The 57,062-nt window shown below is 30.1% G+C and overlaps 1 protein-coding gene and 2 long non-coding RNA genes across 4 annotated transcripts; all 3 read right to left on the reverse strand.

Moving 5' to 3' along the window:
* Window positions 1-7,060: 7,060 nt before the first annotated feature.
* Window positions 7,061-13,832, reverse strand: LOC147802180 (uncharacterized). 2 transcript variants are annotated; one of them, XR_015429692.1, is made up of 4 exons: window positions 13,733-13,832; window positions 10,822-10,908; window positions 9,103-9,196; window positions 7,061-7,267 (listed from the first exon to the last, which is right to left on the reverse strand). It is a non-coding gene; the product is annotated as an uncharacterized LOC147802180 (long non-coding RNA). The 2 variants fall into 2 exon arrangements; XR_015429693.1 differs by having other exon boundaries at window positions 13,709-13,803.
* An 8,872-nt stretch (window positions 13,833-22,704) lies between these two features.
* On the reverse strand, window positions 22,705-32,954 carry LOC139426236 (uncharacterized). The gene is made up of 4 exons (XM_071184292.1): window positions 32,764-32,954; window positions 31,678-31,823; window positions 23,815-23,908; window positions 22,705-22,875 (listed from the first exon to the last, which is right to left on the reverse strand). Exons 2-4 carry the CDS (start codon window positions 31,775-31,777, stop codon window positions 22,764-22,766), a joined length of 306 nt encoding a protein of 101 aa, XP_071040393.1. The 5' UTR covers window positions 31,778-31,823; window positions 32,764-32,954; the 3' UTR covers window positions 22,705-22,763.
* Window positions 32,955-35,746: 2,792 nt separating this feature from the next.
* Window positions 35,747-47,726, reverse strand: LOC147802181 (uncharacterized). The gene is made up of 4 exons (XR_015429696.1): window positions 47,604-47,726; window positions 45,907-45,994; window positions 38,411-38,504; window positions 35,747-35,954 (listed from the first exon to the last, which is right to left on the reverse strand). It is a non-coding gene; the product is annotated as an uncharacterized LOC147802181 (long non-coding RNA).
* Window positions 47,727-57,062: the final 9,336 nt, after the last annotated feature.

Here is a 57,062-nt window from a genome sequence, read left to right on the forward strand (position 1 = left end):
GTGGGTCACACACTGAAGGAGCGAGTAAAAAGAGATATCGGCGTACAAGAGGCAAATTCTAATTATTTTTTTTCAGAATGCGCACATTTCTGCGCATCCTAAAGCAAATGGATTGAAATTGCTTTCCCACATGTTTCTTGCTTCCCGCTCGTTCACTCAGCGTGTGGTTCGCCTTATTCGTGAAGCAGAGACAACTACTTGCTTCCAGCTTCAACTGTCATCGTCAACTGATTACAGTTGGTCAATAAAGTCTGCGTACTGACTGATTATTAAATTAAAAAAGCACTTTAAACATCAAAGAAACATTTTAATCAGTATGATTTCTTTCCTGCAATAGCGCACAATTGTAAGCTACAATAAAGAGCGAAAATAAAAGTGCAATATTTTAAAAACTCTTTTAAAAATAAATTTTTACGATAAAAACACAGCAATACACTCCAATAAAGTCTGCGTACACTTAAGAAAAAAATGAAAAATAAAAGTTTTCAGCGTTATTTTAATATTTTGTTGCGTACCCTTTATTTTTTAAAACAGCTTGCAGAGGTCTAGTCATTGACTGGACTAGTTTCTGCGCATCATCTGACTTAAATTTCGCCCATTCTTCCTGCAATTTGCATATTACTCATTTCGGGAAGTAATATTGTGTTTTCAAATTCGTTTGTCCAATTTTGCCAACAAATGTTCAATCGGGTTAAGGTCTGGTGACTGTGGAGGAGTTGGTAATTGTCGCGGAGTGTGATAGAGAAGATATTCCTTCACAATTTTAGCAGTATGTTTAGGGTCGTTGTCTTGTTGGAAAATAAAGGTATTAGAAAGGTTTAAATTTCGAGCACTTGCTGCTAGATTTTTCTTCAAAATATCCAAATAAACAAACCTGTCCATGACTTTATCAATAATATGCAAATTTCCAACTCTATTCGAAGACATACACCCCCATACCATCACTCCACCAGCTCCATGTTTAACAGTTGGATTTAAATTTCTCAGATTCAGTTGTGTTCCCGGTTTTCTCGATACCATAGGGTGGCCATTGATTTTAAATATTGTAAATTTACTTTCATCTGACCAAATTACACTGTTCCAATAATCTGCTGAGGAGTTCAAATAAGTTTTTGCAGGAGCAATTCTTTTCATTCGATTCGTCTTAGAAATGTATGGCTTAAACCTAGATTTGCGTCCGTGATAATTTGCCTTTCGTACAGTTTCAGGGAAAATTTCCTTTTTGCTTGATAAAAAAATGTCTTTTGTTATACTTACAGCAGAAAGTTAAGGATTTTGTTTAAATCGTAAAAGAATTTTTCTTTCTTCTCTCTAAGTAAGCTTCGTAGGTCTTCCACATCTTGGTTTTACAGCAAGATTTCCAGTATCAAGGTAGTTCTGAATAACTCTTTGCACACTAGAATGCGGCCTCCCAACTATTTTACCAATATAGCGAAGATCTTTACCTTCATCTCTCAATTTTATAATTAACTGTCTTGTAGCTAAAGGAATTTCCTTATTAAGTGACATTTTCGTCAAAGAAAATAGCACTAGCAACTTCCCATTCACTCGAAAATAGATTTGAAGCTCAATGACCTTAAAAGTGTAATCCGATTTGCATTCTCAAGTTTGAAGTTTAAAATTAAGATAAGAAATTCCCCGCCCTTTCTGGCTTGTACGCAAACTTTATTGGCCTTGATTTTTGTCCAATTATCTTTTAAAAATTAGTGTGCATAAATTATTGGGCATGAAAATATTTTTGTCAAATAATTTTAAAGTTACTAACTGACGTTAAAGATTTAAAATAATAAAATTTTAAAAAACCGTTTTTTTCGCACTTTGAATTCGAGTTTGATATTACTTTTGTCAATGTACGCAGACTTTTTTGACTAACTGTATATACTACTATTTTTTAATACTCTTAATAGAAGCCGAAAAAATTTTTTAGTTGTAAGACATGCAAATTTTTGCATTATTTTTAAAGGGGGAAAAATATTTAATTTGAACGAGTAGTTCTTAGAAAGCAAATTTTCATATAATACTGAAACTAGTTTAAACACTTCATTTAAATTTCGTACAAATCAGCTACTTCAGCTTTAAGAAATTATTACACGGTATTTTTAAACAAAGACAGATCTTAACATTTTGAAGAATTTTGGGCCCTTGGAAGCCTTAAGGGAAACGCTGAACTCTGATGTCCTGAATTCAAACGGACAGCATTTAAAAGAATTTTATCTCTTAAATTACATTTAAAATAGTTATTGTTTTTTATTGTATGCTTTTACAAAGTGATTGCCTGTGTAAAAATATAATTGGATTTAACGTCGTAGTTTGGAGTTTCATATTACAAAGGAGAAAGGTAAGTAATTTAAATCAAATAACCTTTACGAGTATAGGGTATTTAACCAAAATTAAAGGAATACACTATAAAAATATCTTACACAATGCAAAAGATGCTAAAAATTAAGGTTTAATATTTTTTATGTAATAATAAAAAAAAACACAACAATTATTGAAGCTTAATTAATTGATTTTTTTAAAGGAGAGCTACATTATAACAAGAGAATATAGATGTTTGTTAAAAGTACGACTTTTTTCAAGATTATTCCTAATTTTCTTTCTTCTAAGTCAGAGGTCGCCAAAGTGGTCTATATAGACCCCCAGGGGTCTATTTAACAAAAGCGGGGGTCGATCTGAGCCAGGGGGTCGAATAGGAGTCGATCCGAATCGGAAAATCACACATACCTCATTGAGTATGTAAAATTTGTGAATTTTTTTATAATTGACTTAAAATCAGTTTCTTTATAAAACATAAATTAATAAACGTATCGGGTGAAACAAGTATTTACGTATTAGCGAGCAGTGGCACGAACTCAGCACAGTTTATAAGTCAGATGCATATGTGCGCTTGTCCAAATGTCACGTGTGACGAACATTGACGTTACAAACGCAAATGTCACGGGCAGTTTGCAAACTGTAAACAGTGCTGAATATTTGCAGTGTCATTCATAAAACTTTTATAGTTTTGGATAATTAGTTATTGTTTCGATAAAAACCATTCGCTTAGTTTAGATATCAACTTTAATTATCAATGCATGTAAAAAAAGAGGGTATGCATTTATAATATGGATTAGTACAACCAGCGACAAAAGTATAGCACACTTTGTATTTTTTTACGAAAATTAAAATTGACCAATTTTGAACCCAATATAGCGAACCTTGCAAGAAAACACCAGGCACACCCATCTAATTGATTAAGAAGCAATAAATCTGTAGTTACTTTACTTATTATTTCTACTTATTCATAATTACTTATTATTTAATAAATATTAAGGTATTTAAATTTCAACATTAATATATTTTTCATAAAACTATTGTTACACAATGTACTATTACTTCAAATGTTTAAAGTCATAAAAAACACCGTAGCTAATAAAGTTTTATTTTAATTAAAAGAAAATTATTTTTATGGGGGTCGATGGAGATTTCGAAAAATTATGTAGGGGTCGATGATCAAAAAAGTTTGGCGACCCCTGTTCTAAGTACTTCGATTTAAGTTACCTTTACTTTCATACTCTTTACAGCTAGGGTATAAAGATATATTTATTAGATATATATTAATGTTTAAAAGAGTAGTATTTTGAGTAATGGCCATGCGATAATTTTATCAAATATTGAAGCCAACTTAATATCTATTTATTTGGAGCAGCGGCAAAGAAATTCTTTATTTCTTTTTTGCTTTGGAAGCAAAGTACTGAAATATCAAGTTGGAATTTGCAAACACGTATGTTAAGCATGGATGCTTAAACATACGTGTTTACAGATTCCAGGATAAAATTTCTTAGTTCTATGGACAACGAACAAGACTCGGAAAGAAATTAAAATACATGTTATAAGAAAATAAAAGATTTACTACATTCCTGAAATTTGCAAGATTATCACTAAAAAGAGTTCTATATTTTTATAAAATCATATTTTGATTTGATATATTTTTTATTTATTTATGATTATATTTACTACACATTTTTTATTATTATTTATTATACTTAATTATTTTTATTAATTTTTTTATTAAGTTCAATTTTTTTATATAAATATTTTGAAAAGTTTTGTAAGTTATATTTTATTTTAGTTCTATATTGTTATAACTATGCTTTTCAATTTACGCTGGTTCAATAATAAATTATAGCAATACGTTTCTTTTTATGACGTCTTATTTGATGCTGAAGTGCCATTTGATGACTCTATATCTTTCATAAAAGATTGAAAACAAATGGGGTCGCTTAATTACATTAGGAGGAAAAGCACGGGATTATTTTTAGAAATTCTATAAATTTATTTTCAGAAACGTAAATCAATAATTAAAAATTCGTTTTGGTATTTTACCGCGAAAAATAAAGAAGAGCGTGTCTAAACTATTCGATTTCCAAAATATTTAGAGAATTAGGATTTTTTAAGTCGACAGTGCCTAGAGCAGGGATGGCGAACCAATGGCACGCGTGCCATTTATGGCACGTGACACAATATTTTGGGCACGCTACCGATCACAAAGTTCACTATGAAGCATATTAGCAATTTAATTAAAATTCACAAAAAATCAACAAGCTAACAATAAATAACTGGCAAAAAAAATTAACAGTTCTGCTTAAACTAACATCTTATAACCCTAATATAAGTTACTTGCCATCTAATCCGCAACAACAGAAATCACACTAATGTTACTTTAACACGTTCACGCCGGGGTGACCAACCGGTGGGTCGCAAGCTTGTCTCATCTTAGCAGCGTACTGGAGTAAAAACTGGTAACAAATAAATTTCATTTTTTAGTTTTTTTCCGGGAATAATAAAAATCCTTAACTACCAATTGTTTTCAATGGATACAATTTTTATATTGAATTGCTTCTTCGCCGTGATAAATTTCCTTACAGTGAATTGTTATTGTTGAGAATAGATTAACTCCTCCCGAATATTATCTAATATTGAAATAGTTCTTCTACCACTATTTTCTCTTTTCCCGTACCAGTATTTTCACTTTTTCCGGCTTGAACGTGTTAAGTTGAATTACGCTGGTAACTGAGACATTGCAAAATGTATTTTTTTTTCGTAGTAAATAAAGAGTTTTTGGTGGATAGTATTATTATTTACCCAATAATCACGAAGTCAAAACTATTTGTCGGCACGTCTGTGACTTCATTAAACAATTTTTTAGAAAAAATGGCACGTTGGTGCATAAAGGTTCGCCACCCCTGGCCTAGAGTCTATGGAAAATTCACGAAAAGGAGGAGGGATTAGCGATGGGGCAAACTGAAAAGGATAAATAATCTTTAATGAGCGTGCTATATGTAGGATTGCTTGCATACATCACGCCTTGTAGTACGTAGCCTCTAAAGGCAAGTGCTAGTTCATATAGGCAAAATTAGAGTGCCATTCGCAGAATCAGTAAACGGATTTTACGTGAATTTTACTGCAAGAACTTTGGTGGCCATAGAGCAATCTTGTTATTAACTTGCTAAAATATTTCAATATTAATTTTATTCGTTTTTGCTTAAAAAATGAGGAGAAAAAACAGTTTTGATTATCTAAAAACAGGAAATGAAAGAAAAAGTATGACTTACTCTCCGATTTTCAATGATTCAAGTGTTTTTCTAGAATCGATGTGTTTTTCGAATCTTTTTTATACTTTTAGAAAAGATAATATGAAATCTGTTTTATGATATATGTAATAATGTATTATGAAACATTATTTTGGGGCAAAGATCAAGCGAAAGTTTTTATTAAATATTGACATTACTTTAATATACATTTTTGGCGTGACAATTCACTTAGTTCAGTTCCGTTAGATCTAATTCATATTACATAATTAAAGATTCTTTTTTATACGAACAACAAAAGTAAATAAAACTTCGAATTATTGGCCAATAAATTGAGGTAAAATGATTCAAACAGTTTTAAACAATTATTTGCGTACAAAGTATATTGGATGTATATTAAATTTAGAACTCAAGACTGATTATTTTTTTGAAAGAAATCTTATTATGATAAGTATATTTTCTTATTAAATACATTAAAGAATAAATATATAATTTTGAGTATCCTGCAACAAGAAAAGATTTTTTGAGTGTGCTCCTTACAATATTATAACCATTTGTTTCAGTATAGGTCTATATTTGCCCGTGAGTGTTTGAAACAATTTAAGTCACCAATCCTATAGTAATTCGAAAAATATAGTTCGTGTGAGAGAGACTCGTGGTAAATGACTTTTTATCAAAGGATTATCTTTGTGCATTATTGCTATTTATATTGAAGATTACTTTTCCTTCATTCATTTAAAAGGAAACCTAAGTAATTTTTAAAATTTGCAGCTCAGTTTCTATATATATATATATATATATATATATATATATATATATATATATATATATATATATATATATATATATATATATATATATATATATATATATATATATATATATATATATATATATATATATATATATATATATATATATATATATATATATATATATATATATATATATATATATATATATATATATATACACCGAAGAGCCATTACATTTGGACCCAAAATCCTCATAGAACAATCCCTGACGTCTGTAAGCTACTTGAACATAGTTGCTTTCGGGGAATGGTGTTTACCAACAGGATAATGCACCATCTCATAGGGATCGAGTCGTCATGGAATGGTTCGAGGAACATTCCAGTGACTTTCAAGTCATTTTTTGGCTCCCAAATTCACCTGACCTTAATTCAATAGAGCATTTTTGGTCCTGCTTGGAAAACGAAACTCGTGCTGACACGCTACACCCTCGAATTTCAGGAACAGTTGGTGAGCGCTAAGTACCAGATACCTCAGACTACTTATCAGCACCTTGTGGAATCAATGCCTCGGCGGGTGCAGCAGTTTTGAGGACTAAATGTAATAGCTCTTCGGTATATATATATATATATATATATATATATATATATATATATATATATATATATATATATATATATATAAATATAAATAAGTTTCAAGTTGTTCAGTAATTATTTAGATTTCTCATGCAATTCGTTGGTTATCAAGAGGTTTTATTACCATTTAAGCAAATGTTATACAACTAATAATTCTTTTGATTTCTGGTTATACAGCCACACTTAACAATTTTAATATGTTGGGTCGCCGGGGCAAACAGTATGTTCGCAACATTTAGGAAAAGGTCCTTTTCCTTTTTCTCGCCTGCATTTAGGATCAGGGTAGCGTTGAATGGCTAATGCACACCTGAAATGATAAGAAAAATAATACAAATATGAATCGCAAAATATTTCGTACAAAATTAAATCTATAAAAAGGATATCAAATCTAAAAAAAATATATTTTAATAATCATTAGTAAAACAATTGTTTTTTATACGTAAAAGTCGATATAATTTTATGAAAAATATGTAATTATTACAATTTTATAAAAACGCATTTTGGTAATATGTCAATCTTAAAGAAAGGAACGGTTACCTGAAATCACTCATCATATTATTAGACGCACTATAAGATTCTCTGGAAAATCTTAATTATCCAGACATTTAATAGTACAGGTTTGAAAATTCCAAAGTTCTCTTTTTGCAGAGATGACAGCATGCACACGCCTGAAAAACCTGTTTTTGATTAGTAGTAGGCCTGTTTTTGTTTGGACCATCAATCAAAACAAGTTTTTGATGGTGGTCACATTCATTTAATTCCAGTCATCCTCAGAGAGGCCTGGCAGTGATGATGCTTGATTTGGTTGGTAATATGCTTTCTAACACAATTGAAAGATTAAGAAAAAATTATTGGTCTGGGCTTTGATAAGGTCAGTCAATTTTTTGAACATCCATGTCCACTCAAGTCTCCGTGTGTAAATGCAGTAGATTTCACGGTAAAAGCAGTGGGTGTTACCCAAAATATTTCAGATAGTTGGAAGAGGATCATTGTCCAAGAGGTCCACAAGCATATCACATCTAACAGATGTTTCCAAACACGAGAACTAAGGAAGCCGGGGCAAACTTAAAGAAAACGGCCCCACACTATGGTTTTTTTTAATGCAGGAGTCCGGATAGCTTTGGCAAAATGATGCATTTACTTTAAAAAAATATAGAGGCAACTAGTAAAACTATTTAGTAACAAGAGTGTACTTCATAACTTAGGTAAGCCTCAACATCAATAGCATAAACAAGAGTTCATAGATCCTTTAGAGAAGAACCAACGGCAGCAAAATTAAAAACTTCATACTCTTTTTTCGAAAGGCCTCTCCAGTCATCCTCTTAAGTTTGAGGTTAGGTTTTAAATTAATTTTTTACTTTCGCTTTTCAATGCTTTATGTTTTTTAGAGTTTATTTTTTGTGATAGAATATCTTTTGATTAAATCATACCTTTAAAAATGAAAAATAAAGGTTTCTATAGGCCAAAAACTATTATAAATGCTCTGCTTTTTATTAAGGCAATTAAAATCATAATATAACTTTGGATAGTTAATTAAGTGCTGTGCATTTTTCTATTTTTATATTTTTTAAATTTTATTTTTTTTGTTTACACTAATAAAGGACGATTTGAAGGATGAGGAAATACTCTTTAATCGTAAAATCAATAATTATTAAAAGCGTTAGTCAATAGAAACGTTTTTTAATAAATATTAATTTGTTTATTAAAATATTTCCCAATCTTTTATTTAAATATTATCAAATCTTTTGTTAATCGAATTAGCAAATCTTTTAATATTCAAAAAGCTTCCAAACCGGAATTATCTTCACTTATAAAAATTTGCAAAAACTGATAATTACTCATTGAATTTAAGAATTTTCATCCAGGTGAAATTATTTTCGGGGTTTGATTATAACTCACCAAATCAGTGAATTTTAAGAAAGTTAAATAATTTTTAAATATTTAAGCCATTTCCACGCTCGGAAACCTAGATAATTTTTTATTTCAAGATAGTATATGCATTTTAATAATTGCTTTGCATCGAGTATAAGGTACTTACACTGCGGCATTTCTGTTATTTTATTTAGAAATTTATGAAAAAGCATTCTTTACAGGAACTGTTCTGAATTTCTTTATAGACAATATTTAAATGAATTTACTTACCCAACAGCAGAGAGGTTGCCATCGTTGCAAGTATTTCGAGCACAGGGATGTTCTGTACCAAAAGTTTCCCCATCCTTATGCTTACCACAATTTTCTGCAGTACAAAAGACAATATTGACATTAAGATAACAAAAGTATTATAAAGAAACATTCTCTAAACTTGTGTAATAAATAAATTCAGAAAATAAATAACCTGATGCTCAAAATAAACTATTCTGGACCCTTATGCCAAATTTTAAAATATATTGCGTATATTTAAGTTTAGGCCAGTGTTTTACTAAAATTGGAAATTAAAAATTGTTGGTATAGTTGCTAGTTTATAATTTTTTAATGCATTGATAGAAGTAAAGACAGTATGTAATTTCTTTTCGAAAAAACTAAATTTTGATCATTTGAGAAAAAATTCGAACTTAGTAACAAATTGTCTTGATTTTATTTTCACTAAACTGTGAAAACATATGCATAAAAGTATAATTACAAAATTCATAGATTCCATTAAACATTTACTATAAATAAGGCAGATTAAGTGATCACGTGTGAAACAAAATTTAAAACCTGATTAAAACTCTGATTAAAGAGCAAAAACATGACAGGATTTTTTTACTCATATCAAGATCTGGAGAAGATCACTTATTCGCTTCGTCACTCACACAGGGTCTTCGGTAAGCGTAGCTGTTATATTACTGCAAACATTTATAGATATTATTGCAAACATTTTGAATTTTGGTAAAATGCGACCATCAAACTCAGATCATCTTAATTATTTAAATATATATTTGATAATGATGTTTGATGTTGAAATATCAGCAGCCTACAACTCAACTAATAATTGAACAAAATTGAAATTGAGCAAATCTTGTTATATGTCAAATAAAATGCAGAAAATCGATGAGTTTGGTATGTTGAAGGCCTATGTTTAACCGTGGAGTATTAAATTCCGGGAGACGGTGTTCCACGAAGAGGTAAGTTCGTGTCCGCTGAACAGACGAACGCCGTTGGTGGCAAATGATAAAATTCTGCAATAAAATAGTGTCAGTTTAATAGAATTATAGAAAATAAATTTGAATAAAAATTTAATTCAGAAACATTTGGAAAAAAACTGTAAATTTTCTCATAAATAGATAAGACAAAATTCTATTGCACATACGTAGATTGTAGTTCAAGAGTCAGAAGTAACGAGATTGCGCTAAACTTTAACTGCATTATTTAATTTTTCTTAACAAGATTCAATTGTAAACTTTGATAAAAAAAAATAAACAAACGTGCAAATATGCAAAATTTTAAAAAAAATAGAGAAATGATATCATGAAGGTATCTTGGATTTCTCAGTGTTATGGTGACCTGTGTTTGAATATGGGAAAAAAGCCAGCTCCGCAAAATTCCATATTTTTCTTTTTCATACTGTCATCAGAAAAACGGTTCTATATAAAAGTGAATTTCTACTATAAACATAATAGCAACATAAACGCAACAATTTTAAAGTCAACTATAAGCATGCTACTTGATATGAATTTATGTTAGATATGTTAGGCGGGCCACACACTGAGGGAGCGAGCAGAAAGCTAGCGCCGTACAGGAGGCAAATTCTGAAAATTTTCTTTCAGAATGCGCACATTTCTGCGCATCCTGACGCAAACGTATTGGAATTGGTTTTTTGCTTCCCACTCGCTCCCTCAGCTTGTGGTTCACCTTATTCGTGAAGCAGAGACAGCTACTTGCTTCCAGCTTCAACGGTCATGACCATCACCAGCACCAATCCAATTAAAGTAAAGACAACTGTGTTCCGTATCATGGCTTTGACGGCTTCTGCAAAATGATAAATAATGAGTTTATTGAGTTTTTTTATGTTATTTAACGAAACTAAAGTTATGAAACTATAAAAAGAAATAGAATTTAAAAAAAAAATTACGTTTTGCCAGTTGAATAGAAATGTTTGTGTCAGACCAAAAACGAGAAACGTAAGGTGCGCCTTTCTTGAAAAACTGTGTAGGGGGTAATTTTTGTGGTCTTTATTACAAAGTTTACGGAAGCAATGAGTCTTATGGTTTTTGTTTTTATTACACCATAATTAGAATTTTATTCAATTTGAAAAGTTTTTTTTTTCAAAATTTAAACGTTACTTCTTTTTTGCTATCGGTTTGATAATTTATTTATGAAAACTTGTCGAAATTTCAATTGGCGTTAATTTGATGATTGATGATTTGACCTGTGATTCGGCCTGCACCTTTCAGAAAACAATTCGCCTCTGAGAATTTTATTCTGGACCCAGCTAAAAATGCATGATAAGGAAATTGCACTACGATAAAAATGCCTGTTTAAGAAAATTGATACAGCTCAAAATATTCATTACTTATTATTTATTATTATTTTTAGTAGTTGTTGAAAAAATTTCCTTTGGAATATATAAAAATTTTTACATCATTTTTAAGCATGTAATTTTAAAGAAAAAATAAATACATAATGTGAACGAGTAGTTATCTTAGAAACAAATTTTAATTGTGTGATATAGTAACTAGTTTGCACATTTCGTTTAAACTTCGTAGAAATCAACTGCTTCCCCCTTAAAAAATTATAATGGAGTATTTTTAAAGAAAAATAAATCTCAAACTTTTTAAGAATTATGTGCCCTGGGCTGCTTTAAAGGTGACGCTGAACTCTAATGTCCTGAATTTCAACGGACAGTATTTAATTGAATTTTATCACCTAAATAACATTTCAAATTGTTTGTTTTTTTTCGATTTGTATGCTTTTACAAGGTGATTGCCTGTGTAAAAATATAAATGGATTTAACATCGTTGCTTGGGATTTTTTATTACAATGAAAATTACAAGAATGGTAAAAAATTTGAATGAAATAACCCTTACGGATATTTTTATAGTATTTAAACAGATTTTTGTTTGAATATAATGGATTTGACCAAAACTAAAGGGACACACTTTAAAACTATCCTAAACAATGCAAAAAATGCAAAAATTTAAAGTGTATTATTTTTGATATAAAAAATAAAAAAACATAAAAATTATTAAAGTTTGATTAATTGATTTTTTTTTAAAGAATGAGAGCTACATTGTAGCAGGAGAATATAGATGTTTGCAAAAAGTGTGACTTAAAGACGATGTTTAATTTTCTCTTCTCGAAGTACTTTGATATAAGTTACTAGATAAGTCTTATACTCTTTACAGCAGAGGTATAAATTCCATTTTATTAGATATAGATTGCTGTTTTATGGAGCAATATTTTAAGTAATGGAAAAGCGATAATTTAATCAAATATTTATACGAATTTTATATCTATTTTTATCTTTATTTCTTTTTCGCTTTGGAATCAAAGCTCTGAAATACCAAACAAGTGAGTATGCATGGATGCTTAAACATACGTGTTTACAGATTTCTGAATAAAATTTCTTAGTTAATCAGTTAAAATTATTAAAATCGTTAATTATTTAAAATTACGCATGAACAGCGAACAAAAGTCGGAAAGAAACTAAAATACATGTTAGAACAAAAAATAAAAGAATTACAGCACTGGTAAAATTAACAAGATTAGCACTAAAACAAGTTCTATATTTTTATAATTTAATATTTATTTTTCATACATTTTTTATTAATTATGATTATATTTATTACATATTTTTCCTTATTATTTATTATTTTCAATCATTTTTATTAATTTCTCTATATAGTTCATATTTTTTTTACATAAATATTTTAAAATGTTTTATAAGTTACATTTTATTTCAGCTTTATATTGTTATAATTATGCTTACCAATTTACGCTGAATCAATAATAACTTATAGAAATAATTTTCTTTTTATAATGTCTCATGGGCAGATGTGCTTAATCAATGAAGATCAACCAGATGTGTTTTCTTTTTCATTTTCTAACCTTTTTCTAATCTATGTAGGAATTAAAAATTTGCCGAGCTTCCAAGTGTTTGAAAATTAGGATTCCAAACACTTGCACATGAACTTACAAAGACGTTGGATTGCTTACATCCAAATACTTACATATAAGCAAATCACAACACACTGTATACATACAAATCAAGACTAATATACAAAAGTATTCAACTGTGTAGCAAAACAATGTGAAGTAAACTGACAAAGAAGTTCCGGGAGTGACGCGTACAGCGAGCAGGGGTGATCCCCTAATATATTATTTATTTTTACTTAATAACTGCGATATAATTTTCAGTTAAAATTCGATATCAGGTAATAATTGTTATTGTAACAACGCAAAGTCTGTTTTCCTTAGAATTAGATACCTATTTTATTCGAACAAATATTAAACTTAGTTATTTTTCTCTTAGTTATTTCAAATATTTAGTAATAGTGCTCAAATAAAAGTCTTAATGCGTCGTTCGAACTTTAAATAGTTATTTTTTAATTCATTATTGAATAGCAATATTGAGTGAACATGGCTTTACATGAAGTTTATTGTAAAAATTAAACAATTACTAAACATTCTTGCCATAATATGTTGGACATCAAGACAATATTATGCTATCATTTGATGATATAATAATGGATAACAAATATGGCTATAAGTATGTAATTTTGAATAATAGTAAAAAATAAAGTGAGGAGAAATAAATGCTGGTACATACATGAGTTCAAAATTTGAAATTTACCTGTTAGAACTTATATAAATTTTCTAGCTCAGCGCAGCTAAAGATACCTTTATTTCTCAAATGGTTTTTCTGCTCAATGACAATGCACAAAAAAAGACAGTTACATTTTTATGATATAAAAAGATAATAAAACGACACTTTAATTTAATGACAAATAACTCAAATAAAACATTTAATTGTGTATAAATGATGTTGTTCACTGATTGAAATTTGATTTATTTTGAATCCGGGGATAATTAGACAGTTTTTCAAAATGCAGTTAAATCAATAAAATAATATTGATATTTTTATTTGCAAAGAATGTTTAGATTACTGTATTGATTAATTACATATAAACGCTAGGGTGTTTCATAATTTTTGTTATTTTTGACCTTTATATGCGTATGGGCCAAATATTAGGACATATATATTTTTGATTCATAATGTTATTCCTATTCGCAATTAGGCTGTAATTTGCTCGTAGTCCTCGTAGGGCGACTCCATACAGTTCTTCAGTTTAGAAAACTACACCAGGGGGTGGGTCATACGAGATAGTTAATATAATATGGCTTCTTTAAAAGTCAATTTAGGATTCTAGAAAGAAGTGAAAATCTAATATTTCGTTTTTTTAATTCGGAGCATAAATTACAGTTTGTTAGGTTAAATTACAGTTTGTTAATTACAGTTGAAAGGTTGATATTATTTTATATCTGCTAATACACTATAAAACGAAGTCTGAATATTCAGTTTTCCATTATTAAAATTATATCGATAGAGCATACCACAGAAGCATATATCCTCACTAGCACAAGAGGACACCAATTTTTGATAATACAGGACGATAAAAATTTGGAAAATAAATAGTTACACTACCAAACCTGAGATACTAAATAGGTTTATAGCAATATTTTTTATAACTTAAATGAAAGATTAATGTATGAGAGAGGAAATTTTTTGAGAAATTGTTCTTGCCCTCTGGCAACGATATACTAGCTGAATACCGGTACCGGGTGAATCGATTAATCTGCACTTAACGATAGTAAGAAGTCATGCACAAATCTGAAAGGCATTGACGCAACTAAAGAGTTTAGCAAACGAGCCAGGTAAATCACATTTTTAGAGGTATCTATGGATCAGTGAAAATGGCAATATGATTATTATTTTCAAAATGGTCAGAGATAATTAAAAAAAAAAAAAACAATTATTAGTCCCTTCTCCTAACAAATTGGTTGAGGAAACAATTTTTTCTTTTTACCCCGATTTTAGCTTCTCGGAAAATATCTCTTACTTGTTTCGGTCTTTTTTTTCTTATTTTTATTATTTATTGTTCTTCCCGGTGGCTTTGCGTTATTATAGAAACCAAAACGCGTTTTTTTCGTAGTCCATCAAATCAGAATAGAGATTAACTGTATTTAATCTCACTTGACGTAATGATATTTCTCGCGAGTAACTGATGAAAGTCAAAATTTACCGTTATCAAGTAATTTTCTTCTGAACGTGAGTCTGTAAGACACTTATATCCACAATATCGGTATTAAAGTGCCAGTACTTTTTGCCACAAAATCCATTTTTTTTTTTTGGTAAAATAAAACGGCGCAAAAAAATTAATCTGACAAAACTTAATTTTTACAGAAATAATTATTGTGTCTTCGTAATTAGATTAATAATACAGTGAAAAATTAGGATATTCAATTTTGTGGTAAAAGTAGATTTCACTATAAATGGATTTTACTGATGCTGCATGCAGGGTGCCAGCACTTTTTACTGTAATATCATCCGGAATTTTTTCATAGTGTAGTGTTTTATTTATATTCATTGTAAGTCTTGTGAACAAAATTTGTATATAGCATAATTAATGAATTTTATTCTGTGAAACTACTTTAAAGGGTAAAAATGGGTTTACGAGCATGAAGTAAATAGAGAAGTAAAAGTAGCTGTTTGTCAAGAGATGAAATCACCGTTTTCTTAGAAAACGAAAACAAATTGGAAGTCAGGAAATTTTGAGTTTAATGATTTATTTGAGATGAAACTGATATATTTGCTTACCATATTCAAGAAATTAAATATCTTTAATCTTTAAGAAAACACGCAGGCGTTTGATATAAGTAATAAAGTTAATGCGTTTTGTAAAAAACTGAAATGTGGTATCAACCATGGAAATTAATGCGAATGTGGATGAAAGTTTTTGAACTTACAAGACTAAAGAACAAATTACAGAAGTTGTTTTTGTAACTACTGAAAATCATTTAACAATGCTGACAAGGAATTTTAACAAGTAATCTTTTGCTCAACGCCATCCTAATAGTAAACTAGACACTTTTCAAAACACTGCCGAAGAATTTTTTTAATATATAGATGACATAGCTTGTTCATAAAGTACTCAAAAATGATAAATATAATGTTAATAAAAATTATGTAGATAAGGGGTTTTGCATTCTAATAGGCTTCCCACAACCACGGAACTAGGAGCTTTTTTGTCCCTCAATGAAATAGATATCCCACAAAATCAAGAAATTGAAAGAAATGTTATATTCAACAAGAAAACATTGTGAAGATAAGATAAGGCATTCTGCATTCCAATTCCTCATAAATCTATCCCTCCTCATCCCCCTCTGCTGACCAGATTAGTGGGTTTCTCGTCGTTCAAGCTTCCGTCCTCTGGCGTCCACCATGTAAAAGGCCACAACCACAAACGATTTGTAGCTTACAAGTTTTATGGTGGGGTTAAATTTCATTGCTGAAATCAAAGATATTTGCAGCCTTGTGTTCAGCGGCAGAATGACCAAAAAATTTGGTCCTCCTGGTGAGCTCATTTAAAGTCCAAGGTTGTGATTCTCTGTTTTTTCTCATTAATAATTGTTAAGATATACAGTCCTCAGAAAGTTTCCTCCACAAAAAAAGAAATCTGTTTCTTAAATACAGACAAAGGACTCTGCAGACACCTACGAAATTGACCATGGGGGGAGAAAGAGGGGTCCGAGAACATTTTTTCTGAATCAATAAAAATAGGATCCAGTGACTTTTGAATTATAGAAGTATTTTCCCATCCTACAGCTGGATGAGCAGGGTCTGATTTAGTAGCAGATTCTGCTAAAGCTTTCTTAAAATAGTTACTTTTTTTAATTTATTTTTTTAAACCCAGAACGGAATGTTTTACTGTTCTATCAGAACGTTTTGTTTCTGATAGAAACAAAATTGATCAAGCAGGTGGGATAATGGTTATTAGTTTCTAGGAACTTGCGCCAGCGTCTATGCTGTGAACTTAGACCTCTTTGCACCTCCATTGTGGACGGGCGTAAGGGTATTTGAAAAAAAGAAATTAGCTGCTAAAGAATACATATTACCCTAAATTTATAAAAAATATATATATATATATAAAAAAACACCTAAAAATTTTCAGAAAACAAGAAAAAATTTTCGAGGAAAATTTTTTTTTAAAAATTTGAAGAAAACAAATTATGTTTATTTTTCTCGTCATTCTCGTAACAAATATCTGTACTTTTTTCTGAAAAAAGCAAAGAAAAAATAAGTAAAAGTACTAAATGATAAAAGTAATGAAGTACAAGTAAAAATACGTACTTTTTTCTTTATTTTCGTTACACGTAAAGAAAGTAAAAGTAATACCACGTATGCCTATGTCCAGTTACATGGCCAGTTAGTTCAGTTTTGTAATCATGATTTTATGACCATTGAAGTTGCAAACGGTTTTAAAACAGTAAAGGTAAAAAAAAGGTTCCTAACCGCAAACGTTATGGTTAGTTAGATGGACAGCCTGTCTGTTGTTTAACCATAATTTTACATTGAAAATTCATACAGTGTGCACAGATTAAAGTCATATGAGATCGGATTCGTGTTCAGGATCCCCAAAAAATACGTAAGCAATAAATAAGAACTCCTACTAATTTTTCCGATTAACGTCATTTATAGTGCTCTATTGGGGGGCTACATCACTATCCATCCTCGGAAGTTCCTCGGAAGCTTCTTCTAAAAATGTATTTTTCCAAGCCTAATAAATTTAAGTAGAGTCAAGAGTAAGTTATAAGTGTAACATATTTTATTTTTTTAATTGTGTCGTTCAATTTTGTGCAGGAATGCAGTGGTTATGATTGATACCCATTATTTGATTATTCCGTTTGTTTTCCTTTAGCTCGAAGTTGATGTATTCAGCTGCACTTATCATAGAAATTTGCCATAGAAACACCTATGGTAATGTATGGTAACCATAGAAATTTGCATGGCTTTTCTATGGCAAGAGCGGCAAACCTAACCTTTGAAGCATTGTATATAGTACGATAGATAGTAATCATCTTCCACGGAATAGGTAACAAACATTCTGATTCTATTGGTGTAAATGTTACACTTCGATGCTACTAGTGGCACAGAGGACTCTTAGTTCTCTAGGCCAGCTCACTGGGTTAACAGCACACGATCATACCACGCACTGACTCGTCAATAGCACTTGCTCTTGTTCTTTTTCCACTTGTCTCCTCCAAATTAGCTGCTTTTCTTGTTCTTATCACTCATCCGTTACTCACGTTAATCCGATTTGGACTAAATTATCATTTTATTTGTTTTTAATATAAAATAAAACTATGAACTTTCCTCTCACTAAAATTGTCTGATTCTTGTTTTGTACGGCAAATCGAACAAAAGATATAACGGTTTTTAAAAAAATGATAATAATTTATATTTATTATTGCATTGAAATTTGCATTTTTTTTTCTTAAATTTGAAGACATTTGCATTTCATTCTAAATTTGCAAATGTTTTTATTGCCTTGTCCTTTTTCACAAAACTAATTTTTCGGTCATTTTTCTTCACTTTGAATGCAATATCTCAAAACATTTTAATTTGAATTACTGGAAATTTTGCATGAATATTTTCTATGCATATGTCTTAAAAAATTACTACGGATTGGTTGATTAAACTATAATTTTATATTTTACAGCTAAAATAAAAATGTCTATGTGTACTTTTTGATCTTTTTTGTCAAAATAGTTTCGATATTCGCAGTAAAATATCTAAATATAAGCATAATGTCTAATGGATAGTCTATTCTCTGAGTTGAGTCTTTATAAGTACATAGAAAACAAAGATTTATAAAAAAATTATATTTAAAAATATTAATTGTAGTCTTTATAGTCTGTATTTGTTATTAATTGTAGCATTTATATAAAATGATAGCATTAAATAAAACAGTTTAAAAAATAATAAAATAATATAATAGTAATAATAATTTAATTCTAATGATGCGATTAGTAATATTATTAATATACAAAATATCTGGATAGTGCTTTTGGGGATTTATTAATTTTTACATATCATAGGTTTAAATATTCGGGAAATGAGTTACAAAACGGTTGCAATAGTGCTTAGTCTGATTATTTTGAGGTTTCAAAATGTAAATAAAAAATTTTTTTGAGGAATGATCAATCAGTTATAGTCTTGGAATAAATTAAAATTTTACTTTGCTAGTGATATTTAACATATTAGCTGTCAGACACACACATCATTTAATCAAAATTGTGCTCTTTCCCTTCGTCATGGAAATGTTTACTAGCAAATAACATTATATAAAAGCGCTGGCACAACGGGATAGTGAGGTGGAATGAAATTCAATGTTTTTTTGGTGCCAAAGAGGAGTCGCCATCGAGTGGCAATGAGCTTAACAAGACCAAAGTACAGTCAGACCTCGATATAAGGACACCCTAAGGGACATCGCAAAAGTGACCTTATAAGCGGGGTGACCTTTTAACCGATTCATTAGCAGTTCATAACTAAGCACGTAAATAGTGCACATTATGATTTTTTAAAAATGGTAATACAAACGAAAACGATCAGCCGTAAATTAAATATTTAAGTCAATAAATTTTAAAAAAATTAGTAAAGAATTAAAAAAAGTTTGATTTTAATTTTTTTTTATTTAAAATAAAGTCGTTTACAAATTCCCTCAAAGTGTATATACATACATTACATATTACCTTATTTAAAATAATCATTCATGCAGGTCTGTCTCGTTCTTGGTTTCAGTTTTCGAGCAATGCTTTCTAGATTTTGCAACTTATCAAAATGTTTCTCAGGTCACTCATGATTTGTAAAAAAAATTCGTATTACATTTATTGCATTGAACGCTTTCCTTTGGGTTACAGCTGCAGTGTTAGTATCACTGTCATTGTCCACAACTTGTGAAATAATTTCAGAAATTGTATCTTCAGAATTGGTGGCAATTTCCTCATCAATCAAACCATATTCAGCCTCCCCTTCAATGGCATGGCCACGATTTTTCAAATCTTCCATCAGAACAGATAGAGGAATATTGTCCTCTTCGGTTTCGTCATCCACGATATTCAGAGAAATCACAAAACCAGCAGGACGAAAACAATTTGCTATTCATAAAGTGGACACCATGTTACGTCTCAGTAAAAAATGACTTTATAAGCGATAACGATTTTTAAAGCTTGACCATATATCCGATAATCTGTAACAAAGAATTCCTATTCAGTGAGCCGGTACTTTGGAAAAGTGATCTTATATGCGGGGTGACCATATATACGGATGACCTTATATCGAGGTCTGACTCTATTAATGCATAACTACGGAATTTCTATTAGTTTAGATATCTTGAGCGCAGCTGTGGATACTGTGTGATTTATTGCTTTTATATTGTAACATCTGACAATTTTGTTATCGAAGTTAAGAATACAATTTTTTTCACAATGCAATTATAGTTAGTAAAGGCTTGTAGTTAGTAAAATTTCTAAAAATTAAAATTTAATTTTAGAAATCATTTTTTTTAAATTTAAAAAGAAAATAACGTTTTTTGTCCTCCCTATTCTCGCTACAAATACCTGACTTTTTCCCGAAAAAAGCAAAGAAAAAACAAGTAAAACTACTAAATTTAAAAAAGTAATGAGGTACAAGTAAAAATGCAAACTTTTTCCTTTATTTTCGTTACAAGTAAAGAAAGTAAAAGCAATGCCATGTATGCCTTTTGTTTTCATGGTTTTATAACCATTATAGTTGTAAACAGTTTAAAAACCGTAAAGGTAAAAAATGTTCCTAACCCTAAACTTTAGGGTTAGTTAGATGGACTCTTATTTAGAGGTCTGTTATTTTACAATAATTTTACGATGAAAATTCTTGCAGTGTGCACAGACTAAGATCATATAAGATCCGATTCGGGTTCAGGACCCCAAAAAATGTGTGAGCAAAAAATAAGAACTCCTACTAATTTTTCCGATTAACGTCATTTATTGTTCTCGATTGCTAGGACTATTATAGAACTAAATTAATGCAAGTAACAAATCGAATATAACAAACTTAATCAGAGACAGTGAAAGAGAACGATTTAATGCATAAATCTCGGTTAAGCTTTTCATTGTAGCATGACGCTAAAACTATTTGGGAGACAGTTTTGTTATTTCAGCGCCCTTTACAACTTTCTTATACGCAATAGCATTAAAATGGGAATGCTTCATATATTTCTCTGTGCTTTACACACAAATATCCTTATTCGATTTTTATCCATGTAATTCATTGAGTTTTAATATCATCCAATATAGATGAGTTTATACTGATAGTTTATTGTCTTGAGATAGTATTAATTTAAACCTCTGACGACTAGACAGTTGTAAGAGCTTGATTAATTTGATTTATTTTGGCTTATACAAGATGCTTGAAAACTACATTTTAATTGCTTGAATTTTTAAAATTTTACTGAAAAAAAACAACTAAATATAAGTTCTATCCAAAGAGCATTCAATGCTATTTAATCTAATTCTATTTAATCTCCCTCTTATTCAATGCTGTTTAACTTGATTGTCTAAGCTACAACGCTACATTGAACCCTGTAAAAATTCGTTTACTTAATTTTTTTTTCGGAAATCCGAGACATAATTTGTTCTCATAAAAATTATATTTGTTTGTATTGTGTTTTCTGCTTGGTCTTAATGCCTAAGTCGATATTCTTGAAATTTGCAGCTTTTGATGGAATGACAAGTTGTCTCAATTGAAATTACAGTGTTTTTGCCAGTTACACTTTTTGCACAACCAGTGACTTGATAATTCGTAATTGGAACTTTCTTTCCAACAGTTTTATCGTTTCAGGGATCAATTTGGTATTCAAATATACTCTATTTGTAAATCAAATGATAAGCCAATATTTTGAGGATTTTTGTCTCAAAAAAGCCTTTAGACTAGTATTGTTAAATTGCATAATTATTTAACACAAATTAATTAAATTCGACTAGATGCTCTAAAAATAAATTTTTCCAGTCAATCATTTTATTTATTTGAATGTCTACTTGAGTGTGAATACAGTTGTGAAAAATTGAAAACAGTTGTTTTTACAAGTTATGAGTTAAGGTTATGATTTTTTTCCTTTTGGAAGCAGATGTATTGTTTCAAATTTTAATGATTACAACTTCAATTCTTTTCCACGTCAATAATATTGTGCATCAAATTAAAAATGCTATTACGTAAGTAAAATTATTTTTTCGTTGAGTTTCTATAATTTGTTTTTATTTTTTAGTTATGCATCTTTTCACTTTAATCTCATTAGTTCCTCTCAAAGACGTATTTTACTAAGATGTTTTACTAAATGTTTTATTTATTATTCTATTTAGTATTAATTTCAGCATTCCTTTTCAATACAACATGTTCTTTTAATACAACAAATATTTTTTGTTGGAAGTCTAAAACGGACTCTTAAATTAATGTAGTCATTTTTACATTAGTTATTACGAAACAAAATATTATATTACAAAATTCATTAATTAAATAGTAAAAATTTCTTACACAAAGTCTGTCACTTAAATGGGCTTTGTATTTTTCAAAACAGTTTATAAATATTTTGTTACATATCACAGAATGTATAATTTTTGTTCAACGGTCTAATAAGAAATATTAAAATATTTTTTCAGCCCTTTTGAAGTAAAGTTCATTATGGATAAATATTTCTCTGTAATTCTGAAACTCAATGAGTACTAAGAAACTTTTTGCAGAAAATATTCATTTAATTTTAAGTTAAGCATTCCAAGACAATTCTTGATTCTTAAAATCCTGGATCACCGGGACAAACAGGATGGTGGCAGCAGATAGGGTATGGTCCTTTTCCGGTTCCTCTTCTGCATCCAGAACCTTCTAGAATCGGTACTCCAATGCATCTGAAATTATATTCAATAAAATAAAAAAGTAATTAATAAAAATGATACACTAAATGCTCTTTAATGAAAAGAAGCTGAATGGATGATTCCTATAAAGATTAAGACTAATCAACTGCTAAATTTAATTGCGTTATTAAAAAGACAGATATGAAATTCGAACTTTTTAATTTTTCAGAGGAAATTTTTTTCCATCAAAAAATTTATTTCTGATCGGTTACAGAAACAGGTTGCATGATAGATGTAGATAGATGTTGATTACATAGAAATATGCATCTCAGAACAAATTAAACTCATAGAATTTGGTATTAAATATTTTTCTAAAAAAAAATTAATAAATATAATTCAATAAACTTTCTTTTTATTTTTTATTAATTATTTCTCAAATTTTTAACTTTAGTCTTCTTTTGAAGATTAAAGGATATTTTTTCAAAAGGATATTTTTCTTCTAATTTTGGTCATAAAAAAATTCCCTTATCTCAGATAATAAGATAATTATATAACATAAGCTGTGTGGAAATTTATTTTTATCGAATTTCTTTCCTCTCTCATGATTTTTTTATTGCGAGTAAATTTAAAATCAGCGAAGTTAAATCGAATTGTATATTTACATTATCCCTTTGTTACGTCATACATGCAGAAAAAAAATCGCTATATTTTTAAACAGTGCTGTCCTATATATAGGACGTTGTATCTTACTGCATTATTGGTAAAAGTTTAATTATAAGAATTATTATATTCTACATAACAAAATAAAAAGTAAAAATTGGTTGAAGGTGTCTCCTGTATCCCCTGACACTGTCTCCTAGATCAATATTATGACTATGACGTATGCTTTATAAAATAGTAAAACGTTCCTTTTTTACGAGAGTAATCAATAACCTTAATATTAAGAAACATATTCAAAAATTTTAAAAACTATGATTTTTTTAACGCACTTACGGTTTAACACCCAAGAAGCCATTTGTACACGTATATTCTTGGCAGGGATGCTCTTTTTGAAATGTTTCTCCATTCTTATGTTCACCGCAGTCAACTGAAATGAAAAACAAAAATTAAAGAAAAAAAAGGAATTAAAAAGTTAAGAGAATCATTATTATGTATATTATATGGATGTTGCAATTTGAAGAAAGAAAAAAGAAGATAGTATTGAAGCAACTTATTTGTGCAGGATTAATTAAATATATCAGGAAAAGGAATGGATCTGTGTTTCATATTCCGACGGATCCCGGATTTAAGACAGATTTGTTTACTGGTTAGACAGATGAATTATTTGACGGGAGTTTATGGTACACTGTAAAAAATTTCGAGCTATGATTTTTTTTTTTTTTTTTTTTGTATTCTTCTCATGATTTCTGTGGTATGTACGTAAAAATATGTAAGAAGTATAATATATTTAAATTTTTAGATTATTATTTTGCATAAAAATTATTACTTTCTGTCTGTGGAAGCAAACATAAAGGTGATTGTAAATTAATAAATTATGTTTGAATATCGATCTGCATCTGTATATTTTTTGCTATTATTTTCAAGTTACGTTATTATTTTCGCATTTCTTAATTTACGTCAAATTTTTTGTTTTACTACGTTAATGTAATTAATATTGGAAGGGAATATTCCCTCAAATTGAGATTAGGGGGTTGACGAATCCAATATTTGGCCACTCTATATATATATATATATATATATATATATATATATATATATATATATATATATATATATATATATATATATATATATATATATATATATATATATATATATATATATATATATATATATATATATATATATATATACATATATATATATGTAATAACAGGGCTACATCCCTGTTATCAGTCTTGTATTTAGCTTGAAATAATGCAGTCGTAAGCCATCAGACGTTCTAAACAGGTTTATTTAAATGTAGGCTGGTATTGATAAAAGTTCACTTCCACACTCCCTACGGAAGGGTGATGGACAAGACTTCTGACAATTCCGGAACAACTTATCAGAATCACATCATGATGAAAAGGACACGCAAAACTAGTGTTCCTACGTTTTATACCAACACAGATTTAAGGTAAAAAGGCACACTTCGTACATTCCTTGTAACCTTAGGCATTAAGGAAAATCATTTACTGCTTCCTAATATGGAAGTGAAAGAGGGCAAGATTCTAAAAATAACTCTTCCTTTGAAATATAAATCTATTTATATTTCAATGGTATGTTTTCAGCCTTGAATTCCCAAAATAGAATCTCTTTACGCTTATTCTTTAACAAAGACATTTTATGAAAACGAAAGAGTTTTAATTCTTTTATTAATACAAAAGTATTTAATTTTTGTATGACATATATATATATATATATATATATATATATATATATATATATATATACCAGAGGGCTCCACCCCCTGATTGCTATCGCTCGCCAACCCCCGATAATTGCTACGCAATTAAAGTCATTTTCCTGGAGATTAGCTGGCTATTTTTCCACACCTACATCACATAGAGAGAATATGATAGGATTGTGAAATGTCAGAGGTCCTTTATTATCAGTATTATGAACTTATATAAAGCAATTTTAATACGAACAATATTATAAACTTACATAGAGCGAGGAAGCAATATTATTTAACACATTACTATAGGGCATTAGCTGGAAATTAATCTCCGTATCCGAATCACGCGTGGCAGCGGGTAGACTATATTTGAGTGTGCCCCTTGATTCTCGCCAAGATGTGATTGCGATTGATCACCAAGCTGGGCGATGTTGAAACCCAATCGTGATTCAGATTGGTTTAGATTTCAGCGTTATTTTTAAATTGCCAACGATATATGTAGTTTCAGAGGTTCGTTAGTTCTACGTTGGATACCGGCTGGTATGGTTATTTTTGCTTGTGATCAATAAGATTGAAGGTATGTGGGCAGTCATAAAAAGGTGCTTTCGAAAAAAATTTTGTCGCCAGCCCAGTACCACAGACGCCATTTTCGATTCGTATTTCGCCGAATTTATGTGACGATGGAGGAACACAGATTCTATTCATGATAAATTTAGACAGTATCTAACTGCTATTAGAGAATTCGGTGCACCTAAATCTGAGGATATTCAAGCTTAACGAAGAAGGGAGTTGTTTTTTTCTTCCTTTTCTTTACATTACTCATATCGGGTTCATTCCAATTTTATAAAGTTTTGGCCGATGTTTTCCAATATTTTATTGAAATATCATTATATTTTGGCAGTTATTCCTGTTACAACGGTGCTCCACTCTAACAGGAATGGCGCCAAACATAAGTAGCCAATTTCGCCAAGGTGCAACCTCAAGTATATTTTTATCCCTATCTCAAACCATTGTTGATCTTGTAGGATTCCGGACGCACCCTATATGGTGCGTCATCTCCCCCCCCCCCAGCAGATTAAATTTTAAACTGAAAACAATTAAAACCTGATGAAAAAAAACTTTAAAATATGGCAAACAAATTAAAACATGTAACATTAGAAAGTTGATGCTAAGTAATATTTCAAAAGCAAATACCAATGCAAGTAATTGCCCAATTAACTTCAATACTGTCAACTGACAAAATATTTTAGTTTCAATTAGACAAAAAGCAAATTATATAATAAAAACATACGTAACTGGAATTCGACAAATTAAATTAAGCAATTTAATTTTTTTGTCATACTGAATACCAATAAAAAAACAAATATAAAATGAAATAATTATGTTATCAATGATCAATAAACATTTTTGTCTGAATTGTTATAAAAAAATAATTCGAAAACAATAAAATTGAAAACTATTTACAATAGATCTCTGAAATTCACAAAACCTAGCTATGTACATTTTTCATTGATCTTTCTTTTCACATAATTTTTTGTACCAAAGATTTGCACTTTTATGCATTATTTAAGAAATATATGAAGCTAATAGGAACTGTTAATTAATATTTTTGGGCGAACGATGTTTTGATAGTAAGTAAAAACAAATGAGTACTCTAAAGTAAACTCTGATCAATATATTTAACACATTCAGCGCAAAATAAAAATCGCAACGATCTTTAGCTGCTAAGTTTAGTTGCAACACTTCTGCAGACAGCATTATTAAAAATTATTACCTTTTCACTCACATGCGGTCTCAATTTTGATTGGCTGTTTTGTGCGTTACTAACAAGAAGTCTTCTATGATTGGCTATGTGTTATCATTCCACTCTCTTCTTATAAATATATATATATATATATATATATATATATATATATATATATATATATATATATATATATATATATATATATATATATATATATATATATATATATATATATATATATATATATATATATATATATACAAATATATATATATATATATATATATATGTAAAAGTTCAAAATGAAGAATAAAACAAAGAAAAATTATAAGCATATGAAAGAAGAGAAAGGGGGGGGGGAAATAATAAGTAAAAAAATAACAAACAACAGTTTATATATATACTAGCCGCCTAAGGCGGCCAGCTGTCCGCCACTCTAAAGGTTTTCACAAATAAAGTTTTTTAAAACATAGCAGGAAATCTGAAGATTAGTAGACAATTAAAGTGGTCTTGTCCTGCAATTTTGTCTTCATATCCTTGGGCCCTAGCACTGCTAGTAGAGACACGATCCTCTTCCAATCTTCTTTGACGTTTCTCTGATGTTTCTCGGACCCTAGCATTGCTAATTGAGACACGATCCTCTTCCAATCTTCTTTGACGTTCCTCAGGTGTTTCTCGGGCCCTAGCCTTGCTAGTTGAGACACGATCCTCTTCCAATTTTCTTTGACGTTCCTCAGGTGTTTCTCGGGCCCTAGCACTGCTAGTTGAGACACGATTCTCTTCTAATCTTCTTTGACGTTTCTCTGATACTTCTTGGGCTCTAGAATTGCTTGTCAAAATTCGGTCATGTTCCATCCGTCTTTCACGTTCCACAGACGTTTCTTGGGCCCTTCTTCTTCTTTGAGAATCTCTTAATATCTTTTTCTTTGACAAAATACAAAGTTTTTTGGAAGGCGGTTCTGCCATGTCAGTAATCGGGTTTTTAAGAAGTCAACGAATACTTTAGAACAACAATTACTATGAAAGCAAATCATGAAACTTCAATATTAAAATCTAAGTGCTTACCTGCAAACTGAAACTTTTCTGAAAATAACTAATTACATTTAATAAAAACTGTTAAAATAAAGAATAGAAAAACCAAAGAGATCCAAGGTAAGTGTGATCGTTCCTTCAAAAATAATTAAATTCCTATTTTATATAGCTACAACGCTTAAGAAGAAAAAAACTAAAATGCTAAATACATGAAAAGAACACGAAAATGAATTAATTTTTTATGGTATCAATTTCTATATAATTTTTATGGTATCAATTTCTATTTCTATATCGCTACAAAAATTATCGTCTTCTCTTAAGAAAAAAAAATAGAGCGTGGAAAGAAGAAAAATAACTTATTATAACAATTATGCACAGCGACAAATAAATCAAAGCGAAGCGTTCTATTTACGTATCGAATATGTTGCCACATTTTTAATACAAAAGTTAAACTTTTATCCACTTAAACTAATGCGAACCTTACAATTAAATTATTAATTCCTTCGTATATTATTGGTTTAAGTTGTCGAAAATTAACATTACAATTGTAAGGTTCGCATTAGCATACGTTTATAAGAGTGGAGAAAAGTATATGCATTTTTTAATAGTTTTCTGAATATGGCTCTTTGAAGAAGAAAAAGCATAGATTTTCTTACAAAATGAGTGATAACTAAAAAACTAATCCAAATTTTTGAAAAAGAAAAAAAATACTTCTTCATTATGTCAAAACACAATTATGTGCCGAGTTTCGTGCCTGGGCGAGGCTTCTGGGGCGATATATTGTAATTACAGACACACACACACACAGCCGCGTTTATTATTATGTATAGATAAAAAAAAATAATAATAATAATAAAAAAAGAAATTTTATTTAAAAAACCGGGAAAAAAAGATATAATCTTTTCTTCAGCCCACACGATTAGTTTAAATAATTAAACTATAATTTAATTTATAAAAATTTGGTGCTCTACATGCATACTAAAAGATAAGAAAAGTTAACTGATCCATATTATTTAAATAACCCACTTATGATTACACTTTTTCTCTTAATTTAGGATTAATAAAATATCAATTTATGATATCATTTTCTCCTCCTTTTTTTATAGATACTTAAGAATGATTACTTTCAATGCTTAACTTTCTTTGCTTTTTGTCTCTTAAAAAATGCTTAATAATGGTGCAACCTTTCCCTGTTTCTTAGCACTTTAAAAATACCAAAACATGGCGCCACCTTCCTTCGCTTTTAGTTCTGTTCAAATCACTTATTTTTTGGTGCAACTTTTACCTGCTTTTAGGTATTTTCAAAATGCTCATTTTTGGTGCAACCTTCTTCCGTTAGCTAGAGCTTGTGAAAGCACCAATCTGTAGTAAAACTGAGCACCATTTATGTAGCCAGCAAATGAATACCAAAGTTTGGCGCAACATAGCTCGAAATTTTTTACAGAGTCGAAAACTTCAAAACTATAAAAAAACATGTTTACAAGAGTGGTTATCCTAGTTGATTAAATATCAGTCATATAATTAGTAAAACCGCTGTTTTGAAACTGAAATCATAATTTAACTTAAGCAAACTTGAAACTTTCTGAAATTATAGAAAATAAATAATTTTCAGTGGGTTTATTCACACTTTGGTATAGAAGGTGGTGAACAAGTAGACTTTTTAACGAAAACCGGAACAACATGAAAACGCATCTGTTACATCAGATACACTAAGAAGATACAGTTTTGGCAAATTTAATGAAATGAATAACAGCGCTAAAGGTTAAACCTTGGAGGGCGTACAAGATTATCGAAAATAACAAAACTATAATCCCAGAAAGGAGGTTGTAAAATTTTTAGACTACGAAGTGGCCTGAGGCAGCTTGGCGGAACATTTGTTCAAAATAAGAGTACTCTCTACTGATATATGCCAGCCGGCCAGTGGCCGAGAGTGGTTAGCGCACTTGACTGCGAAGCCAATGGTTGCAGGTTCGAATTCCGCTCAAGGCATGGATGTTTATCTCTGTGTTGTAGTGTGATGTGTGAATGTGACCCTATATATGAACTGGTATCTTTGGAGAGTATGGGCAATGTTGCTCGTCTCCGTGACTAAGGTTCACAGGTGCCCACCGGGTAACGTTAAAGAGCAATAGTTGCGGCATCTTCAAGAGCAAATGAACAAGAGTTCAATGCCTACAGTAGAAAAAAAAATAACATATATTTTCAGGTCACTTTTTTCAAACTAGAAAGATTTGCCTTTGCCCTCTTTTGACTATTGATTGTTCCTTTTTAGATTTTTAATTATTTATTGTTCATTTTTAATTGTTTGTAGTTCGTCCTGCTCTTTTTAGGCAGTGGACGGTTGTAATTATAAATTAATTTCTAAATAGAGCCATATGTAACTCACAGTTACATATATACAGGGTATCACAATTGAATGTTTATAGGCAAAATGCTGAGTTAAGGAAAATTGACTTCGAAACTTAGTTAATTTTCAGTCAATTAAAGCAAAAATGGGTCGTTTATTAGTAGTTACGTAACATTTTTCGTTTTCTTAATGAGTCTATTATTATAAAGGCAAAAATCAGTATGCGTGTTTCTGCTATAACTCCGGAAAAAATTGTTCAAACATCCCAAAACTTGAAAAACAGATACAAGGGAGGATTTTTGACTCCAATTCCGGACATTGTTCAAAAGTTAAAACTAGTGCAATCAAAAGAAATATATTTAAAAAATAATTTTCTTCATATTTTTAGCACTATGCTTTTTTTTAAAATTAAACCTCAGAAGCTTTATCGTTTTAATTGTTTAAAAGATTTTGCTTGTTTGCACTTATTTGATCGAAAACAGAGTTTATTGCAAGTTCTACTTTATGGCAGGTACGCTATATATGCTATCTACCCTTACATTTCCTACACTAGCTACGTTACAATTAGTATCGTTTGAATACTCATAAAGAGTGTCCAAAATGTATAGTATTGTTCAAGTACCTCGAGAATTACACATCGTATCTAAATTATAATAATGAAGGAGGAAAATATTTTCAAAAGATGAATTCAATGATTCCAAAATTGAATTTTTTCCTCTCCCCCTGTTGCTAAGATCTTTTGGGGGAAGGAGTTTTTATGGTGTTATTTCTTGTCATTTTTTCAAAATGTGTTTCAGACATGACAAGTCTGACATGTGTTACTCTTGTTTAAATAATTTTTACACTATATCCACTTTGCATTTACATCATTAGATGTAAATAAATATACAGTAAGAGTTCTAATTCTCACCAAAAGTGTTCTGCGGGACTATGATTGAAACTTTAAGAATGACAGGTCACTTTCTGAATAGTATTTTATTAAATCATATCTGTGTTCGATGCATGAAAGGGTCATTTAAGCTGCTCCGAAAGAAATGGATTTGCTCCGAAATCTGCCATAGAGTTAGGAAAACAACATTGTCCAGAATTGCTATATACATATCATTGTTCATATTTCCAACAGTATACGCGAATATAACATCAATTTCATCAGATTGAGGATCCAGATACTTTTGAATACTTTTTCTCAATAACGTAGATTTGCACTGCAATTTTGTTGTATAAATTGTAGTGCATAATAAAAATTCTAACCAAATCTGACTGAATACTTTTTATGCAATAGAAATAAAAGTTATTAGCAAAATATTTATGGCATAAAAGGGATTGTTTAAAATAAAAGCTGATACTTACAGTTTACTGCTACGGGCGAAAAGACTGGGAAATCTGAACTTGCAGCAACCATTACAAAAAAAGAAATGGTAAGTAACAAGCAAAATACGCTTCGTATCATAGTTATCCTTATTTGACGCTCCTTTTATTAATACCACAAAAGTTTTCTATGAAAATAAGGAAAAAATTGCCGTTAAAAATTTCTCAGAAAAATGGTTAAATAGCAAAATAATTAATTGCTATTTTCTATAATAATTATTGCGTTATTTAATTGTAATTTAATTGTATCACTAATTTGTGTCCTGAGCCGTTAGAATACGATACTCCCCATGCACGCGTAGATAACAGATACACAGCGCTACTAAACTATCTTCAATGTGCAGTGAAAATTCAATTTTACGATTCTGAAACCATTCAAGTCGTATATGATTAAAAGAGCGCATGGCTTTCCATACATTTTTTTTAACCATACTAGCGGTATACCGTTTCAAAACCGTAAAGTTAAAAAAAAAATGCTCCTTTACAGTAAACTTCATGAATCATTCAATAGACAGACTGCTGCCATAATTTCAGAATGAAAATTTTAACACTATAGTATCATTGAACAGTAAGCGGAAAAACGACTCAATAAATATAAAAATAGCTAAAGCAAAGATTGATACCAAAAATTTGTTTTGTTTGTGACATTTTTTGTTCTTAATCTTTCGATGCTTCGGAGTCATCTAATAACCTCTCAGAAAGGATATATATATATATATATATATATATATATATATATATATATATATATATATATATATATATATATATATATATATATATAAAGTCAATGGATAAATAATCTTTAATGAGCGTGCTGTACGTACGATTGCTTGCATGCATCACGCCTTGAAGTACTCAGAGTCTGAAGCCAAGCGCTTTGGCGAAAAGAGGGTGCCTAGCAACGCGCATTTTATTGCAAAATCTTCGGTAGCCGTAGAGCAATCTCGTTATTAACTTTCTAGAATATTTCAATATTAATTTTATTCGTTATTGCATACAAAATGTGGAGAAAAGACAGTTTTGATTATCTAAAACGAGGAAATGAAAGAGAAAAATATGTCTTACTCTCTGATTTTCCCTATTCCAAGTGTTGCTTTTTTTTTTCTAGAATCAACGTGTTTATCGAGTCTTTTTTATACAGAAGAAATGACAAAGACAATATAAAACATGTTTTATGATATATAGAATAATGTTTTATGGTACATTATTTTTTGCAATGAGCATGCGATAGTTTTATGAAATATTGACATTACTTTAATATACATCTTCAACGCGACAACTCTCATAGCTCAGTTTTTTTCATTTATATTTTTTATTTTATAGTTAAAGATTCTTCTTTTTTACAAACAACAAAGGTCAATAAAACTGCAAATTGTTATCCGTTTATTGTTGGGATAGAATGATTCAAGCAATTACAGTTTATAACAATTATTTGTGTAGAAAATATAACTGATGTTACTAATTTCAGGACGTATATTAAATTTAGAACTGAAGACTGATTATTTTCTCGAAATAAATTTTATTATGACAAATATATTTTCTTATTAAATACATTAAAGAAGAAATATAATTTTGAGAACTCTTATAGCAATAAAAAGATTTTGTGAGTCACAATTTTATAACCATTTATTTCAGTATAGGTCTACATTTGCCAGTGAGTGCATTAATCAATTTTAGTCACCAATCCTATACTAATTCGAGAAATCTAGTTCCTGTGAAAGAGACTCGTGGTAAATAATTTTTACCAAAGGATTATCTTTGCGCATTATTAAAATTTTTATTGTTAATTATTTTTTCTCTGTTTATTTAAAAGAAAACATTAATGATTCCTTTACCAATGATTAATGTTTCCTGACACCAGTTTTAGTCACCAATCCTATACTAATACAAAAAATCTAGTTCCTGTGAGAGAGAGTCGTGGTAAATGATTTTTATCAAAGGATTATCTTTGTGCATTATTAAAATTTTTATTGTAGATTATTTTTTCTTTACTTATTTAAAAGGAAACATCGATGATTTTTTGAAGTTTAGAACTCTGATGAATCCAAAATGAGTTTGAAATTGGTATTTTATTAACCATTCTTAAATAATTATTTATCTTTAACTCTTTATGTAATGTAAATTCATGATGTATTTTAAGCACTTTCAAAGCTATCTGAAACCACGTGTTTCCTTATTTATAGTAAATTTTTGTTAATCAGGTTTCTTTAAACCTAAGTTATATAAAATCTATATCTCATTGAAATAAAGTTAAAAAAATACATATTATCTTATATATTAAACAGCCTATGTAGCGAAATAAAATGCTTGATTGTGCTATTCTTATTTTTAGCGTAAAATGATACAAGGAGAAAGTACATTTGAACTTCATGATATATTTTAATATATATTTCGCATATAAATCCAAATAAAAATTTATAAATTAAAAGCTCTAAATTTTGTCCCTCCCTAAAGTATTTGGGTACCTAAAGAGTACTAATGTTTATTCTCGTTAAAAGCATTCTCTAAGTATAACCTATTCACTTCCATATTTTTATTTTTATTTTAAATTTGATTGGTTCTTGTTTGGTTTTACTGTAGATGGCTGAGTTATATATTATTTGAGGCCAGAATATTTTTTAAATGTGTAATTAGTTTTTACTCTGTACTTGTTGTTTTCCTTGTTTCTGACATATTTAATGGCACCCTCTTTACCATTGAATTAAAAATATTAATTGTAGTTTTGTAGTCTATATTTAATATTAATTGAAGTCTTTGTAGTTTTTAATTCATATTAAATGTAGTTTTTGTAGTCTGTAGTTAATATTAATTGCAGTATTAATCTTAAGTGATCGCATTAAATAATATCAGTTTAAAAAATAATATAATAATAATAAGTTAATTCTAATGATACGATTAGAATTTTTAATTATATACAAAATTTCTGGATCGTGCTTTTGGGGTTTTATAAATTTGAACATATTATAGTTTTAAATATTAGGAAAATGAGGGACAAAACGGTTGCAATGGTGCCTACTTTGATAATTCTGAGGTTTCAAAACGTAGAGGAAAAAAAAATATCTGCGCAGCGATTAATCAATTTTAGACTTGTAATAAATTAAAATTTTACTTTGCTCATAATATTTATTGTATATTAGCTGTCAGCAACACACACATCATGTAATCTAAATAGTACTTTAAACCCCTTCAAGGAAATGCTTACTAGTTAGAAACATTATACAAAAACGCTGGCACAACATGATAGTGTGATGGAATGAAATTCAATGTTTTTTTATTGGAAAAGAGGTGTCGCCATCTAGCGGCAAGGAGTAGAATTAGACCGAAGTATTAATGCTTAACTACGGAATTTCTTTTAGTTTGTATATCTTGAGAGCTGGTTTGCGGACTATTTGGTTTGTTGATTCTGTATTGCAACATCTGTTAATTTTGGTATCGAAGTAAAGTATACAAATTATTAACAATACAACTATAGTTAGTAAAGGCTTAATTATCTTTAGTTTAATGCAATTAACTCTTACCTTACGTATATTTCTCGAGTTTCCCTTTTTTTAACCTGAAGTATAAATAAAATAATAAACTCATCCGTGTAAGTGATAGTTTAGCTTATTGCTTCAGCGAGGCGCTAAGACCTTTCAGACTAATTTGAAGACAATTTGGGGCACAATGAATTTTAAAAAAAAGAAAGAAAATCGAAACAAACAACAGAAGAGGGTTTTTTTAATAATTTCTATCATTAGAGAGGAAATTGTATATTTTTCTGCAGATGAAACAGTTGTTCGAAGAAGGTTTTAGCATTGAACCGATGATTTTTTTGCCCTAGACGTATATGACGCTTATGTATCAAAATTACACACACATTTTGTTTTTATAAAGATAAAGTCGTGTTGCTTTCTACAGACAAGCTTAAAATTAACCATTGGCAAAACTAAGTTGACAATAGATAAAACGTTTTAATAATTCTATAAAATTCTTTCACGTTTGAACTATTTTGAGCTCGATATATACTGCTGGATAAATAATTTAGCAAATATTTTGATTTCTCATGCAGTTTGTTGGCTATAAAAAAGTTTTATTCCCATTTAGGCAAATGATATACAACTAATAATTCTTTTGACTTCTGGTCACACAGCCACACTTAAATATTTCAATAAGTTGGGTCACCGGGACAAACGGGATGTTCGCAGCATTTAGGATAAGGTCCTTTTCCTTTTTCTCGTCTGCATTTAGAACCCTTCAATAGCTGGAATTGTCCACACCTAAAACAATAAGAAAAATATGATTGTCAAAACATTTCGCACTAAATTAAAATCTAAAAAAAAATCTAATATATATATATATATATATATATATATATATATATATATATATATATATATATATATATATATATATATATATATATATATATATATATATATATATATATATATATATATATATATATATATATATATATATATATATATATATATATATATATATATATATATATATATATATATATATATATTAAAGATCGTTAGTAAAACAATTGTTTTTATACGCAAAAGTCGATGTAATTTTTTGAAAAATATGTAATTATTACAATTTTATAAAAGCACATTTTGGTAATATGTTAATCGTAAGGAAAGGAATGGTAACCTAGATTTGAAAAATATTCAGCTGTTCTTGGGGATAAAATTAACTTTTGAAAATGCCACACTCTAAAAGCATGTGTTAGAAATATACCGTATAACAGCTGAAATTGGAAACAGTGTTCCTCTCTCTTGAGCCATTTAAAAAATTCGATACAAATGTGAAAACTTAAGTTTATCTAATCTTTTACTCGCTCTTTTTTATTATATTGAATTTTTTTTTTTGCTACTTTTGACGTCAATTCAAGCAGGGACTTATAAATTGAAGATCTCAAGAAGGAAAATTTTTCTGAAAGAATGCATACATAATCATTATTTAAAGCAGGGTTTCTTAACCTGTAGTTCATGAACCCCTAAGGGGTTCATGAGTTATATTTTGGAGGTCCGCTGGCTACTTCTAATTTTTAAAACATTTGGAAGCCTACCCATTGCTTGTAAAGCGAGTTATGGCAGCTATAATTCCGTTTGCTACAGTGTATCTTTGCGAAGCGGGATTTTTCACAATTGTGACAATAAAAATTTAACATCGAGATCGATTGAATGTTGCCCGTTTGCTTTGTTGAAAACTATCCCCCAATTCAATTTGTTAAGTAAGGAAAAGCAGCAGCAACCTTCACATTAAAAATTTTGCATTCTATTAAAATAATAAAATCAAATGTTTTTTAATGATTGACGTTTTTTGCAATTGTTTTTTTCACAGGGGCGTGGTTCGTGACCTCTTAAAATTTTTTAAAAGGGGTCCATTATATCAAAAAGGTTAAGGAACACTGATTTAAAGCAAGAGATGTAACAAAAAATCACCATAAAAGAACTTAAAATAACTTTTAAATAAATTGAATTCCTAAAGGAAAACTCGCATTGAGATCATAACTTAAATGGGTCCTTTCGGCACATCCGATTTCAATTCTATTATTGGTTTTATGTGGACTGCAGAGTAGCCCACGTGGTATTTTTTACTATAAATCTTGCAGATTAATAATTTTCGAATTTACGTTAAATTGTTTTATTTTATCGTATTTCCTGTTTTATAGGTTTTGCTCTACTAAAACAGAATCTAATGTACAGTTTAATAACTCAAACAATGACGACGATGCGTACGACTTTTTAGTATTTAGGAATAATTTAAGACGCAAAAAATTATTTGCTCAAAATTTTAAAAATTTTATTTTAAGTAAAATTCCAGAAGAGAGAATCTTTGCCAACTTATCTCTATTAGACTTGACCAACCGGAAGCAAAAATAGAAAAATAAAACATTTTGTATCTGTCTCCACTAATAAATGATATATTCATGCATTTAATGTATACAACCATTTTTAAATAGATTTTGAGGTTAGAAATTCTTATCTATCGAATCGATTTTGGAAAAACTCTAACGTTTTCAAACGCTCTGAAAACAGAAAACTTCTTGGATAAACCATAAGAGGAAGTAAAAAAAAAAAAAAAAAAAAAAAAAAAAAACATTGCTCCGAAAAAAGTTTGTGGGTTGAAGATGTTGATGGTGCAGTTTCAAATTTTATACTATTCCGTTCCAGAGTGATATAGGAAAGCAATTATACATTAAATATCATAAACTACTTTAATAAAGAATCAAATATGATAAATAATAAAAATCTTTCATTTTCGCAAGTCTAGAGTTTTATCAAAATAAAAATTAATTATCATTTTAAATAAAAATGTGTATTACTAAATGATAAATTTTGAAAATATCCCTGAGAGTGTGACTGTAGGGCAAAGCAACACAGGAGTCCCATTTATCAAGAATTCAAAAATGCCAGTGATCATTAATTTCAAGGATTTTCATCTAAGTGAAATTGTTATAATGGTTTAATCATAACTCGCCAAATCAGTGATTTTCTAAAGAGTTAATTTTTTCTCAAATATTTAAGCTATTTCTACGTTCTGAAACCTAGATAAATCCTTGTGACAAGATAGTATATACAGTTTAATAATTGCTTTGAATCGAGTATAAGACACTGAAACTGCGGCATTTTTGTTACTTTTTTAGCCATTTATGAAAAACATTCTCTGTGTGAACTTTTGCTAAATTTGTACACAATATTTAAATGAATTTACTCACCCTACAGCAGAGAGGTTGCCATCATTGCAAGTATTTCGAGCACAGGGATGTTCCGTCCCGAAAGTTTCCCCATCCTTATGCTTACCACAATCTTCTGCAGAACAAAACACAATATTGACATGAAGATTACAAAATATTATAAAAAAGTATTCTCTAAATTTGTATCATAAATAAATTCAGAGAATAAATAACATGATTTTCAAAATAAGCTATTTAAGACCATAATGCCAAATTTTAAAATGATTTATTACATATATTTAAGAGTAAATCAGAGTTTTACTAAAATTGGATTTTAAAAGTTGTTGATAAAGTCATTAGTCCACAATTTTTTAAAATATTGATAGAAGTGAGGCCTGTATGCTATTTCATATCGAAAGACTAAAAAATTTCGATCATTTAAGTAAATTTTTAACTGAGTGACAATTTGTCATCAATGATTTTATTCTCACTGTTAATTCCCATTAAACATATAGATGGCGCTGTAAGCGTAAATTGAATTTAATTGTAGAACTGAGTGCTGGAAGCAGCAGTGTATGTGTATGTGTATTGTGTAACGGGCTCACGAGCGAGTCTGTAATGCTGGTACAAAATAAATGAGTAAAAAATTAATACAGTCCAAATTGTGTGTGAGCTATTGATCTGACCAAACTGGTCAAATGGTCCTCCGAGAACGGAGGTGAGTTAAAACCTATGGATTAAAATACGAATTTCATCACTTAAAAGGTATGTACCAGTTTTGAAATTTGATTGAGATAAATTGTGCATTGACTTTATATTGACTATATATAAATATAAACTATGTTTAAAGGAGCGAAAAAAGAGTATTTAAGGCAAATTGCCATTGAGTTAGGTGAAAATGTTACTGAGACTATGACTATTATTGAGCTAACGAACTTAATAAAAAACAACGAAACATTTGTTAAAGAGCCAGAACTTGCTACTGACATAGCAAATACTATAATTAATGATAGAAAAGCAGAAAAGGAATCGTTGTTACAGTTAGAAACATTTAAGTTTGAGAGAACAAAAGCAGAATTAGAACTAGCTAAACTGTGAAACGAAAACAAATTTGAGAACTCCGAAAGTACTGAATCGCTGGATTCACTCGTCAAAAGTGTCCGGACTCTAACAGCTAAAGTTCCTAGTAGACCTGAAGGTTGGAGTTATTTTTTCTCATCCTTAGAAAGAGCATTTAACTTTAAAAGTGTACCCGAGAAATACAAGGCGGAAATTCTGTTAAATTTATTAGGAGAAAAGGCCACAATCGTGATTACTTATATAAAAGATAACGAGGTAAATGATTATTCTAAAGTAAAATCAATCGTAATAAGAGAATTTGAGCCCACCCCTCAATCGTGTTTAGAACATTTCAAAAATACATTCCGACAACCAAACGAAACACACGTACAATACGCGTCTCGATTGATAACAAATTATGATTATTATTTGAAATTAAGGAAGGTGTCGGATTTCGAAACATTAAAAGAGTTAATCGTATCAGACAAAATCTATCAAACACTTGACAAAGATACCGCATACCATATAAGTATGAAACAGGGAGACGATTGGTTCAAACACTCTCAATTATCGAAAGAGATCGATCTATACTACACATCGCGTGGGGAAAAATTAGTCAATAGTTTAGAAAACGTAAAAAATCCCCACTCAAAAAATGCTTCGCGAGTATTCTTGTCAGATGCTAAAATTTCTAAATGTGTTTTATCGTGTAGTGAAAATCATCCATTATATAACTGCCCTGCTTATAAAAACTTATCCGTAAATGATCGAGTAGAAGTTGTTAAAACTAATAAATTATGCTTTAATTGCTTAGGAAATAACCACAGAGTATCAAATTGCAAATCTAAGTATTCTTGCCAGAATTGTAAAAGGCGTCATCACGTGACTTTGCATTTCTCTCCTGAGAAAAAACCGTATGAGGCATCGGCGACTGCTAGTCGAAGCGTGCTTTCCCCCACCGCAGCTGAATTTATTACCAATCCTTCTAGAAGTGCGGAAGTTAATCAAAACAAAAACGAAGAATATTTTGCGGCTGCGAGTTTCGATTCGAATTCAATACAATCAAAATGTGTTTTGCTTAGTACGATTATTTGTTACATAAAAGATAATGTAAACAATTTAATTCCTTGCCGGGGTTTGCTTGATGTGGGTGCGAATTCGAATTTTATCAGCAAAAGATTATCTGATAGACTTAATTTAAGGAAAGAAAAAATAAATGCCTCAGTGTCAGGATTAAATGAATTGTCATTAGAAATAAAATCACGAGTGAGTACTACCATTACAAATGAGGAGGGAAATTTTAATTTAGATTTAAACTTTTTAGTTGTTCCAAGAATAATGGATTTTACCCCATCTAAACCAATTCAATGCAGTTTCCCAGAATTGAGAGATGTGAAATTGGCGGATTTAAGTTTTAACATGCCAGATCCTATTGATATACTTATAGGCGCGGAACATTTTTATGAAATTATGAGGATAGGGCAAATACAACCCCCTAATACAAAGTTAATTTTACAAAATACGGTATTCGGTTACGTGGTAAGTGGGAGCATACCAACAAAAAATTATGATAGGGTTCACTGCGGATTAATAAAGGATAACATGGAATTAGAAAAGTCCATTAGTAGAGTTTGGGAGCTAGAGTCCATTGGCATTAATGACGAGAATGAAAACAGCGACGAAAACGAAGACCTAAAGAACTTTAATGACACGGTGAGCTTTAAAAACAGGCGGTACGAGGTAACCTTACCTTGGAAGAGGAACTGGCAGGAGTTAGATGATAATTTCAACATTGCAAAGAAGAGACTTGACTCCCTGATTAAAAGAATGAATCGTGATAATTCACTATACTTTGAATATTGCGAAACTTTAAAAATTTATTTGAGAGAAGGAATAATTGAGAGAGTATTGGATCATTCAAAACCAAATGATAAGCCTGTGTTTTACCTGCCCCATTTGATTGTCAATAAAAAGGAGAGATTAACCACCAAAATTAGAATAGTGTTCGATGCTAGTGCACAAGGAATCGGACAATTATCTCTGAATGATTGTTTGTTTCAAGGGGTTAAACTGAATCCAAATATCTTTTATCTTCTGATCCATTTTCGTTTAAATCGAATTGCATTTCTGGCTGATATCGAGAAAGCATTCCTCCAGATATCCTTGAATGATAGAGACAGAGACGCTGTGAGATTTCTTTTTGGAAAGGATCTAAAACATATAGAGATATACAGATTCAAGCGAGTAATATTTGGAGTGAATTCTAGCCCATTTTTGTTGGCAGCTACCATTAAAAAGCATATAGAAAAATACCGTAAAGAGTTTCCATCCACAGTACAAGTACTTGATGACTGTTTATACATTGACGATTTGATAGCTGGAGAGGACAGTGAAGAAGCAGCCTTTGAAATTTCTAAAAGAGCGAAACAAATCATGGGAGATGCTGGAATGAACCTAAGAAAGTGGATTTCGAATAATGAAAATCTTATGAAAAAATTGAATGAAGAAGGATTTGATCTACTACACCCAGAGGACGTCGAAGGAAATCTGCATCGAGTCCTAGGCCTTTCTTGGAATCCCCTTAGTGACTTTATCACCGTGGAGATAGATAGCTTGCTTGAATTTCTTCAACAGGATAAAAATACCAAACGATTTTTGCTAATGGCTGCAGGAAGAATATTTGACCCTTTAGGTCTTCTCACTCCCTTCACCATCAGATTTAAATGTTTATTTCAAGAGATCTGGCAGAGGAAAATCACCTGGGATGAAGAGTTGCCACCCGACATTGCAAAAACGTGGAAGAAGTGGTGTACAGAAGTTTCTCAACTAAAAGATCTTAAAATTCCTAGACATGTGATGAGTCCTACAGGTGATGAGAATTTATGTGTCGAAATCCACACATTTTCAGACGCTAGTATCAAGGCCTATGGAGCCGCCGTGTACATAAAAATACGAGTCAAAGATCAAATCATTACCAATCTTGTGTCTTCTAAAACCAGAGTTGCACCCTTGAAGAAGATTACACTACCGAGGATGGAACTCATGGGTGCTGTGCTAGCAGCAAGATTAGCTAAAGAGGTGAAGAAGGTCATCGACCAAAAACATCAATCAACAAGCTTTTTCTGGACTGATGCTAAAATCGTACTTTACTGGATTCAGAGTTCAACCAAACAATGGAAAACTTTTGCGGCGAACCGTGTAAAAGAGATTCAAGCCTTGACAGCCCAGACGTCATGGCACCACTGTCCTAGTAGAGACAATCCCGCTGACATGTTAAGCAGAGGTGTGACTGTTGACGTTCTTCTTGGCAGTGCAAAATGGTGGTCTGGTCCTGACTTCCTTAAAGAGAACATTCCTGACGCTTATGAGGAGCAAACTGTTCATGAAGAAGAGTACCAAGTTGAACTTAAAAAGAACTGTGATTCCCATTTAGTGACATTAATTTCTATAGATAATGCTTCCCTTTTTGAGAAAATTCTTACCTTATCTAACAATTATACTAAAATTATTCATGTATTGAGTTTTCTTTTCAGATTCATTTACAATTGTAAAAATCCAGATGCAAAAAAAATTGGTCCCTTGTTAGTAAGTGAATTAAATGCAGCTGAAATTTGGTTGTTAAAATGTTTACAACGAAGTGAGTTCCCAGAGGAAATCAAAAGCTTGGAAAAGGGTAAGCCTGTTCCGAGGAACAGTAAGTTGTCTTCATTGTGTGTTTTTCTAGATGAAAATAAGCTGATGAGAGTTGGTGGCAGATTATCTCTGTCTGACTTGCCTGTTAATTCTAAGTTCCCCATCATTTTACCGGGTAAGAATTCTTTAACCACCATAATTTTGAGATATTGTCATTTAAAATATTTGCACTTGGGACCACAAGCATTATTATATCAAGTTCGACAAAAGTTCTGGCCTCTTAACGGTAGAAATAATTGTAGGAAAATTGTACATAGTTGTATCACATGTTTTAAAAACAAACCGGTTATGAGTAAACAAATAATGGCTGATCTACCAAAGGAGCGTACAAGACCTAATTATCCATTTAACATCACGGGAATTGATTTTTGTGGCCCATTTTCTATTAAGTTCAAAAACCAGAGAAAAGGGGTCACAAATAAGGTTTATGTTGCTGTTTATATTTGCTTGTGTACCAAGGCAATACACTTAGATTTTGTAACTGATTTAACTTCTCAATCGTTCATTGCCAGTCTAAAACGTTTTTTTGGGAGACGGGGCAAGTGTTCAAAAATTATGACCGATAATGCAAAAACATTTATCGGTGCTAACATTGAGATTAAGAAGTTAAGGAAATTGATAAATTGCCCAGATGAGATGTTAGCCAGTTATTTTACTAATGAAGGGATTGATTGGAAATTCATCCCACCAAGGTCACCAAACTTCGGGGGAATTTGGGAGGCTGGTGTGAAGTCGTTTAAGTTCCACCTAAAAAGAGTAATTGGCAATCAAAATTTAACTTTAGAAGAATTCTTGACAATTTTGACTGAAATCGAAGGTGTTTTGAACTCCAGACCTCTCACTCCACTATCACCGGAGTTTGATGAATTTGAAACTCTATCACCTGGTCATTTCTTGATAGGTCATCACCTCACTCGCTGAACCCCAACTAATAGATATAACTGAGAATAGGCTTTCTAACTGGCAAAAGATTAATAAGTATAGTCAGAGAATATGGAAGTTGTGGAAAAGGGATTACCTTAATAATTTACAGGAACGTAATAAATGGAAATTTGAAAAGAATAATGTAGAAATAGGAACCCTGTGTTTGATAAAGGAAGAGAATTTACCATCTAAGCAATGGTTAGTAGGACGAATTGTTGAGGTGATGCCTGGCCGTCACACAAAAATAAGAGTAGTGAAGTTAAGTTTACCTAATGGCAAACAACTTCAAAGAAATATTCGTGACATTTGTATTCTTCCCATAGAGTAATTGTGCAAATAGAAAATTAGCTTTAGTCTAATATCTCAATGTCTGCTTTATGTCACAATGTTAATTGTATGATTCATATATATATTTTTTTTTCTTCTGTATAACATTATATTGTTAATTGTGTAAAATTTATTGAAATTTACAATTTCAATCGTGGGGAGTGTTAATTCCCATTAAACATATAGATGGCGCTGTAAGCGTAAATTGAATTTAATTTTAGAACTGAGTGCTGGAAGCAGCAGTGTATGTGTATGTGTAATGTGTAACGGGCTCACGAGCGAGTCTGTAATGCTGGTACAAAATAAATGAGTAAAACATTAATACAGTCCAAATTGTGTGTGAGCTATTGATCTGACCAAACTGGTCACTCACGAAAGTGTGAAAACATATATATAAAAGTATAATTACAAAATTCATACATTTTCTTAAATATTTGCTATAAGGAAAGCAAATTGAGTGTTCGCGGGTGACACAAAATTTAATATCTGATTAAAAATTCTGATTCTATATATATATATATATATATATATATATATATATATATATATATATATATATATATATATATATATATATATATATATATATATATATTCCAGCAGTATTCAATCTTTAAGCTCATTTACAATAATGTTTGAGTTAAAATTGAACAAATCTTCTTATATGTTGAATAAAATGGAAAAAAAATCAATGAGTTCGGTATGCTGAAGGTCAATGTTGATCCGTGCAGTAGTAAGTTCCAAGAGATGGTGTTCCAAAAAGAGGTAAGTTCGTGTACTCTGAACAGACGAACGCCGTTGGCGGCAAGTGATAAAATTATGCAATTAAATAAAGTCAGTTTAATAGAATTAAAGAATATAAATGGGAATAAAAATTCAGTTTATAAGCATTTGGAAAAAAAAATTGTAAATAGATTTTTAAAAAAAACACATACTTAAATTATAGTTCAAGAGTCGGAAGTAACAAGACTGCACTAAGCTTTAACTGAATTATTTAATTTCGCTTACCAAGATTGAACTGTGAACTTAGTTTCATGAAAAATAAACAAACGGGCAAATATGCAAAATAAATATAATAATAAATTGAAAAAAAATAGAGAAATTATATCTTAAAGGCATCTTGGATTCCTCGGTGTTATGGGAATCTGTGTTTAAATAAGGAAGAAACGCCACCTTCGCAAAATTCCTTATTTTTCCGTTTCATAGTATCATCTGAAAAACTGTTCTAGGTAAAAATGAATGTCTACTATAAATATAATAGCAACATAAAGATAACAATTTTAATGTAAATTATAAACATGCTACTTGATATGAATGTATGTTAGATAAATTAGGGGAGGCCACACACTGAGAGAATGAGCAGAAAGCTAGCGCCGTACATGAGGCAAATTCTGGAAATTTTCTTTCAGAATGCGTACATTTCTGCGCATCCTAACGCGATCGTATTGAAACTGGTTTCTCGTATATTTCTTGTTTCTCGCTCGTTCCTTCAGCGTGTGACCCGCATTAATCGTGTAACAGAGATAGCTACTTGCTTCCAGCTTCAACTGTCATTACCACCAGCACCAATCCAATCAAAGCAAATACAACTGTGTTCCGCAACATGACTTTGATGTCCTTTAACTGCAAAAAGATAAATAATGAGTTTACTGAGTTTTTATATGTTATTTAGCGAAACTAAAGTCATAAAAAATTTAAAATGAAATAGAAATTTAAGAAAATTTACGTTTTGCCAGTTAAATAGAAATGAGACAATAATTCTGTTTGTGTCAGACCAAAAATGAGAAATGTATAGTTTATCTAAAATAAGAACTCCCCCAGACATTCGTCTGAACCTGTGGCGGTGACTATGGTAACGAGGCGTGATTATTTCAATTAGGGATGCGGGGTCACTGTTTTGGACTAGTTTTGGGTCGGGTCTGCGAGAGAAAGAGAATTTCTTTCTTCGGTGTATTGTGTTAAATCCTAAAGTGAAGCTATCCTCCCTGAAATGCGCCATTCTTGTTTCCATAGCACCAGACGGCCTTAGACTTTGTGGCGGGAGGAGTGCTTAGCTTAGACAAACTATAAGGTTTCAGCCTACTTAAAAAACGAGAGGGGGGAATTTTTGGCGTCTTTATTATAAAGTTTACGGAAGCATTGAGCCTTATGGTTTTCGTTTTTATTCCACCATAATCAAAAGTTTAGTCAATTTAAAAAACAAAAATTTTTTCGAACTTTAAATTTTTATTTCTTTTTTATTATCTTCCTGTTAGTTTACTTATGAAAACTTGACGAATTTCAATTGGTGTTAATTTGATGATTGATGATATGGCCTGAGATTCAGAAAATAATTCGTCGTTGAAATTTTTATTCTGGACATAGCAGGCTAAGGAAATTGGACAAAGATAAAAATGCTTGTTTAAAAAAATGGACACAGTTCAAAATATTGATTATTTATTATTACTTTTAATAGTAGTCGAAAAAAATTTGATTTGAAAGATATAAAATTTTCACATCATTTTTAAGCATGTAATTTTAAATGCAAAAAAAAAATGAGCATAATTTGAACTAGTAGCTTAGATAGATAGTAGTAGTTTAGCTGTCGGAAAAACAAATTTTAATTAGGCGACACAGAAACTACACACATTTCATTTTCGCATTTCATTAGATTCAATACTTTACACATTTCATTAAAATTTTGTAGAAATCAGCTGCATCCCCTTTGAGATATTTTTATACAGTATTTTTAAAGAAAAATAAATCTTAAGCTTTTTAAGAATTCTTGGCTACTTTAAGGGTAACGCTGAACTTCAATGTCCTGAATTCCACTGGACAGCATTTAATAGAATTTTATCACTTAAATAACATTTCAAGTGAGGTTTTTTTCTGTTTGTATGCTTTTACAAAGTGCTTGCCTGTGTAAAAAATAAAAGGATTTAAACTTGTTGCTTGGGGTCTTATATTATAATGCAAATTATAAGAAATTTGAATTAAATAAACTTTAAGATATTTTTTTATCATTCACATATAAATATATATTTCTAGTATAGTGGATTTGACTAAAACTAAAGGAATACACTTTAAAAATATCCTATACTCAATGCAAAAATGCTAAAAATTAAAGATTATCATATTTTAGTAGTAATTAAAAAACATAAAAATTATTAAAGTTTTATTAATAGATTTTCTTAAAGAAGGGAAGCTACATTATAAAAGGAAAATATAGATGCTTGAAAAAAATACAACTTACTTAAAGACGATGTTTAATTTATCTTCCTTAAGTATTTCAATGTTTAGTATTTTAGTTACCTTTAGTTTTATACTCTTAGCAGCAAAGGTATAAAGTTTATTTTATTAGATATGGATTACGTTTTATTGAGTTACATTATAAGTAATGGCTAAGCGATAATTTCATCAAATATTTACACGAATTTAATATCTATTTATTTAAAGCAGGGACAAAAAATCTTCACTTGTTTTTAGCTAAGGAAACAAAGTGCTAAAATATCAGACAAGTGAGCTACTATAAGCATGGACACTCAAACATAGATGGTTACAAATTTCTGAACAAAATTTCTTAGTTACGTGGACAACGATCAAAAGTCTGAAACTAAAATACAAGTTGGGAAAAAAAACGAGATTCACAGCATTGCATAAATGGACAAGATTAGCACTAAAAAAGTTCTATAATTTTATAAGTTCATAGTTAATTTTCATGTATTTTTATTATTTATGATCATATTTTTTTACACATTTTGTATTATTATTTATTATTTTTAATCATTTTAATTAATTTCGTTATTAAGTTCATATTTTTTTATTTAAATATTTTAATGAGTTTTATAAGTTATATTTTATTTTAATACTATATTGTTACAATTATACTTACCAATTTACGCTGGTTCAATAATAATAGGAATAATTTTCTTTTTTATGATGTCTCATGGGCAGATGTGCTTAATCAATGAAGATCAGTCAGATGGGCTTTTCTTTTTCATTTTCTAATCTTTTTCTTTGGTTCTTTTCAGCTATTTATCTATGTAGAATATGTTGACCCTTCAAGTGTTTGAAAATTAGGATTCCAAAGACTTGTACACAAACGTACAAGGACGTTGGATTGCTTACACCCTAACACTGACATATAAACAAATCACAACACACAGTATACATACAAATTAGGGCTAATGTACAAAAGTATTCAAGCAAAGCAATGTGAAGTAAACTGAGAAAGAAGTTCCGGGAGTGACGTGTACAGCTAGCAGCGGTGATCCCCAAATATATTATTTATTTTGGCTTAATAATTGTTGTATAATTTTCAGTTAAAATCTGATATCAGGTAATAATAGCTATTGCAACAACATAAACTTTGTTTTCCACAAAATTAGATACCTATTCTATTTAATAAAGATTAATACCTTCAGCTTTTAAAAATTTCAGTTGAAAGTTTTTTCTTTCCTACTTATGCAACATTATTCTGAAACATATTTTTAAAAATCTTTCTTAAATTTTTGTTGCTTAAAAAACTCACTAAATATTTTTCGTCAAAGAGGTAATTTAGTTATAGTGCTCAAATAAAATTCTTAATATACGTCGTTAGAATTTTAAATAATTATTCATTACTGAATCGCATGCATTAAGTGAACATGGTTTTGCATAAAATTTATTGTAAAAATTAAACAGTTACTAAACATTCTTATCATAAGATGTTGGACATCAATACAATATTATACGATCATTTTATGATAATATAATGGAAAACAAATTTGGCTATAAGCGTTTAATTTTGAATAATAGTAAAAAATAACGCGAGGAGAAATAAATGCTGGTACATACATGAGTCAAAAAATTTGAAATTTACATGTTAGAACTTATATAAATTTTCCATCTAAGATACCTTTATTTCTCAAATGGTTTTTCTGCTCAATGACAATGCACAAAAAATAAAAGAAGACGATTATCTTTTTATGATGTAAAAAGATAATAAGACAACGCTTTAATTTAATGACAAACAATTCAAATAAAACATATAATTGTGTACAAATGATGTTATTTACTGATTAAGATTTGTTTTATTTTGAAACCGGGGATAATTAGACAGTTGTCTTTCAAAATGCAGTTAAATCAATAAAATAATATTGATATTTTCATTTGCAAAGTATGTTTAGATTACTGTATTGATTAGTTTCATATAAATAAACAGTAGATTTTTTCCATATTTTTGTTGTTTTTAATCTTTACATGCATATGGGCCACATATTAAGAGATATATATTTTGGCTTCATAATGTTATTCATATTTATATTTGTGCTGTAATTTGCATGTAGTCCTGGTGGTGAGACTTCACCAGGGGGGGGGGGGAGATTTCACCAGTTCTTCAATTCAGAAATCAACACCAGGTTGCAGGGCATACAAAACAGTTAAAATAATATGACTTCTTTGAAAGTCGATGGAGAAATCGAGAAAGAAGTGAAAATCGGATATTTTGTTTATTTAATTCAGAGGATAGATTACAGTACTGGAAAGGTTAGTATTGTTTTATATCTTCTCACACCTTATAAAAGAAAATCTCAATATTCAGTTTTAAATGATTAAAATTATACTGATTAAGCATACCACAAAAGCATATATCCTACACTTGGACAAGAGGACACCAATTTTTGACAATACAGGACGATAAAAGTTTAAAAAATAAATAGCTCTGCTACCAATCCTGTGATACTAAATAGGTTTACAGCAAGAGTTTTTATAACTTAAATGAAAGATTAATGCATGAGAGAAGAAATGCTTTGAGAAATTGTTCTTGCCCTCTAGCAACGATATACTAGCTGAATACCGGTACCGGGTGAGTCGATTAACCTCTACTTAACAACAGTAAGAAGTCATGCACAAATCTGAAAGGCATTTACCGACGCAATTAAAGAGTTTAGTAAAAGAACCAGGTAAATCACATTTTTACAGATATTTATGAATCGAGGAAAATAACAGTATGAATTTTATTTTCAAAATTAGTAGTATATAAAATAAGTAGTCTATACATAATAATAAAAGCGGCTGTGTGTGTGTGTGTGTCTGTAATCACAATATATCGCCCCAGAAGCCTCGCCCAGGCACGAAACTCGGCACATAATTGTGTTTTGACATAATGAAGAAGTATTTTTTTTCTTTTTCAAAAATTTGGATTAGTTTCTTAGTTATCAGTCATTTTGTAAGGAAATCTATGCTTTTTCGTCTTCAAAGAGCCATATTCAAGAAACTATTAAAAAATGCATATACTTTTCTCCACTCTTATAAATGTATGCTAATGCGAACCTTACAATTGAAATATTAATTTTCGACAACTTAAACCAATAATATACGAAGGAATTAATAATTTAATTGTAAGGTTCGCATTAGTTTACATTTATCAAAGTGGATAAAACTTTAACTTTTGTACTAAAAATGTGGCAACATATTAGATACGTAAATAGAACGCTACGCTTTGATATATTTATCGCTGTTCATAATTGTTTTAATAAGTTTTTCTTCTTCTTTCCACGCTCTTTTTTTTCTTTTTTTCTTTAGCGAAGACGATAAGGGAAAATTATACTTGAGGATGCCCCTTGGCGAAATTGGTGACTTATGTTTGGCGCTATTCCTGTTTGCGCGGAACACCGTGGTAACAGAAATAACGGCCAAAACATAATGATATTTCAAAAAACATTGGAAAATTTCAACAAAACATCGGATAAAGCTTGCAATGAACCCAATATAAGCAAAATTAATAAATCCAATAAAAAGGATTTTGAATCGAAGCAAAAATTAATGGAGTAGGTGCAGAAAGAAAAGGAAAAAAAAAACTCACTTCTTCATTAAGCTTGAATATACTCAGATTTAGGTGCACAGAATTATCTAATAACAGTTAGATACTGTCTAAATTTATCGTGAATAGAATCTGTGTACCTCCATCGTCACATAAAATCGGCGAAATATGAATCGAAAATGGCGTTTGTGGTACCGAACTGGTGATGACATTTTTTTATAAAGTCCCTTTTTATGACTGCCCACATACCTTCGATCTTATTGACCAGAAGTAAAAGTAACCTTACCAGCCGGTATCTAACGAAGAACTAATGGACCTCTGAAATTACTTATACCGTTGAACATTAATAACGCTAAAATCTGAACCGTTGAGAATCACGATTGGGTTTCAACATTGCCCAGCTTGGCGATCAACCGCGATCACAACTTGGCGAGAATCAAGGGGCACCCTCAAATATAGTCTACCCGACGTTAATTTTTGTAGCGATATAGAAATAGAAATTAAGAAGGTTACCATACCTTTTTTTAAGAAAAAAAAACAAGTCTCCACCTGATAGTTATATTATAGGTTAGGTTACCATAGCAAAGTTACATCTTCAAACATCCTCAAGAGCTATAACACATCTGCAGCAGAACTGGATATGAAGACAAAATTGCAGGACAGAAACACTTTAATTGTCTACTGATTTCCTGCTATGTTTTAAAAAACTTTATTTGTGGAAACCTTTAGCGTGGCGGACAGCTGGCCGCCTTAGGCGGCTAGTAGTAAATAAAATAAGACAAACAATTATTAGTCCCTTCTCGTAATAAATCGGTTGGGGGATCAATTTTTTCTTTTTACCCGATTTTAGCTTCTAAGAAGACGTCACTTACTTGTTTCGTTCTTTTTTTCTTCTTTTTAGTATTTATTGTTCTTCCCGGTGACTTTACGTTATTATAAAAAGTAAAACGCTTTTTTTTGTAGTCCACCAATTCGGAATAGAGATTAACTCTATTTAATCTCATTTGGCGTGATGGTATTTCTCGCGAGTAGCTCATGGTAGTCAAAATTTACCATTATCAAGTAATTTTCTTCTGAGCGTCACTTTTAAGAATCTGTAAGACACTTATTTCCACAGTATCGGTATTACAGTGCCAGTACCTTTGGCCGTAAAATCCATTTTTGGGTGAAATAAAACGGAGCTTTTTGCTCCGTTTTATTTCACCCAAACTTATCTGACAAAACTTAATTTTTACAGTAATAAGTATTAAATCTTCGTAATTAAACAAATAATTCAGAGAAAAATTACGATATTCAATTTTGTGGTAAAAGCAGATGTCACTATAAATGGATTTTACTGATGCTGCAGGCTGGGTGCCAGCACTTTTTACTGTAATATTATCCAGAATTTTTTCATAGTGTAGTGTTTTAATTATATTCATTGTAAACCTTATGAGAAAAATTTATAAATAGCATAATTATTGAATTTTATTCTGTGAAACTACTTTTAAGGGTAAAAACGGGCTTACGAGCATGAAGTAAATAGAGAAGCTGTGTCAAAAGATGAAATTGCCATTTTTTTTTTTTTTTTTTTTTTAAAAAGAAAGTCTGGAAATTTTGAGATTAATGATTTATTTGAAATGAATTTGATGCATTTGTTTACCGTATTCGAGAAATTAAATATCTCCATTCTTTATGAAAACACACAGGTGTTCGATACGAGTAATAAAGTTAATATATTTTGCAAAAAACTGAAATCATGGTGCAGAAATGTGGATATAAACCACAAAAATGTAGGTGAATGTTGATGAAAGTGTTTAAACTTATAAGACTAAAGAGCAAATTGTAGAAGTTGCTTTTGCAACTACCGAATATTATTTAACCATGCTGACAAGGAATTTCAGCAAGTAATTTTTAGCTCAACACCAACTTAATAGTAAGTTGGACCCTTTAAAAAAAATGTCAAAGAATTTTTTTTATCTATATAGATAGCATATTTTGTTAGAATAAAGTTCTCAAAAATGATAAAACGGCCATAGTTACTTCGAAATAAATGTATTTGTTTTAAAAAGAAAAACATGCCGATCTTATATTTAAAATATTGTATGTTTTCAAACTCATAGCTTTGCATTTCGTCATAATTTATTATAAATATTGCAAATCTTTTCAAATCCTCAGAACTAAAGTTTGTACCGTTATCAGCCATAAGAATCTTTCTTCATTTGTAAACATAATATATAGTGGAAGCGTAGATAATTATTCTAGTTGAATGCTGATCTGACTTTAATGTCGAGATGGAATTTAAAGTGTATGAAATAAAATGTTAAGTCTCAGTTTTGGAATGTTTAAAAATCCCTTTATTTACATGTCGAACATTGTGAAAAAGACTTCGTAATCTGATATACCAGTCAAAATACAGCTGATATACTCAAAACTTGAACAGTATTTTAATGGACAGTAAACTTGTGATCTAGTTAAAGTTTCTGAAAAGAATATTTGTTCCTTATAAAGTAATAAAGTCTTTTATAGCTTGACATAAAGGAAATTTTTATTTCTTTTGCTAAATACTATTTTTTAGTTTTATTCAGCTAACAATTTCTATTGACAAAAAACTTCTCATAAAAATATTCTCCTAATAAGTCACTAAACTTTTTAAATACAAGTGTTGGCAAGCTTGCAAGTGACGTTCCACGTGAGTCAGCAAATCTAGTGCGAGGCATACGCGCAACGTCATTTGCCGGTATCAAACTAAATCTGATTCGAAAATTTTTTCAGTGTGATAATAGACCCCAGCCTTAATGCTGTATGTTAACACACCATGCACACATACATGATTAAACACAACCATGCGATTAGTTTCTAGTTCCCAATTGAGATATCTCTGTTGCTGTCTTTGTTAATGGCGAGTCAGCTGAATAATTGAAGAAGAAAGAAAAGGCGTGTCGTATCTACTTCAGGAAACTATTTTGATCAAACTTAAGCATTTGGTTGCTGCGCACAGTTGCATGCATGAAAATAGAAGACAATTTTTCATCATAAAAAAGTTCCCCTTTTATTCAAAACAAGGCATCAATACCTGCATCATTATATTTCAGACAAGATCGAAGAAATACCATCAGGATTAGGGCAAGGGGTACGTGTCCAATCCTTCTCTACACGTTCCATAATAGACTACTTTCTACGTTTGTAAATAAATGGCTACTGCATTATATTTATTACTGCTGCATAAATGCAAATCAGGTATAGGATTCAGATTACAAAAACTACATATATATGTCACCGAGAATGACCGAAATCAAGAGAATGTTGACATTCACCGGTGAATGTCAGCAATGACGTTGCCGCTGTGGGGAATGTTCGAAATATTTGTTATATCTGATTTGATATTAATTAATTCACTCGTTGATATTATGACATTTATTCAATATTTTAATATCTGCTGAGGATAGATTATGAGAAACATCAGTGTTCGGAGTATGGTTAAATGCATACCGGGCAATGGCACTTAACTAGACCTAGTGTATATTTAGGACATTTACCAAAGTGACTATGTGATAGTTAACAATATTCGTGGAAAACAGCAACCACCAATTTAGATCATTCAATATATATGTTGTTGCTGTTGTTGCAGTTCATTTACGTCGCACTAGAGCTGCACAATGGGCTATTGGCGACGGTCTGGGAAACATCCCTGAGGATGATCCGAAGACATGCCATCACAATTTTGATCCTCTGCAGAGGGGATGGCACCCCCGCTTTGGTAGCTCAACGACCTGCACACGAAGTCAAGCACTTTACGGTAGAACAGTTTAACGAGGACCAATACCGCTAACCCTCGGTCCCTACACAGACTGATCCAAGTGATCACCCACCCACACACTGACCGCAGCCAGTGATGCTGGACTTCGGTGATCTGCTGGGAACCGTGTCTTAACGATCAGTCCACTAGGAGACTTAATAAATATATATATATATATATATATATATATATATATATATATATATATATATATATATATATATATATATATATATATATATATATATATATATATATATATATATATATATATATATATATATATATATATATACATATATAATTATTTTAATTCCTCCTTCCACACGTGAAAAGCTTAGTACAGTCGGGTAACGGCTGCTTAACTTCACAAACATATTCACGCGTGTGTTGCATATTCAGCTTCCCGGGGTCAAAGTTACGTAATTTTTCCCAGGGTCAAAGTTACGTAATTTTTCCTCAAAGCATTTATCTAGTATTTTGTAAAAGGGTAATTATATCATTGATAGGGAGTAATTTTAGTAGAAAACAGCCTCTCCAATCCTAACTGCCTTATTAGCCTTCATCCCCTTTTTTTCCTTGCTTGTTTCTATTTTTTGCCTTTTATTTTTAGTTAAGAATTACTGTTCTAATATCGAAAACCGAAATCTTACCAGAGAAAATAAGATTAAAAATGGGCATTTTAGGGAGCTTTCATAGAATTAGAAACTGGCAAGGAATTTTTTTTCATTATTGGCCATCAATTTCTTTTATTAAAAAATCTTTATTAAAAATATATACATTTTATATAGATTAATAAAATTTTAACAGTTAAGTAAAATAAAAAATAAATTCTTCTATATTACGCAAAAATATACTTCTCAATCACCTTTCATCTGCATATATAACACCAGAACTCTGAACCACCATATGTCACACCAGAACTTCTGAAGCCAAGCTTTAAGAAATCATCTATTTTAACTTCAAATATAGGGTAACCAGTGAAGGAACATTTCATATACTATATTGATTAAAAATAAGAATTTGAAAGTTTTTCTTCAGATTGATTGGTAACAATAGCTTACTGCCAAACAATAAGAAGTCATCTAGCAATGTTTTGGATTACCTGGTCAAATAGAATTCTCTGGAAAAATTTTTGAATTTGTTATTATCTCTGCAACACCTTGTTTCGTTGTAAAAATTATAAGGTGAGTATTTGTATTTATATGTTTGAAGTGGAATTAATTGCATGTAATAGTCTTATTTTTCTCTCTGTGAAAAAGAGAATTCAAAATAAATTTATTGAAGTTACGTTTTATTTTTTTAAAGCACCATAGCATAATAAAGTATTGAGATAAGGGGGTGTTTATTCACTGGATCACGAAACGATGAAAAACCAGTGAAGGAACAAGTGCTCCTTTACTGTTTTTTTCCCAGTTAATGAAAATAAAAGAAATTTTTTAATTTTCTTGTACTTTTAGAAATATTATACATCAAAATTCTGTTTAAAAGATAAAAAACAACTTCTAACCAGTGAAGGAACAGGCATGTTCCTTCACTGGATCACCAAACGATGAAAAACCAATGAAGAAACAAGTGTTTCTTTGCTGGGTTCTTTTCCCAGTTAATGAAAATAAAAGAATTTTTTTAATTTTCTTTTACTTCTAGTCATATTATACATCCTAATTCTGTTTAAAAGACAAAAAAACAACTTCTAACCACTGAAGAAACAGGCACGTTCCTTCACTGGGAATACTTCCAGTGAATGAACATTAATGTGCTAAATATGATTTTACATGACTCTAGGATAAGTAATTCTGCTATATAGAGGACAACCAAAATTTTGTTAAAAATTGTATGAATAATTCCTGAAATAATTTCAGTTCAAAATATTAATTTAATAGCTTAATTTATGAAAAAATTATAATTTATATTTATTAATGGGGTGTGTAGTTACATCAAATGTTAGGTAACGTAATGAATTATGTTTACAAATTGTAAACTAATTAAATATAATGATAAAAATTTGAATAGAAAATTTTTTAGCTTGGCTTTTGCACCAAGAATTCCTAATAAGCTATCATTATAGGATAGCAACGTGATTATATAATTTATAAAAACTAATTTACTATGTTAAAATTTAGAAGCAAGCT

Source organism: Parasteatoda tepidariorum, chromosome 10 (genome assembly GCF_982258835.1).
Source record: "Parasteatoda tepidariorum strain Cologne lab strain chromosome 10, Ptep-v5.0, whole genome shotgun sequence".
In the NCBI taxonomy this organism is placed as follows: domain Eukaryota; kingdom Metazoa; phylum Arthropoda; class Arachnida; order Araneae; family Theridiidae; genus Parasteatoda; species Parasteatoda tepidariorum.

What these genes read in the sequence shown, in the direction of transcription:
- LOC139426236 (XM_071184292.1), bottom strand. Translation starts at nt 31,777, where the DNA reads ATGATACGAAGCGTATTTTGCTTGTTACTTACCATTTCTTTTTTTGTA. An exon ending in TTCGCCCGTAGCAGTAAACT is followed by an intron (nt 23,909 to 31,677) that starts GTAAGTATCAGC and finishes TTTTCATTTCAG; the next exon opens with TTGACTGCGGTGAACATAAG. An exon ending in GGCTTCTTGGGTGTTAAACC is followed by an intron (nt 22,876 to 23,814) that starts GTAAGTGCGTTA and finishes ATATAATTTCAG; the next exon opens with ATGCATTGGAGTACCGATTC.